At 30.8% G+C, this 72,089-nt stretch overlaps 3 protein-coding genes, 2 non-coding genes and 1 pseudogene across 7 annotated transcripts; 5 read left to right on the top strand and 1 right to left on the bottom strand.

Annotated features, from left to right (window-relative positions):
- The first annotated feature begins 20,705 nt into the window (after positions 1-20,705).
- On the top strand, positions 20,706-20,821 carry LOC130807071 (U5 spliceosomal RNA). The gene has a single exon (XR_009040445.1). It is a non-coding gene; the product is annotated as a U5 spliceosomal RNA (small nuclear RNA).
- A 2,202-nt stretch (positions 20,822-23,023) lies between these two features.
- On the top strand, positions 23,024-28,120 carry LOC130806590 (protein CHUP1, chloroplastic). Of its 3 annotated transcripts, XM_057671728.1 has the most exons (6): positions 23,024-23,204; positions 23,517-23,819; positions 24,555-24,637; positions 25,421-25,478; positions 25,569-26,182; positions 26,733-28,120. In XM_057671728.1, exons 2-6 carry the CDS (start codon positions 23,669-23,671, stop codon positions 27,615-27,617), a joined length of 1,791 nt encoding a protein of 596 aa, XP_057527711.1. In that variant the 5' UTR covers positions 23,024-23,204; positions 23,517-23,668; the 3' UTR covers positions 27,618-28,120. The 3 variants fall into 3 exon arrangements, with proteins under 3 accessions (XP_057527711.1, XP_057527709.1, XP_057527710.1); XM_057671726.1 differs by having other exon boundaries at positions 25,421-26,182; positions 26,733-28,112; XM_057671727.1 differs by having other exon boundaries at positions 23,024-23,819; positions 25,421-26,182; positions 26,733-28,112.
- A 1,406-nt stretch (positions 28,121-29,526) lies between these two features.
- On the top strand, positions 29,527-33,118 carry LOC130805349 (polyadenylate-binding protein 2-like). Its single transcript, XM_057670114.1, has 7 exons — positions 29,527-29,966; positions 30,556-30,868; positions 31,641-31,891; positions 31,975-32,247; positions 32,327-32,472; positions 32,561-32,641; positions 32,726-33,118. Exons 1-7 carry the CDS (start codon positions 29,750-29,752, stop codon positions 32,951-32,953), a joined length of 1,509 nt encoding a protein of 502 aa, XP_057526097.1. The 5' UTR covers positions 29,527-29,749; the 3' UTR covers positions 32,954-33,118.
- A 153-nt stretch (positions 33,119-33,271) lies between these two features.
- On the bottom strand, positions 33,272-39,656 carry LOC130805351 (GDSL esterase/lipase APG-like). Its single transcript, XM_057670115.1, has 5 exons — positions 39,237-39,656; positions 36,041-36,171; positions 34,358-34,591; positions 33,768-34,023; positions 33,272-33,684 (listed from the first exon to the last, which is right to left on the bottom strand). Exons 1-5 carry the CDS (start codon positions 39,568-39,570, stop codon positions 33,488-33,490), a joined length of 1,152 nt encoding a protein of 383 aa, XP_057526098.1. The 5' UTR covers positions 39,571-39,656; the 3' UTR covers positions 33,272-33,487.
- A 3,531-nt stretch (positions 39,657-43,187) lies between these two features.
- TRNAE-UUC (transfer RNA glutamic acid (anticodon UUC)) lies at positions 43,188-43,259 on the top strand. Its single transcript has one exon. It is a non-coding gene; the product is annotated as a tRNA-Glu (tRNA).
- Positions 43,260-49,707: 6,448 nt separating this feature from the next.
- On the top strand, positions 49,708-57,304 carry LOC130805762 (tryptophan decarboxylase TDC2-like; annotated as a pseudogene).
- Positions 57,305-72,089: the final 14,785 nt, after the last annotated feature.

Genomic DNA, 72,089 nt, shown 5'->3' with positions numbered 1-72,089 from the left:
TGGAGATGTTTGGTAAATTTAGATATTGGTTGTTGTATGTTTATTAGAGAAAAAGTGGGTCCACAAGCTAAAAGCCAACATAAAAAGCTAACTGGAGTAGCTTTTTTATTTTGGCTTAAAAGTTAGTTTTTCAGCTGGTTTAAAAGCCATTTACTAAAAATTTTGTTGGCTATTTGACCAACCCACAAGCTAAAAGCCAAAAAATAACTAAAAAGCTAATGTAAAAGGCAACTACCAAATACCCAAAAAAAATAGTAGGAAATTCATTAATCAATATATGAACTTTTTAGCTAGTAACGCTTGTTAATGACAAAAATAATTAACATACATATTGTTTTTGATGTATAAACCTTATAATTACTCATTAAAAGAAGGCACTCATAAAATATAGTACCCAATCTTACCCTTGCTAAATTCAATTTTCAGGTTCGATGGAATGTAACACCTGATATTCTTAAGAACATGCCGAACATGCAGATGAACATGAGTCCATGGGAAGTGGAAGTACTACAGCCTAGAGATGAAGAGCTTGCATTGCCAAACACAACTATAATGAAAAGCAACACTAGTTTAGTTGATGAACAAGAAGTAGAAGAAGAAATATGGAAAGCATTAACAGAAAGTTTGGTTGATGAACAAGAAGAAATATGTGATCAAGGAAGTTTGGTTGATATACCAAAACAGTACACTCCTTCAAGATTGCATTCAATCTCTTTGAAAGACAAATCATGCACAAAACATCCTCCTTCAATGGCGGCGGTGTTGTCGTCGTCGAATCATGAACGAGAAGTAGATCAAGAAATATGGCAAGCTTGTGCAGGAATTTTGGTTGATATACCAAAAGTGAATTCTTTGGTTTATTACTTTCCCCAAGGCCATATCGAACATGCTTCTTCACCTGAACACGAATGTGCATCACGCTATGGTTCTTTGCTTTGTCGTGTGGTTAATGTCTCATTTCATGCTGATCCTCAAATTGATCATGTGTTTGTTAAGTTTCTTCTCAACCCAAACTCAATCTCAATCCCAAGCACGATCTCAAACCCCAACCCAAACCCACCAATTCAAAAGGGGAATAACGATAATGTTGTTTCGTTTGTTAAGGTTTTGACGAAATCAGATGTTACATCTCGTTTATGTGTTACGAGGGCGTTAAGAGAATGCATTTTTACACGGATACCTAAAAATGCATGTCAATACATCAGGTTGACTGATATTCATGGTAAAATCTGGGAAATTATGTTTCATATAATAAGAGAGATGCCCTGGAGATGTGAACTCAGTTATGGTTGGCTTAAATTTGCTGAAACAAAGAACTTAAAAATAGGAGATTCAATTGTTTTCATGCTAAAAAAGTCAAGCAATGAGTATTATGTTGGAATTCGTAGGGCTGTTGTGAATAGAGTAATTAGCGATGAAGATATAAAAGGTGCAACTTTGAAAGCATTGGAAACCAAGACTAATTTTGAGGTTGTATATTATCCAATTTCGGGCCTGCCGGAGTTTGTTGTGCCCAAGGAAAAAGTGGAGGCTGCTCGGCATATTCATTGGAGACGCGGAATGAAGGTAATGATTACGTTTCAGTCGTCAGAAGGTCAGCCGAAATTGGATACGCATTATGGAATAATTTCGGGTTTCATTAATTATCTGGGAAATGAAAAGATTAATTGGCCGGGTCAGTGGTGGCGGATGCTTCAGGTATAATTTAATCATGATGCATGTTTTATGTTTTAATTCATGTCAAGAGTTGAAATAAACCTGATTAATTATATACAAGTTTTAGGGCGGTTCCTCACTATAGGTAAGATATGCATTTGCTTAGGACCAAAATTAGAAAGAGTCCCAAAATTTAAAAATTTTGGTTGATGACGTTAATATTAAAAATTTTCAATTTATGATTAATTTTTTTATCAATGAAAAATTATATATATGACATGTCTATATTTATAATGATAATTATAATATATAGTATTTGTCTCTATTATTATTGCAAACACCCGTTAAAGTTCAAAGTCGACCCTTATATTATAAAAAGAGCCCATTTTTTTCAATTTCCCTAGGGCTATGAAATGTCAAGAACGGCACTGACAAGTTTGTGTCATTGTGATGAAATTAAAAAGGCATAATATATGAAATAAAAAAAATTTGTTCTTTAAGATATTAATTTTTTTTGATTAATTTCAATCTAAAGTAAACATTAAATAAATCAATTAAAATAAAAATTTCAATGTTGCTCAAAAAGTGATCAATCTATAACATTAAAGTGATTAATTTGTAGGTTGAATGGAGGAAAGTAATACCTTGTATTCCTTACAACATATGGATCGTGAACAAGAAGATAAGTCCATGGGCAGTGGAAGTGTTGCTTGGTGATCAAGAGCCTGCAGTGCCAACTGCCAATGACAACTATAATGAAAAACAAAAATAGTCGTCGTTTTTCGTTCGAAATATGATTATGTGATACTGACAGCAAATTAAGACAATATGGATTGAAGCTACTATGTTACTATCATACATACTCTAGGCAGTAAGTACTAGTAAAATACAGTCGTGTAGCTTGGCTTAGCTATAGTTCTTGTTAATGCTACTTTATTTCCCTTCCCTTATCATGCTATATTATAAAACATTGGCTTAATTCACTTAGCTCGATCTTAACGATGGCTTGATTCTTTCTTTATGTCCTGTAAACATGATTAGCCATAAAATCCACAAAATAACTTGATTTTGTCATGATTAATTCACTTTCCTACAAATTGCCCATGGAACACCAATTGGAACAAATAAGTTAAAAACGACCCTAAAGCACCACTAAACATCCAAAAGAAGCATATAAATAATCACAATAAGTGCAAATAATTGCACTTATTAGTCAACAATTTTTGTAGCAAAAAATCTTATCTAGCATGATCATGCAAAAGCATATAGCTATTGATTATCACTTCACAAGCGCAAAGATAATGAAAGGACTATTTCAATTATCTTATATATTTACCCACAAAGAATCAGCTTACTGACATACTTGCAAAAATCTTTCCATCAACTCCATTCAAATAGCTTATATCCAAAACTTGGTTTATCTTACAGAATTCCTTTTTCGGGGGATGTACATTGGTGCATGGGTTCCATATGCAACCCCATCTTAACAAAAAAAAAAAAAAAAAAAAAAAAATCATACAAGTAAAACCTTTGTTAGATGTATATCATTCACCACCACTAGGATGTGCTTATTCTCATTGATAATAATTACAACATTATTATAATTTATAAGAAAAATTATTCAGAATAATTTAGTCTTTTATTAATTTTTTTTATAATTATTTTAAATTTTAATTAATTATGAATAATCTCAATTTTAAACGGTATTTGCCAAGAGTGCTCCTATAGTCCTATGTAACATTTAACCTGTTTAACAAGTTATTTTGTGAAATTAAAATTGGAAAAACAATCTGAAAAAATTTTTAAAAATTGGAAGTTCTACAAAACTGCATAATACAGTTAATTCTTGGTTTGCTTCATCGCGAATCTCCCTGTTTCTCATGCTTACATTACTTGGTAGTTTTGGATGGAATATTTCTTAGGTTAAATACGTAGTTTTTTTGCACTTCAAATCTTCATCAATAATGTGACAACCCGTCTTTTTAAAACAAATAAAAAGTTCGTAGAAATAACTTTTAAGACGATTGTCACGTACTCTTAAATAAATAAGAGCAATAATATAAACCTCCTACACCTTAAAGTAAATAAAAACAAAGATACAACAACTTATTACATTATTTGTAGAAAAAAAACTCCTTTAAAAGAAAAGAAATAAAAGTCTTAAGGTCCAAATGTAGGAGATATGATGAGAGGAAAGTCCTAGAGCACACTCTCACACCTCCTGTCCATACAGTAGTAATCATGCTATTATTCACCATCTGTTTTAAAATATAAATCCACAATCGGTGGGGAATAACTAGCTGTCCCTCCTAATCATAAAACACATATAATATTATCTCTAATTACAAAAAATTTAAATAATTATCCATTAATATATAATTAAACTTAAAAACTAGTCAATATTTGAAAAGAAAATTCAAAACATTTAAAGCTTTCATTCAATATAAATTTCATAAATTAATTTAAATAACTTAATAAATCGAATAAATATAGTTTCAAAAATTTCAAAACATAAACAAAAAGTAGAGAAAGAACGAATGCTAGTGTTAGATGCCCACAAGATGGCCTTACACTAACACCTCCTAAGGTTTGTCGGGCGAACCCCAGTCTATTAAAAATAGACCTATCTAAGAATGGCGAATTCTCTCCTAACAATGAATGCCTCCTTTACCTTACACCACTAGGTACCGGGACGACAACAATTAACCCAGATGTATAAATATCATCAGAAGCCTGTTCTAACCATTTAGAGCTGCCAAAACAGGCCTTACACTCCTATGGCTTCTTACTCACACAAAGTATATAAAACTCAAAACTTGCAGATATAAAATCATTATTGCAAACGTTCATGAGATGCCAAAATAGGCCTTACACTCAGAACCATCATCAAAATACTTAACACAAATTTACTTTATCATATAAATATATTTTTTTAAAACATAAAATTCCAACTAATAAATTCCAATTTTTATATAAATACCAAAACTAATGTTATAAGTAATGTCTGAGTTTGGGAATAAAGTTGTTGTGCGACAGCGGAAGCAAGAATCGATGTACAATAATGAAACAATAAAGAAATTCAAACAAAACAATAAGAAAAAGACACAAGAGATTTAACGTGGTTCACTATCAATGTGATAGTTGCATCCACCGCCATCGAGATCAAATAATTTCACTATGAATGCAAAGAATTTACAAGATGAATAACAATCACACTCACAAATTATAATTGCTCTTTTGTGATCTCTCTCAATTTGAGAATCATGAAGCCCTAGCACTAATAAGAGGGGGTATATATAATAAAACCAACTTAAAGAAAAACTTGAGTTCCAAGTATCCATAAATAACCAGTCCAAAAAGAAAAGAAACTGCTCCGCGTGAGAAATAACCGTCATTTCGAGAGCCGTGTACAACTACACGAGCCGCGACATGAAAACAGAACGCACTCCACGCACCAGGACAGCAGGGCTCCGCGCCCCGCACACCTTCCTTTTTGACCCATCTTCTTGATTAATTTATCTTCTTCAATGGTGCTTGCTAGTTTGAGTTACCATTAACAACAAAAGTGAACTCTAAATTTGACTTAGTCAACAAAAGTCAAACTTATTACTAACTCTTGCAAAAAAAGGTACTAATGAAAGTGTTATTCTATTCAAAAGTACAACCATATCAACAACACTCTTAACATCTCAAAAAGTAACAATACAAATAAAAATTTATCATACTTCAAAATAAAATAATATAACACTCAATTTTGATCAAAAAATTATAATTTACCGAAAGACCATAATCCACTCACGTAGCCTCTAATTAACCAAAAAAAAAATAATTACCTGAAAAAGTAATTATTAAGTTTATCAACACTACATCATAGGCAAAGTATTAAATCTGAACTTCTTCTACAATCAAGTGATCAACTAGGCTGTTGTTACATACTTACACTTGTATAAAAGTTAACTGATTTTTATTAAATACTTGAATTTGCACAATTGAGTTTAGCTCAATTTAGGCTATTGTACCAAATTTTTAATTAATTGTTTTTACCACAAAGTGTAAATTACCACTCACATTTCACCAAACAAAATAATAATAATAATAACAATAATAATAATAATAATAATAATAATAATAATAATAATAATAATAATAATAATAGTAATAAAATTTTCTCCAAAATAATAATAATAATAATAATAATAATAATAATAATAAATCAGTTTTGCCTTGGTTCCATACTGATGCAAATTCGATTTGGGTGTGGCTTCAGTTTGATTTTGTATTAATTTGATTTTTCTGGTGAATAATAAAATTTTGTTTGCCAAAAAATAATAATAATAAATAACAATAATAAATAAAATAAAATGTTTAGCCACGTTAACTGTCAAAGCAAACTCCAACTCAAATGACATTCTAGTACATTTCGAGGTATGCCTAAAATATTCCTTATTTCAATTTCTAAAAAGAAATATTAACACACCAATAAACCAATCTAATTCTTAATTTGGATAATTATCAAATTTAATAAATCATACCTAAACTACTATGTTCAACCAGTAGAAGGTTAATAGATCAAGTGTTCAAATTATTTAGCTTGTAAGTTAATTTACCACCTAAACAGTATTATTAAACTAATTAAATGATTTATCTCGAAACTAAAATAAGATTAACTTAAATATTTTTATACATGTCTAAATTTTCCATATAATTAAATATAACACTCTATATGAATTAAAAATTGTAGATAATAGCCTTAGAGAAAAACAAATAATCCTCCAATATAATATCCTTGTATATATAATTTCTTTAAGTGAAATTCCACATGGTAGCATTAAGGTTTTATGAAACATTACTGATAGCACTTATTTCTAAGAATTTTCCACATGGAAGCATCTAATTTTTACATTTAAGTTTTTCATAACCTTAAACATACAATTATTTATTAGTGCTTGAAATGCATCGTTTGAAATTTATAATGCCAAAAATTTGAATGAAAACAAAATTATTATAACATTTAAGTGCGTTAAAGAATAAAACGGTGAATTAAACATTAAAATGATGAATTAAACATTTGAGAGCTTCACTTTTGTAGTATTACTTATCTATAATCATAAATTGAGGTTTAGGTGAACTAATAATGATAAGAGTTACAACCTCCTCAATCTTTACATTTATCACTCCACAATGATTACTTATACCTCCGACCTTTAAGTCATTTTAATTAACATTTTTTTTATTTATCTATATTGATTTAAAAGTTAAGTATGTATAAGTCAATTCTAAACAACAATAAATCATTAGTATTATCATTAGCAAAACTTACTAATTTATTATAATTTATAAGTGGAACTAAGCATACCTAAGACATCCAATGGATAATTTTTCCATAGGAGTTATAGAAAAAATAAAAAAAAATAAAAAGCTTATTATTTATTACGATCTAATATACAAATTTTAATTTATCCCTTTCAACAAAAAAATAAAAATAAAAATATTTACTTGTAAGTAACTAATCTTTATTAAGAGTTATTATTTTAGGATAAACAAAATTATAAAGTTTTGCCTAAAATTTTTGGGTTTTACAAATAAGCATTAGGGTTTTTGAATGAGGCTGAGGTTAGGAATCTGAGTCGAGGAACTTAAGCTATACACTGTTGTACCATGTAAGCTGCAATTTGTACATTATGTGGATTTACTTGTCAGTTGTCAGTTGACATAAGTGGATGTAGCCTTATTTAATGTTGTCAACTGACATCATTATTTAATAAGTTATATCTCTAAATATACTAATAAGTATACTAGTTAGATTAAAATATTGGTGTGTGAGAGCATTATTCCAGATCAACATTTTTTTAAAATAATACTTAAACATGGACGATTTTATTTTAGATCTGCCTTATCAGTTGAAAATCTATGGACGAAAGATGGATTATAGCATCTTTAATGGTGACCCAAAAAAAAGTCATCACACTATTTCATAATTTTTCTTTCTCCTAAAAGTTCATCTTTCAACCTAATTTTATCAACAACTCTCTCTTACTTTTTATCTTTTTTTTTTTTTGAAAACCTCTTACTTTTTATCTACTCTACTATACTTTCTTTTTCTTAATTTATTTTAAATTTATCTTTATTTTTTCCTATATTATTTTCTCTTACAAATTTAATTAATATAATTTTTTATTTAATTAAAATATATATAAATTTGTATACATCAATAATAATTACCGAAATTCATTAAATTCAAATAAAAATTATAATGCGCACATAGAAAATAAATACACAAATTAAAAAAATTAATGGTGACCCAAAAAAAGGTCATTACACTATTTCATAATTTTTCTCTCTCCTAAAAGTTCATCTTTCAACCTAATTTTATTAACAATGCTCTCTTACTTTTCATCTTTTTTTTTTAAACCTCTTACTTTTTATCTACTTGACTATACTTTCTTTCTTTTAATTTATCTAATATTTATCTTTATTTTTTCCTATATTATTTTCATGCACAAACTTAATTAATATAATTTTTTATTTAATTAAAATATATATAAATTTATATACATCAATAATAATTACCGAAATTCATCAAAATTCAAATAAAAATTATAATGCTCACATAGAAAATAAATACACAAATTAAAAAAAGAATAAAATTTTTGTGTACAAACTTAATATAATTTGAAATTATGTCAAAAAATATCAAAATTGGTCTCATATTATAGATCTCGAAACAATATAAACATTGATATACTTTATTTTTTAAAAAAATCTAATTAATTAAGAAAATAGCCCTTTAAATTAATATAGGGCTAATTTTTTTTATCCAATGATAAGGCGCCACTTGGAAAGGCAGGGCAGCTGTGTGTCAGGCAGCAGAATTGCTTCATTTCTTAGCCAATCATCGCTAGACACATGGCATAGTTACTGAAAAAAATGGAGTGACCGTTTGAGTGAACGAGTCACATGATGACCATTTTTTGCCAATCTTTTCCACAACCAATCTCATATTAGATCACCACTAAGAGCATTTTACCTCTAGTCTGGACATATGATCTAAAATTTGATCATCAATAAGGATGCTCTTAGAAAAAGATTTGTCTACCATGTGAAAAAGCCGAAAATTTCTCTACTAAATACAAATATAATGTAGTAAATTAATTGATCAATAACAAACTAAACTTACTTTACATTCAAGATTGCATTCAATCTCTAAAAAAAACAAATCATACACAAAACATACTCCTTCAATGGCGTCGGCATCGTCGTCTCTTAAAAAAAACAAATCATACACAAAACATACTCCTTCAATGGCGTCAGCATCGTCGTCGTAGTCAAATCATGAACAAGAAGTAGAAGAAGAAATATGGAAAGCATTAACAAAAATTTTGGTTGATGAACAAGAAGAAATATGTGATCAAGGAACGAAAATGCTTCTTCTTTACCTAACGAGTTTGTTGTGTCCAAGGTAAAAGTGGATAATGCTCGGCGTATTAGTTGGAGACGTCAAATGCCGGTAAAGTTGGCGTATGAGTTGGGGGCTGATGGTGTGCCGATAAAGTGGTGGCATAATGGAAGACTTTTGAATATTGTCCATCGTCAAAATGATGAGTCTTGGCCGGATACTTGGTGGCGGGTGCTTAATTCAGGTATAATTGCTTTATTGTCCATCGTCAAAAAGCAAGTTTATAGTAATTATTATCACTTTGTGAGGTTTCTAACTACTTAACGTATCACGTATAATATTTCCTAACAACCTTTACTTCTTATTAATAATGAAATTAATTAACAAAGAGGTACTCCTTCCGTTCCTATTTGTTCTTCCTATTTGGGTATTTCACAAAGATTAAGAAAAAGAGAATCTTTGGTGATAGTGGGCATTATTTTAATTATATAATAGTGGAAAGTAATGATTGTATTGGAAGTATGAGGTTGTAGTGGGTATTATTTTAATTAAATAGTAGTGTGAAGTAATGATTGTATTGGAAGTATGAGAGAGAAAATAATTATAATAAAAGAAAATGGGTACATTAAAAGAAAAGGGGGATTTTAAGGGGTAAAAGTGAGATAAAAACTTTCTAAAAATAGAAAGTATTCTAAAGTGGAAGAACTTTTGAAACTACCCGTTATAGTAATGTGGAAGATCAAAAAGGAACGGAGGGAGTAACTTGGTAGAACTATATATATTAGTCCAAATAGTATAATATAGTATCTGTCATATAAGTATATATTAATTGTCGTTTTTTATTTTTGGTTGTATGTATATGGTGTTCGTTAGTAGCATAAAAATTATCAAACTTATTAAAATGAAATTAAAAAAATTAAATTCATAATTGATTAAAGATTATTTAATATTAATGTCAAAAAAATAACTTTTAATTGAAAATTATAGAAAAAAACTAAAGTCGGAAATATTTTTTCACTGCCAAAATATAGCCCGTAAATCAGACGGAAATTTTTTCTACCAAAATATGGTGGGATAAAGCTGTTAGGAATTTTCGAACAAGTTTCGGTTGGAATATAGTTTGAAACAAGGTCAGGTAATTTCCATCTCTTTTCCATTTTAAATTTTTCAAAATTTTCGGCTATCATTGTATTAGTTGAAAATTTAGTCGAAAAAAATCCGACTATTTAACTGCACAGAAGCAAAAATAATCATAATTTTTAACTAATATAGTTTGTAGTCGAAATTTCGACTATCACAAAGTAGTAGGAAATTCAGTCAAAAATTTTCAACTATTTAGTGATGGGAAAAGTTAATCGGCATACCAACTGTTTTTAGTCCTTGTTAATGAATAATTATAAAACTAATAAATGCAAATGTTGTTTCCGATGTATTGACCTTCTTTACTCATTAAAAGAAGGCACTAATTGGATATATACAATCTTACCCTTGTTGAATTCAATTTGAAGATTGTATGGCATGTAAGTCCTGAGATTCTTGAGAAGATGCCGAACTTGCAGAAGGACATGAGTCCATGGGAACTGGAATTGTAGCCTAGTGATCAAGAGTCTGCAGTGATAATGACAAGTATAATGGAAAACAACACTAGTTACTTTGCAGCTAGCTAAGATTGTATATAACTGTGTCAGTGAGTTGCGTTAGAAAACTTCTATGGCGTTATTACCTTCTTAGGCTTTGGGGTGGTGTCCTTAACGCTATAGCTGTGAGGTCATAGTTCAAGTAATTTTATTGTCATTAACTTTCGAACTCAAATATAAAATTATTTGATAATATTTATAAAATGCATTTATAGATATTGAATTTTGAACAAACACTATACAAGATGCAAATGGAAATATTAATAGAGGGGTAAAATATCACTATCTCCCATGCTTGGATTATCTTGTGGAAGAATTTGCTATCTTAATGTACAAATTCTTATATGAGAAAGTAATCAAGTATCATCGTGAGATACGTCTTATATAAAGGTTAAATTGCTTAATATTACAAATTATTAGTATATGGGTTAAATAATACAATTACTCCACTATATGCGTAGTAAAGCAAAACTCATTGATTTATCTTTTACTCTATATTATAAACTAAGTTCAATACTTATTATTTTCGGTTTAAATAATTTTTAGGGCCTGCTCTTTATAAGAGTAGTATGAGCGACGGATCAAAGCCCTATTATTTTGGTGCTTAACTTTTTAATTTGATATACTTAATTTTAATTTATATACTAAAAAAGATGTTAGAGCAAGTGCCCAATCTACCAAATGAGATGGTGTTGTGAGCAACACAAGAGAGCCTTAGATGTGTCATGGTGATGATTCAACGAAGGATATGGATATTGTGCATAAGGGAGGCCTTGGTGAAGGTAAGGGAGTGTACAATATGAGGTATGACTTGTGCCTTGAACGAGGCAAAGCACAAGTAAATGTGTGCTCGATCGAGGCAGCAGCTGGCGAGAAGAATAGAAGGCTCTGAACATTCGCTCGACCAGGTCGAGCGGATTACAGCACCTCAAAAACGCGAGGTTTTGTTTTTCTCGGTTTATAGTGGGTCTTTAAGAATTTGTCCTATGGCTTTCTAATATGTTATGGGACTATATAAGGGGGTCTTAGAGCATCATTAGGGTATAGGAGTGAGGCTAATACACATGAGAGAGGCTAGGGCTTGAGAACCATTAGACTTTCTTCTTCTTTGTATTAGATTGTGGGTGATCTCCATCGTTGAATGGAATCACTATCTTGAAAGCTTGTTCTCAAGTGTGTTTGGTTTGTCATTAGTGTATTGTTGAATATATTAATGAAAGGAATCATTTTTGAGAGGAAGTATCCATAGATACCTCATAAACACATTCTGTTGATTGTTTATTATCCTCTTGTTTATTCTCTGTTTTCATTCATCTTTTACATCTTATTCTACCATTGTTGGGTCCAAGCCATTCTCTTTCAAAAGAATTATAATATTTTTACATAGATGAAAAAGTGATATATAATAAATGTTGAAAAAGTGGGCTTAAAGTACCAGTCAAAATATTAATTTTTTTTGCCAACAAACCCACTTGTTTTTTGATTCGGGTGGATCGAGTCTGACAAGTAGCGCAGCCATAAACAGCTCTAGAAAAAGCTATTGTCCGAAACTATAAACAGAAATTGTTAGCTTATTTAAACAGTTTGTTGGTGGATAAACCAACTACTTATAAAGTAGTTGTTCAAATCAATTTTAAGTTTTGCTCGACTATAAAAAAATAAAAGTGAACTAAAAATCTATTTTATATCCAACACACCCACAATTTAAATATTTATTTTTTTTAAAATTTAAATATCACTAAATATATTCCACTAAAAATATATTATGTTGCAGTGAATATTTAGTTTTACTTAAAACTCTAAAAATTTTCAAGACGACCCTACCAACATTAATTTGAAGTGACTCCAATTAGTTAGTCTTAAAATTCCATCAACCAAGTTTCATTTTAGGTTTCGTTGACTTAACCAAGTCAACCCTTTTCCAACTTAATCAAATTAAAGAAAATCCCAACTTGAGTAGTTGGATACATTGCATCTATATTGCACCCCCCACGTTGAGGTACCCTCCTTAATAAATAGGTAAGAAAATATATGATAAACACCAAAAAAAACCCCTACTTTAAATCAAAATCAAAATCTTGTTTAATTTTCACAATCAAATTTGATCAATGGGCTTTTTTCGCCGTCTCATTGAAGAAGGCACAAAACAAATTAATGAAGCCAACAAAATAATTAAGGAAGCCATTGAAAAGGCGGAAGCCGAACAAGCACAAAATCAAAGGTTTCATCAAAGTCAATCAAGTAGTCAACCTCAAAATAATATCCATAATACTCATTTTAACCCACCTCCTAACTACACCGATAACAGCTATCCGTACAACTATCCAAATCAAATATCTCGAGAACAATATTTAAGCAATCTTCGTGTTGAACAAGCTCATAATCAAATTCGACGAGCCGCAGAGAATTTAGAAATGATTGGCACAATAGGGACCGATAATGTAAATGTTATTAGGGTTCAAAGAGCAAGACCAAGTTATAATAAGTATAGTTCTACTCCGCCTCCTGGTATTTCTCAAAAACAACATTTAAGTAACCTTCGTGTTCAACTTGCTCATGATCAAATTCGACGATACGAAGAGAGCTCGATGATGATGAATACTATTGGCACCAATACCCGTATTGAGTGGATTGATGGACCCATTTGATCATCTTTTCTTACTCACCAAACCAAAAGGTTTTTTTTTTTTTTTTTCATTAATTTCACTTGTTCCCTTATTTGCTATTTTGGGTTATTGTTATATTATCTAAAGGAACCAATTCAACCAAAAGTTTGAGTTGATGGTTGATGCCCTAGGATATGTTATATACTCTAACACGTTCCCTCATAAGAGAGCCCATTGGGCTAGAGGTATGGATGCGCATAGGCGCTGAATATTCCACTTAAAATGAGGGGTGGTTGAGATTTAAACTCGTAACTTTTTGTCACATTGACTTCTAATATCATTTTAAGGAACGAATTCAACTAAAAACTTAGGCTAATGGTAGATGTCTCATGATATGTTATAATACTCTAACAAAATTTTGCCCCCTACATATTTTTCATTAACTTTATTTTAACATTTTATATTGTGGGTCCCAATATAATTTCCATTAACTTATTAAAACATTATTTTAATAGTTATAGTCCCTATATTTTTTCCGTCAACTTTATTTTATATGTTATTAATGCTTATGATTTCTACTTTTCCTCCGTTAAATTTATTATTTAGTAAAAATAATATATCCAATATCTAAAAGATTCTATATTTCTTAATTGCCGTGAAGAATAATTTTAGGAATGGAAGTAGTACCTTATAATTCAATAGTGTCAAAGCCAATCATAAGAGTCATATATATATAGAGTCTGGTTAACAAATGACTATTGCCAAAAGTTATTTTCCCCAACTATTAACCGAAACACTTGGTTGTTTTAAGCAGTTTGAAGATGGATAAACCAACTACTTGAACTAGTTGTTTAAACTAGTTTGAATGTTTAACCAACTAAAAAACTAAGAGTGAACCAAAACTATTTATCAAACGCATCCTCAATTTAAATGTTGATTTTTTAATAAATAGTATGAGCGTTGGTGTTTCTAATAATTGCTAAATGATTAAAAATGCATATAAACTAATAAAAATACAAAAATGGCTTCAAAAAATAATTTTATGACCCAACTAACTTAATAATTATTTATAACAATCATAATATTCTTAAAATTTTAATAAACATTTATTTTATTTAATTTATTATAGGTTTGTCATTTAAAAGGCAACAACTATAAAACTATTCAAGTTGTTATTATTGTTTTAATTTATAGTTTTCGTCTTAGTGACTTTTTCATGATTTCAGATTCTGATTATTGACCTACTACAAAATTGCTGAATTGGGTGAAGTAGTCTTTCAAGAACTTTTTACCTTGCATTATTATTAATGTATGTATTATGTTGAGATTATATATATATATATATATATATATATATATATATATATATATATATATATATATATATATATATATATATATATATATATTTTGTCATCAAGATTTATATATATATATATGTTTTGATGTCTCTAATAAGAGGCTTATTGTTGTTGCACTATGTTCTGATGCCGAAGTTGGTTCAAGCATTTGTACGCTGAAGTTATACCAATTGTATTTTGGGTTTTTTGTTTAAGAGATTTAATCAAAAAGCTCTAATTAATATGTAATTTTTATTGAAAAAAACACCAATATATACCGAAATGAATTTCTCTTGTTGGTAATTATCAACAAATTTCCTACAAGTATTATATATGTTTGCTTTTATTAACAAGTTCCCTACAAGGATGAAGTATGTTGACAATTGAAAAGGTTTACCAACTAAAATTTGCCTACAAGCTTGTGGGTATATTTTTTAAAAAAACTTTAAATATTAATCACCAAACTACTTATTGTTTGTTGAAAAGTAGACCGTTTTTGCTGAAAAATAGACCCATATGATTAAAATTAATCTTGTTAAAGCATGTACGAACTCTTAATAGTATAGATGACTTTGAACGCATAATCGAGCATGCTTTATCTTGTACGTTGTAGAAAGAAAATAAAGTTGTGTCGGGTTATGGTGAATTAAGGTTTGAGTCGACACATGAGGTGATCAATGTGGAGCATCTGAGACTTCACTAAGGATGGAAGACCATGCCTTGAACGAGGCAAGACAAGGTGGTTAGGTTGCTCGGTCAAGCAAATGATGGCTCGTTCGAACATGGTAATCAGAAAGCAAACGACCACTTTTTTTTCCCTCTTTCAATTGGTATCAAAGTTTGGTGTATTTTCTGTGGACGTTGAGTGAGGGAAAGCTTGGAGATTGGTAGAAAAGAGATGGTAGAAATTAAGGTGCATTTAGATGGTTTGTTGAAGCTATTGGGGTTTGTTGAAACCTTTGTGAGAGAAAAACAGTAAGTGTACGAGAGGTGAGGAAGCTTTGGTATGGGTGCATACACTCCGGTTTAGACTGGCCTGACACTAAAATCAGGCAAAACCAAAAATGTTGGTCTAGGAATTTTTCAGGCCGAACTGGACTGTTTGAATCACCAGACTGAATTTGACCAAATTGTTCTATAATGGTCTGGTTTGGTCTATATTTCTTAATTTTTATATTTTTTTTTCTATATTAATATATGTGTTTCTTCAAATATTTCACAACTATAATCGCCAAATATAATAATTTAATTAGTTGATTGCATCAACATCATTCAAATATATTACCATATAAAAATACCTACATCTCGAAATATCTAGGTAGCGAGCTACTTTTTTAAAAAAATTATGTTTTCAGTAATAGTACGATTTCGATCTAGTCTGAAAAATAAAAAATAGAGATCAGACCTAAAAATGTGTTTTTTTTTAAGAAAACATACTAGACCTCTTAGATCGTAAATCAGACTAAATACTAAGATTACGGTTTGATCCAATTTGGTTTGCGATTCAGACAAAACTTTGTTCAGCCCTAAGCTTAGGGCGTGAGATATATACCTAAGATGATGAAGAGTTGAATCTTATTGAGGATGTTAAAAAGATTGGGAAAGAGATGGAGTCTTGAAGGTGGCAAAGGGATGCTTAGTGCACTTAAAGGGAATGATGGACGATATTGGCCATGTGTTGCTAAGAAGTGTACGTAGACTTACATCATGTGAAGAGTGATGCAAGATTCAAGTCACACCAAGAAGAGTGACATTTGTTGATGGCGACTACCATGATCGGTGGTGCACAAAGAAAGTTGTTAATGAGTTTAGTCTTGAGGGGGAGCTAATACTCAAATCTAATGTTGATGTTGTGATTAGGACACCAAGAAAGTTGACATTTGAAGATGATGGGAGTATTGGACTTGAGGGGGAGATTGTTGAAGCAAGTACCAAAACTATTAATAATATTGATGACTTTGAACACATAATCAAACATGCTTTATCTTGTACTTCGGAGAAAGAAGATCATGTCTAGATATGGTGAATTGAAGTTTGGGTCGACACAAGAGGTTATCGCTTTGGAGCATATGGCTGCACTTAGGATGGAAGACCATGCCTTGAATGAAGCAAGGCATGGTAGGAAGGTTGCTCGGTCGATGAAATTAGGTGAATGAAATTAAAAGATAATTATATTGTAAGATGAGATTAAAATAAAAATGAGGGTTATAGTCCAAAAATAATAAAAATATATATAAAATGAATGAGATTAATTAAAGGAAAACTTCCCTAGAATAATCTAACGTTTTGATGATTATTCCTACAATAATCTCACCTATTGATTGACCATGAATAATTCCAACTTCATGGAGTATTTTCCTAGAGTAAATCCGATAATCGGATGACTTGCTATAGCCAATTTTTTAAGAAAAAATTGATTTTTTTATTATTTTGAATTTTTTAAATAAATTTTCAATAACTAAATCTAATTTTACATTAATTTTCAGTTTACGTTTTTTTGATAAATTACCTATTATAGCAGGTCATTCGATTACCCGAGTTTATTCTAGGCAAATACTTTTTAAAGTTCGAATTATCTATGATTAATCAATAGGTAGGTATAGGAAAATTAAAAAATAATTAAATTATTTTAGGTAATTTTTCCTAAATTAAAATTGCATATAATACTAAGTATGTAGGACGGAGAAAGTGGTTATCAAATCGTGAGAAAAGATCTATACACAACGTCATTATCACATGCTATTGTTCATCTATACTTAAATAATCAAACAATTAAACTTAATAGTTTTCATTTTTAATTTTAGTATTTATTTTCAAATAATTCCATTTAGGACTCATTGTTGGCAATAGGGGTGAAAATGATTTAGATAAAAACCGTAAAGTAAATCAATCCAAATAGAACAAGAAATATAATTTAGAATTTTTATAGATTGGTTTAGATTTAGATCAAAATTTTTAAAATCGAAATATTTTGGACTGAATTAGATTTGAGCATACTAAAAATCAAAAAACTAAAAATCTGAATCAAGTTAAAATAAAAGTTTACGTTTTACATTGACCTAGCTACTAGTAAAATGAATCTAATACAACCTAATGTGCTAAAAGAAAATTTTAGTTGACAATACCAATTAAAAATTAAGAGTACTTAGTCACGAGGTCTTTTGTGGTGCTCAAAAATTCTCCGAGTACTAAGACCCGAGGTCTTTTTGTGGTACTCAAAGATTCACTATGAGTTTATCAACCTAGCTAGGGCCGCTAGGAACACTTCTAAGAACAAGCATTTTAAAATGTATTGTTTTTATGGATGTGAGATCTTTTTAGTAATAATCAGAGATTATCTATGCTAGAACACAAATTATTGTGAGAGATTGTGCAACAAGTTGAATGGGGTCTCGGTAATAAAAACAAACTAATCTTCTTGGTAAGCTTGTTTAACATATGGGTGTGGTTCATTATGCAAGTAAGGGCAAGAGCGTTCTTCCTTACATGTGATGATTATGGGAAACTTGATTTAGCAACAGCAAGGCATGGCTCTGTGCAACAAGCAACATTCAGAACAGCAGCATATGTGTAAACCAAGTCATCATAGTTCAGCCTACTCAAGTATATACAGCAAGTAAAATCAGAGCATCAGCAGCAGCCCTGTTTTTAATCGAACTGATACAAACCCGAACCGATTGTAAATCGAACTGTTATAAATCCGAATCAAATTTTCACCTAATTTTAGCAAATTAAGTCCAATTTCAGTTTTCTAATAATATGAAAAAAGGAAGAACACAAATTCTATACAGAAGAGATTGCATACAGAATATATATATATATATATATATGTATATATATATATATATATGTATATATATATATATATATGTATATATATATATATATATGTATATATATATATATATATATATATATATGTATATATATATATATATGTATATATATATATATATGTATATATATATATATATATATATATAATATATATATATATATATATATATATATACATATATATATATATATATATATATATATATATATATATATATATATATATATATATATATATATATATACATATATATATATATATATACATATATATATATATATATATACATATATACATATATATATATACATATATATATATATATATATATACATATATATATATATATATACATACATATATATATATATATATATATATATATATATATATATATATATATATATATATATATATATATATATATATATATATATATATATATATATATAAACTAATTGAAATAAATTGATCTGCCTATTAGGGTTGGCAAAAGCTGACCCGACCTGCTAACCTGATTTGAAACCGACTCGAAATGAGCGGGTTTGGGTTTAGATTTTTGACCCAATTAATTAAATGGGTCAACCCGACCTGATCTGTTTATTAAATGGGTTAGCTTCAGGTTGAATATTTAAACCCGAAAAAAAATCTGTTCAACCCATTTATTAAATTTAAGACGAATCAACATTTGCCAAATACTTCGTAAAACTAAGATAATACCACACTAGTGGAAAAAACATCATTTGCTGCGGTTTTTTTGCCTTTATTTGCTGCGGTTTTGGCCCCCAGCAATTGTGATAGCAGCAAATGTCGTACTTTAATTGCTGCGGTTCAAAACCGCAGTAAATATGGGCCTTATTTGCTGCGGTCATGGGCATAATTTTTAAATTTTATTAATTTTAATTTTTAATAATTTTTAAAACATACACAACTAAAAATATTTAAAATCGAAATAATTAAATCAGATAAATTGTGAAAAACAAATATGACAACAACAAGAACAGAAGCAAATTTAAGCATTTAGACAACAACAAGAACAAGAACAGAAGCAAGGATTTACAACAATAAGAACAACAAGATTATATTCGATTTTTTACAACAAGAATAAGCAACAAGAACAACAACGTAACAAGATTTTTTACAAGAACAGCAACAACAAGAAGATGAACAGAAACATAATTATATTCGATGAACAGCAACAAGAACAGCAACAAAATTCGAAGTTGGTTCAAAATAAAAATAAGGTAATTAATTTAGGTTTTTTTTAGATATTTATCACACGTACAGTAAATGAACAGAAGCAACAAGAACAGCAACAAAACAGAAGCAACAAGTAGGTTTATGAAAATTCGAAGTTTGATGATGAACAAGAACAGAAGCAAGGATTTACCTTCAAAACACAAGTTTGATGATGTACAGTAGATGAACAGAAGCAACAAGAACAGCAACAAGTTTGTGAAGATGAATAGCAACAAGTTTGTGAAGATGAACAGCGACAAGTTTGTGAAGATGAATGGCAACGAACACAAATGAAGATGAATAACAGCAAATTAATAAAACAGCGTTTGTGAATGAAGATGAACACAAGATGAAGCAAATTAATCTTATATGTTTGTGAAGATGTAGAACAGGAACGAAAAGCAAATGAAGATGAAGCGTTTTTTCAATGAACAACTGTACTGTATAACGTATTTGAGAAGATATGCGAAATAAAAAGAAATTGGCGGGTTTTTGTCCAACGGTCATTTGCTGCGGTTCACAACAAAACCGGAGCAAATAATCTAATTTTGAAGGGTTATTTGCTGCGGTTGTGGAAGAACCGGAGCAATTAAGCTAATTTTGAAGGGTTATTTGCTGCAGTTGTGGCATAACCGCAGCAATTAATGCATGATGCTAGGGTATTTGCTGCGGTCATAGGGTTAACCGCAGCAATTAGAGTATTTTTTTTTTTAGTATGTTTTCCTATTTTTTGCTGCTAATACACAAATACCGCAGCAAATAATGAGCAGCAAATACATTTTTTTCCACTAGTGCCAATTACCATGTATTGAGGGATTTGTCAGCTGAAGATGACTTTTAATAAGAAAGGAAGTTGTCCCACATCGGCTAAGGGATTTGTCAGCTGAAGATGACTTTCAATAACAAAGGAAGTTGTCCCACATTGGCTATGAAAGATACTAATAAAAGAAAAATCCTTTAAATCACTTCCACAGATCTCATACCAACTTACGCAGCCACGCCGTGAGCACAAAGCGAACTATTCTTTCGCCTTTTACTAAAGAATACCGTGTGCTCGCTGCATTAAGTGGCATACGTTTATTTTTGGAGGAAGCCTTTAATTAAGGTTAAATGGGTTAAATGACTTGAAATATATGAATTTAATGACCTAAAAAAAGAAGTAGGTTAAATGGGTCATTAGCAGGTTGATCCGATCTGCTACAAATCAGGTCAGGGTTTTAATTTTTGACCCATTAATTAAATGGGTAAGGTTCAGGTTAAGGGTTTATTGACCCATTTATTTATGATTCGAACCTGAAAATGACCCAACCCGACCTGTTTGACACCCCTATCTGCTATATCTGATAAAACAATCGTAATTATTTTTTGTAAGTAAATGAGCATACATCAATTAAAAACCTAACTATTAACTTATTTCGATATTGACCCGATCAATAGTTATCCGTAACCGATAACTACTCGAAAAATAAAGCTCGAACCCGATCTGTACCCGAAAAAACCGAACCAATTAGTAATCGATGACAACCCGAGACCGATTGACACTCGACACGAACTTCAACCGACACCGAACTGATGCTAACCCGATAGCTTGAATAACCGATCTCTAACCGAACTGTGAGTAACCGACTCGACCCGTTGTAACACACAGCCGAAAAATAACCGATCCAAAATGCAACTGAACCGAATAACACCCGTCCGAAACCGACCCGATCAACCGAATGAACACCTCTAATCAAATATATCAATATACCAGTGTTCATAAAATTTATGCTTAACAATTAGACATCCATTTTGATATATTTTAATATGTTTTAAATATTTTTTTTTCTAATTCTATATAAATTGAATGATTTGCCTAAGTGGAGGTAAAAAAAAAGAATTTCTACTTTGGTGTTTACTTAAAAATATTTCCCAAGCCGAGTTCATGTATGTAAGACATGTCACTAAGCTATTTTACTTTTGGTTTGGATCCTCCAAACTTTATTGTGAACCAAAATAATAGTAGGTCTAAGTAGAATGAGAAAAAAAATTTATTTTTTAAAATAGTTTTTAATAAGGAAAGAAATTTAACCAAATTTATCTTAATTTGATTTAGAGGGCTTCAAACCTAAAAATAAGACCGACAAAATAATTGGTATGCACATCGTATCACATCTGCTAGATAAAATCAATTATGATATAATAATAACGATGTGAAATCGTAACAAAGAATCAAAAGTCAGTTTTATTCTTTAAAAAAATTAGGATGGGTAATATATTTAGGACAACATTAAGCAGTTCACTTATTTATCTACTTTATTAAAAAAATTAATGTCCCAATATAAATGAGGAAAATTTGTTAAAAATATCAACTATAACTTATCTACTTTAAATAATTCATAATGATGATTAACTCTCAATTTATTTTTCTAATATATCAAAATGTTCATTTTAACTTTTTTAATTTAATTTTCACCATTAGTTTACTGTAGATTAGCTCTACGTAATTAGTAGGCCACGTGCAAAAACTAATTCCTTGTTTATTGAAATGGTTCATTTTCTGGTATGTTATTCCCACTACTTTTTCATATTCGTAGTTTCTGACCTTGCTTCCTTCTGTTTGGAATCAGCATATATTTTTCTTGTCTCACCCTCAAACCGTCCCTTTATTGTTCTCCCTTTTTTTATTACCTCTATTATTTTTAAAAAGTTTTATATGTTGATAGTGAGGATTTGGTTTTTGTTGTGATGGTCAAATATTTTTATCGGTATATATAATGATCATCAATTATTAGGTAAATACAATGTTAAGATTTTTGTTAAATTTATATTATTATTATTACATGTCATAATGACGATTTGGATAAAAAAAATGTCGCAATTGCTATTATGAGATGCATTTTCGAAAATAAGTTTGCAATAAGTATTTAATATAATAAAGAAAGTAATATTTTGTCTATTATATAAAAAAGTTTAAATGAATATTTAGCAAACAATTGGTAGTTGGTAGCTCATAACTAATTACAGTGGCTAATGTAATCAAATGATTTTATTAACTGGTTTGACCAGCTGACTTGTTCAAAAACAATTTATTTATATCAATAAGTTGTTTCAACCAGTTAGTATATCAAATATTAGCTTTAACTGGTTTAAAACCTCAACCTTCTATTTGCATTAAAAAAAGTTAAAATTACTCAATAAACTATTTTGCTAAACACCTCCAAAAGCTCAGACTCACTATATCAATTTAAAAAAAAAAGTTTGTCTACAACCTACTATATCAAAAAAAAAAAAGTCAAAAATTTAAAATTACAACCTAAAATTTTCTTTTTTTTTTTAATCATCGCTGTTCCTATAAAACAATTATTTGTAACAAAGCACATTTAATATTATCAGATCGGATGCAAATAGGCCATTTAAAAATACGAAGCAAAGAGAAATAGAATGATTATTATATTATTTTACCAAGCCAAATGATCAAGACACAAAGTAATCGAATCATGATTAACACGAGTATGCTCTTTCCATACTCAAATTCATTTGAAATTCTTTTCCCCTACTTTTTCTGCTTTATTTCTTTCATGTAATGATAATCATCAAAATTGCTTCTTTTTTTTGAATTTTATTTCCAATTGGGTCTTTTTTGATTAATTTCAAAATACTTGAATCAAATTTTCAAATTTTAAATCTAACCCAGTTTTCGATCCTTAATTATGATTTAAAAGCAATATTTACATCTTTTGAATGAGTTTTTGAATTTGATTTATGGGTTTTATTTAAATTTGCTCTTTGATTTCTTATTTAATTATTTAAATAATTATCCAGGTTGTATATATAACTTACAAGCATACAGATGGAGGATGATGATGAAGACGGTCCATGATCTCTGTTTGGAAATTCATTTTTCTCTGTTTATAATTATATAATTGGATTTTAGAAAACATTTTTTTTTGAAAATTACATAAATTATTATTATAATGATGATGATAAAAGAAAAAAGAAATATGAAACCATTTTTGATGAAATTTGGGGTGGCTTTAGCTTTATCTTTTGCTGGTTTTATTTACTCTCGAATCAGAACTAGACGTTTCAAGCCATCTCTTCCTTCTCCAAAATCTTCAGTTTCAGGTATGTACTCATTATTTTTCTTCATATTCATCGATCCTCTAATTTTATACTCCCTCCTATTCATAGAGAATTGAATATTTGGATTTTGCGCAATAACCAAAGTGAAGCGGAAAACTATTTAAAAATGGGTGGAAATTCTCTTTTTCTATAAAGGTATTAATATATATATATATTATTATGTTGCTGTAGTAAGGGTAAAATTTTTTATATAAAGGTATTAATATCTATGCATTGTTATGCTGTTGTAAGGGTAAAAGGTAAAAAAATGATAAAAATAGAAGTGAGACATTTGTAAATTGACCAAATAAGAAATGTCTTATTCTCTATGAATAGGGGAGAGTATTATGAATGAGATAATTTTGTTAAAAAAAATATTTATGATTGAAATATTGTATTGATAAATGTGTAAGAGCTGACTTTAAGGAATCAATTCAACTAAAAGTTTAAATTGATAATTATATTAAGGTCTTTTGATATTTTATATACTTTGATAACTTTTAAACTGAGGAGCAATTGAAATTTAAAATCATAACTTCTTGTCACGCTCTAGTATCATTTTAAAGATTTAAATCAACTAAAAATTATGTTGATTGTTGAGGTTTTAGAATATATTATATACTCAAACAAAGCCAATTATGTTATATTTGAAAATGATTAAAATTGGATTAGTTATGTTTAATTGGGTTTTAAAATATTCATAAAATATTTTAGCTTAATGTTTCCTTTTTGATACAGACTCTGATAGGAAAGTTTATTGTGATGGGAGATCAGGAGTTAAGGATGATCTTCAACCTGAGATAGATTCAATTGATGCTTCTGTAAGTTAGATTATGCATTTTAATTAAGTATAGATTAGTTTTGTTTTTGAAATTTTCATTTATTGTACTAAAACTTAATCAAAGATCTGAAGTAACGGTCATTAATCAATTAGCATTATAAATGTCATTAATTGATTAATACTGTTTTTTTGGATCAATCATGTTTATTTAATTTTTTTAATTTAACCTGAGTACTTTTTCGATTTCTAAAAATTGCGGTCATATCTTTTTAAAAATTCTCACGATTATAAGAACATACAAATTTGAATTTAGGTTGAGGAGAATCTTGCTAATAGAAAAGAGGAATTAATCGAATCCAACAAATTTAATCTTTTTTTTTTTTTATTTCCCTTAGGTACCATATATCGCCAATGTTTTTCACAAATACACATATGTTTCAAATATTCCATAATCATGAGTAAATAAAAAAAAACTCTTTATCAATATATAATTTTAAACTAACTACTAAAAGATTTTCTGTTTCATTCTTAAAAATAAAGTCAAATAAATTATAGAAGTAATTGACAAATTTAAACTTTAGACTTGAATAAATAAGAGTATACTAAACATTTTATCATGTTGAAGTTTATCAGTAAAATCTAAGGATCCTATAAATCGACTCTATCGATTCAATCCAATCATTTTGAACGATTCCAAGTTGAATTCCCATCTGATAACTTTGCCGCCTACACAAAGTACTAATCCCCCCTCCGCTTACTTATGGGAGTTCTGCGGTCATATCCCCGACTTAATTAATTGCTCGTTTTTGATTTTGTTACTTAGGACAAGCCATGCATTCGAGTTCGGGTTGATAATTCATCTTTGAATGCCTCCCCCAAAGGTAGATATAGTGCAGATAGAGATGTGTACCTTTTACCAGAATTCCCTCAGTTATTGAACGAATTCGATGCTGGAAACTTGTCGAAGACAGATTTCGACAATTTTTCGATCAAACAGGACTCAACTAAGCCACTTAAAAGAGTAGAAAGAAATGATTATGAACAAGAAATTGATAGCCTAAAGAAAAGAATCAAGTTCCTTGTAGAAAGGGAGAGAAGACTTGAAGTACAATTGCTAGAATACTATGGTCTTAAAGAACAGGAAACCGCGATGATGGAACTTCAAAATCGATTGAAGATTAATAGCATGGAGGCCAAGATTTTCTCGATGAAGATCGATACTTTACAGTCTGATAACAAGAGGTTAGAGGCACAGGTTGCTGATTACTCTAAAGTTGTGAATGAATTAGAAGCTGCAAAGGAGAAAATCAAAAAGCTACAATGGAAACTTAGGTACAATGCTGAACAAAACAAAGAAAAGATATTGGATCTTACACAACGCGTTGCTAAACTCCACGAGCAAGAGCGTGGAGCTAGCACAAACCGTGCTGATGACTTGTCGGAGATTCACAAAGTTGTTGAGTTGGAAGCAGAGGTTGAGGGATTACGTAAGTATAACGAATGTTTGGAACAAGAGAACGCGGATTTAGCTCAAAGATTGGACTCTACCCAAATGCTTGCTAATACTTTGTTTGAAGATCCTGAGGTGGGTTTTACCAAATTCATCTTAGATAGTAGTATTTACGGCCTGTTTGGTTAGTTGTACTAAATGGTGGTAAAGAGAATGAAATTTACTATAAAATTTCATCAAAAGTTCCATGTCATTCCCATGGTGATGAAACTTTGATAAAAAAAGTTTTTTTTTTTTACAAATTTTCATTACCACTTAATACCACCTCTCCCAATGGTAGTGCATTGGAATGGATTTTATGAAAAAAATAAAATGATTGAAGTTGGACAAGCATGGCCATCGAGGTAGCCAAGAGATGTGTCAACGAAAATTACACTAGTTTTCATTTCCATTATCACTGTTTATAACCACCTACCAAAGGGGCCATTAGTGTTTTCATTCATTGTGAAATTTTATTTCTGCATGACCTATGAAAATGATCATTGATTCATGTACCCGACCCCAATCTGTTGGAGTTGAGGCTTTGCCTTCTTGTTGTGTGAAATTTCGTTTTTGGGTTCTTTTGGCAATTTTGTCTTACTAGAACTAATCTAGTGCTTAATTAATGGAGTACATGATGTTGCAGAGAGAAGAATTGAGCAAGGCTATGGTTCAGCAACGCAAAGAAAATCAGAACTTGCGAGAGGAAATCGAGAGGCTTCAAACTGATCGGTGTGCTGATGCAGAAGAACTTGTGTATCTCAGGTGGATAAATGCCTGTTTGCGATATGAACTAAGGAACTACCAGCCTCCGCCTGGTAAAACAGTTGCTCGGGACTTAAGCAAATGCTTAAGTCCCACATCCGAGAAGAAAGCAAAGCAACTAATACTTGAATATGCTAATACCGAACATGGAGTAGACGGAGAACCACTTTGCCTAATGGACTTAGAGTTCGATCATTGGCCTTCTTCGCAACCATCTTATCTTACGGACAGCACTGATCACGATGAGTCCCCTGGTCGTCCTAGCTCTACGAACAAATCCCACTCCAAGAAAGTCAAGTTTTTTTCGACTTTAAGAAAGTTGGTTCGAGGGATCTCAAGTCATCACACCCATCATAGTAATTACCATAATCGAAGTGGCCAAACTTCTCCAATGTATAGATCTCTTTCGGTTGATAATATAGTGGGACTTGATGGCTCGAGGAGCAATCCCCAGAGTCCGAAGTTTGCATTATCGTCTCAAAATTCAAACAATTCTTCACTTGATCACCAACCACTCGCTAGCTTGGCTGAAGAAGACGAGAATGGGAGTAGGAGGAGCAATTCAAGATCGACAATGGGTGGAGTCGTTCATGTGCTTGGAAGGGGAAGCCTCGGGTTTGCAAGTTCATCTCCGTTAGATTATACACCGGAAAGAGTATCATCCGATTATGGGCAAAAGTCAGAATTGGCAAAGTATGCTGAAGTTTTACGGGATAATAGATCGTTACAGAAGCACAAGAAATCGGCATCATTTCAGGTTGGATGAGTATATTTCTAGTGTTCCAAGTATTCTGGAGTTTGGCCTTGCTGTGTACAAAGAGAATTATCTTGTTCTTGGTATGATATCCTCTGAAAATTTTTGATATGAGGATTTACTTATTCAATTTTGTGTAAAACAAAAAAGTGCACATATCAAGCGTGGTACATATTTGATCTTCATACATGTACAAACTGGGGGACATGTATATGTGATATATTGATGAAGCTTAAAACTGGTGAATAAAAACAGATTAAAGGAATGTCATTATTATTGGGTGTGTGGCTATTGGCTAGAATATACTCTCTCCGTCCCTAAATATTATACCAATGAGTAGAATCATTTGAATTGTGTGGAGAATATTAGAATAGAGTTGAAATGAGTGGATGAAAATAAAAGAAAGTGGGTGACGACATTTTCATAAAAGAAAATTATAGCAAAGACTTAGAGTTGTTTAAAACAGAACCGGTGATCCGAAATTTACCCGACATTTTAACCAAATCCGATTTGACCCGATTTCAATAATGATTTAGAATTATGTGAAAGACAATATAAATGCAAAACCTGATTTCAAATCTACCCGAAATATCTAACCTAAAATCAAACAAATATAGAGTAAAAGGAGAAGTATAACAATCTTTTTAGGGACACAAGGAATGGTGATGAATCCAAAATTTTAATTATAGAGTCCTTGAAATAAATTATAATAATTTGACAAAAAGCAATATAAAGAAGTGGTTCGTAACATATTTTGATTAAGATACTAAATATATTTTAATAAGTTTGCTTAAGAAAATAAGTAATCTTCCAGACCACTCAGTTTCTATCATTTTGGATTTTAATTTTATGAATTTTTTCAACTAGATGATGTATAATAAATGGGGTAAGTGAGTATAATATGTTAGCAATATATAATTTATGATGAGACCTGTGTATTTTCAGACTCTTTAATCAAAACACCATTGTTTAGGGAATGGTACGAGAAACTTTTTTCAAAGATATATAAAAAATAATATTTTTATTCAACCTTATAGATAATATTTTATAATTTACTTTAAGAAGTTTTCATATCTTAAAACCGACAAATAATAAGATTATTAAAAATACTACAAAAAATATATCATTTTCAATAAAAGTTATCAAGCAATTCTTTTCAATTGTTCTCTCATTTTCTATAGTGATTTTATTTTCATTCTCATCATTAACATTAGCATTGTTAGGTCTATCAAATCTATGTATTTACTTTTACCTTTTTTACCGTTTTGCTCAAACGTATTAATTACAAAGTTGGCATATTTTTTTGTAATAAATTTATAACATTGGAAAAAGTATACATAGATTATTATCAAAGTATCCTAAATATAAGTAATTTTAATTTGTATTTTATTAGTCCAACATAGATTTGAGTCTGCCCATGAATATGAATATCTTTAAACACAAAAACCTACTTGATTTTAAGATGTAACCTAGATCGATGAGATACCATTTTATAGCATTTTATAATTATAGATTATAGATTTTTACTGTAAAAATGATCCATAAATTATAAAAAAATATACTAAAATAAAATTTTACTTTTTATGCATAAACAAAATACATAAGACAAGATTATTTAATTAATCATGAATAATAAATAAAAAAACAATAAAAATGCTCTTAAGTTATACTCTCTTTCACTCTTTGAAAATTAGGTCTTATCTCACTATTTAGTTCACCTGATTAATTATTATTTATTTGATTTTGATTAAAATTAATTTTTACTAAGTAAAATTAATTTTTACTAATTTACCGATTATAACTGATTTTTATAAATTAAACTTAATTTTTACATCAAAACTGATTTTTACTTATTATTTGATTATTTTAGGCGACATAAGGAGGGAAACAGTAGGAACAAATACCTAATAAAAAAAATTTTACTCTAAAAAAAGGAAAAAGAAATTCCAAATCTGTTTTTGCGGTTAAACCCATTTTCCCTCTCTGTTTTCGCCTTATAAAACCCACCATTACACTCTCTCGTTACTTCTTCAATCCGAAAATTCCCACAAACACAGACAGAATAATCTTCCTTCAGTATATTTTCTTTGACATCTTCCTTCTCTTTTGTCTTTCTTCTTTAATCCTTGAAACAACCTTTCAAAATGACTGTAATGGTAGAAAATGTAAGCAAAACGTCTGATATACACCAGCACAAAAAACTTTCACTGTACGTAGGTGATCTTGACCCAACTGTAAATGCAATTGATCTTTGTGAAATCTTCTGTAGAGTGGGTTACGTCACTGGTGTCCGTGTCTGTTATGATAAATTGGGTTTTTCTCTCTGTTATGGCTATGTCAACTTCAGTTCTCCTCTTGAGGGTCCGTACTTTCTTCGTTTCCCTTCTCTTCTTTCCTTGTTCTTTCTTGGTTGATTTTTTTATCTGGGTTTTTTTTTGATAAATTCTTGCGTATTCTTTATTGTTTACTATGATATGTTTGAGGATTTTCTTGCATTTATTTGAGATTCTTTGTTTAAAGACATTATATGTAATTTCATGGTTTGAAACTAATTTGAATTTTTCTTGGATTTATACTTTAATCTTGGTTCTAGGGTTAACTGTTCTTAATTTTATCTGGGTTTTTTGTAAATTATTGTATTATGTGGTTTTGTTTACTATATGTTTGCATGTATTTGAGGGTTTATTTGTTTGGTGATATAAAATGTGTTTGTTTCTTTGTCTGAATGAATAGTAACAAGCTTTGTTGTAACTTCTTGATTTGTAGCATTATATGAATTTGAGAAAATTATGACATCTGAATTTGGAAAATTATGCTTGAATAATGACATTTTAGCAATTCTTTGAAGCTTATTTCAGTAATTCAAGAATTAGGGTTCTTGATTGTTTAATATGTTAAAGATTTGGTCCTTAATTGATGAATTTTATGGGTTGAATTTGATTCCGGGCAGCTTCTAAAGCAATATCTCTGCTGAACCACACTGACTTGAAAGGGAAGCCTATGAGGATAATGCGGTGTGATAGGAATCCATTTCAAAGGAAGACTGGGAATGCCAATCTTTATGTCAAGAACTTAGCCCCTTCTATCACTAGCGCTTGTTTAGATCACTTTTTTAGCAAGTTTGGCACTGTTCTGTCCTGCAAGGTTGCAGAAGATAACAATGGAAAGAGCAAAGGTTTCGGTTTTGTTCAGTTTGATGATGAGGAATCTGCCATGAAAGCTCTCACTTCTTTAAATGGTACTTCGTTTGAAGGAAAGACAATGTAAGCCCTCTTTCTAAAGCAATGTTATGATCAGATTTATCAAGAAGATTTTGGTTTAGTGATAGATAGCTTTTTGTAGTTCTTGTGCTTATTTACTTCTTGAATTTAGTCCAAATATTGTAATAGAAAACTTGCAGTTTCTTGGTTGTTTGTGTTGGTCATTCAACCAGTTTTATGTGAATTGTGTAATAGACAATTTGATCATATTACCTACTATATTAGGAAGAAGTAAATCCTTTATAATGGATGTAAAAAACTATCTCCCTTATTTCCATACGGCCAAAGATTTATAGTTCTTTAATTTTTAATAGACCATATTTAAATATATCACTAAATCATGTGCACAAATTCTTATTTATACGAAGTTAAAATCGATGTTTTTTATTCTTTGTTATCAGTATCCCCATGTACATCCCTTATTTCCATAGGGCCTAAGATTTATATAGTTCTTTAATTTTGGAAATGACTCATTAAATCATGTGCACTTCTTATTTATATGAAGTTAAAGTTGATGATTTCTATTCTTTGTTGAAGTTAAGGGTAATGTTGCGTATGTTTGATCCCAAAACCCATGTACGTGGAAGCCATTTTATGGCGATGTGAAATGGATTGGAATGGATTTGAGTGTAAAAACTAGCAATTAAAGTGACTTTTGTTTGGATGTATAATAGTTAGGTATTAATTAGTCTTTTTAAGGTTTTAGCCTTTTATTATTAGTTCTGCTCCCCTTCATGGCGAATCGAATTGTTTTGATGGAATGAATCGATTTCAGATATGTCGGTATTTTCATGAAGAGCAGCCAGAGGAATCAAACTTTCACAAATTTGTATGTAAAGAACTTGAAAGCACATGTTACTGAGGATGATCTTAAGGAGAAGTTCTCCAACTTTGGGAAGGTAACAAGTTCTGCTATCATGAGAGAGGATCATGGGAACTCCAAGAAATTTGGCTTTGTCAATTTCGAGTCTCCTGAAGATGCGGATAAGGCACTGAAAGCTCTAAATGGAAGCACTTGGGAACAAGGTAATAAGTTTATAAACTCGATTTAATCACTCATATCGTTGAATTCTGATACTATTACTTTTTGCTAATATTTCATGTGTAAGCCTGTGGAGTTCTGTATGTGGCAAGAGCTGTTAAGAAGACGGAAAGAGAGAAAATGAAAAAGGAAAAAGAGGCAAAATGGAGGGCTGCCACTGTTTATGTGAATAACCTCGATCCAAACCTCGACGAAAGTATGGTTAAATCATGCTTTAGTCTCTGTGGAACGGTAGTTCAAGCTAAAGTATTGTGCTACTCAAATGGTATCAGTAAAGGGTTTGGCTGGGTTACTTTCTCCAGTCCTTCAGAAGCAATCACCGCTGTTGCTCGATTTCATGGTAAACCTCATAGCCTTAGTCATGATTCGGGTTTTTGTAAAGAATGTTTTGATATATCTTTGTTATTCATCTCTTAAAGGACGGAGCTTATCGGACAAACATCTCAATGTAGACAATGCTGAGCACATGAACGGCCAGATGATATACCCTATTTCTGTGACACATTATTTTCCGCCTTTGTCTTTGGACCGTATATCACAGGGCCAGATCTTCAATGGAAATAAGGTTCTCTAGCATAGTTTCAGAATCTTATGTTGACCCGTGGCACATAACTTTTTCGCTATTTAATTCTCAATTACTCGTAAATTTTCAGGGTCTAAACTCGTACTCTTACTTGTGCTCTGCTAATGGACATGAAGCTGGAACTACAACTGCTCAGATTCAGAAGTCCAAGGTATTGTCTGCTAAAAAAACAAACCTTCATTTGTTTTTTGCAGTTCGGGTACTTCAGAATATTGATCCACACCTGTTTTTGTAGCTCCCCAAAACTAGAGGAAAAGCATCCGATTCGAAGCTGAACAGGAAAGAAGCTGACCTAATACAGATCAAGCAATCTGGCTGGTCTGATCCAGTATTGCAGCAAATTAAGGTTACAATTATGGAAGTATTGGATCGAAAGAATCAGACCCATCCTGAATTCTCACCCGTTAAGCCACTCCAGCCAGAAGCTAAGAATGATGGATCATGTTCACCTGTGAATTTCTAACATGTATATTGTAGTAAAATTTTTTGTTGGTTCACAAGAATAAACACATTGTAGTTCTGTAAAACTTGAATAATGTGGCATCCATAAGTACTGTAAAGGCTCTGCCTATTAGTTTCTATTTGATGATGTACAAAAATAACAGCAGTGGAAATAAAGTTGTTTGGTTCGGTAGTTGGAAATATTCAATCTCTTTTAATCGGATGCCATATGATCCGCTTTCAACTTGGTTTATAGTATTCATTGTGCGGATTATGTTTTTGGTAGTTCCGTTCAATATTCCATAATGGAAAATTGACATTGATCTACCTTGTCGACAAGTTTGTGGAGGAGAAGAAAACGACATATTTTAATACTTCATATATCGACTGCAACGATATAATAAGTTTTATAGGAGTATATTGTATTACACTCTGATCTTGTCCATAGAACAAGACAAGTCTAACACAGTTCAAGAATAACCTTTCCTATGGGACAAAACAAGATAAAATACTTATAAGCATTGTGGTAACAACGAAGACGGGTAAAACAACACATTTAACCGATGAGGGCGATGCCTTGGGTAATGAGGGTATCCGCGAGAACCTGATTAGCCGCTTCAGAAGGATGTACACTATCCCAAAACACGTACTGGCTAGCATTTCTGCACGTTCCAATCGACTTTGGATTACAAAGAAAAGATGTTGTCTCAACTAGTCCTGTTCCACAGCATCCTCTTCTAGCCTCCGCAAATCCTAGAAAAGTTTACGTAAATGTAAGAAAATATTATCATAGAGCTTATAGTTGTTATTCAAGTAAGGTGGTCATAGTGATTTACCAGACTTGGAAGGATTTTGAATTAAATCGTAAAAGGGCTGATAAATGTCGAAAACAACAAGATTAAGATCAGAATGCTGCTTAGATAGTTTAGAAGCTGTTGAGGTGAGCTTCTTATTGAAATTTTGTGCGTCCGAGTTGAAATTTGACACACAACCTTCCTGATGGAACCCAAAGAGGGTTATGGTTGCTGGTACACAACCTATTGGAGGAAGTGAAGTTACACCAATTTTCCTTGCTCCTAATCCATACAATTCCTGTAAATGCCAACATTAAACATAGTTGAACCCATGACTTCTTGTTACACTGGATTTTGATATCATATCAAGTAATTAGCTCAACCAAAAGCTTAAGCTGATGGTTGAGGCTCCACGATATATTATATATTCTAACACGATATATATTCTAATAGTTTAGGAATTTTGCAAATTATAGTCTCAATATTTATTTTTCGAATTACAACCAATAAAGTACCAAAGTCTATAACATTCAGGTCGAATCACATAATTTTAACCCTAAACCTAAACCCTAACCCTAACACTAAACCCATCTACATATCATAGATTGAATTAAGAAAAGTTGGTTTATTACCTGAATGAAACTTGAGAAAATGCCAACAAGGTAGGAAGCATATTCATCAGGGGAGTATAATTTGTTGACCCAAGGGTTGACATAATAATTTTGAATCCAATCACTACTTCCAAAAGAAACTAGATAGAGACCATCTTTTATGATTGACTTTGCTTTGCTACTGCCTGCTACCTTTGCCAGCTTTCCTTGGTACTCTTTGTAAAATTCTAGCTGTTGTGACAATGAAATTGCTTTCTGCATCCAAACCATATTAATAGAAGTCAAACATAGCCTTCAAATTTGTCAGTGACTATATTAAATGTACTTAATGTTGAAAATGAATGAGGATGTCTGGATAATGGTAATTTATGAAGTTAACAAATCAATCTTATGTGGTAGGATTTAATATATTTTATATTAGGAGAGAGATTTAATGTACTTTTTTAGTAGCTCCCTCTAGTTTTTCAACTCTCAACAACAAAGACTTTATCATTAGCTTTTACTCTACCACCATTGTTAATAAGCTCTCCTTCTCTCTTGAGAACTCTATTAACAATCTCTCCATCTCTTGCACACCTATTGTTTTTCTCTCTCCTAAGGTTTCAACAAACCATCCAAACACTTCTCGACTTCCACCATCTCTCTTCTACCTATCTCCAAGCCTTCCCTCACTCAACACCCTAAGGAAACACACCAAGATCTGATACAAATTGAAAGAGAACAACTCGGACCAAGCAATGGTAGAAAACGATGTAGAAGATGAGTGAAAAAACAGAGCAGTAAACAAGATACACAACAAACAACAACAACGTGTTTATGAGGTATCTAATGATACCTCCCCTCAAAATAAAGTATCATATCATTAATATAATCTCAATTACACTAATGACTCAAGTTACAATAGTTAAGAGCTCACCCTTAACCCATAAAGGTTTCACCTTTAATGGTGAAATTCCACAAATGACATTAATAAAAAGAAAACACTATAATGGCCAATGCCCTAGCTTCTCTAATGTATTTGTCTCTCCTCTTACTTCTAGTGATGTTCTACAGCTCTCTTATATAGCCTAGCACATATTAGATGCCCTAGGACCAAACCCTTGAAGCCCAAGGAAAATCCACAACAAAACAGATTACGCGATATTTTGGTGTCTGATAAGTCGCTCGACCGAGCGCCAATCCAGTGCCTACTGATCTTTCTATTCAACTTCAGTTGATCCGCTCGACCGAGCGCCAATCCAGTGCCTACTGATCTTTCTATTCAACTTCAGTTGATTCGCTCGACCGAGCCAACTCCGCTCGACTAGTCGAGCGGCTTTTATCTAGGCTCTCTGACCTTGTGACTGCTGCTCCCTCGCAATACCAACCCTTGTTCTTCGTTGCACCCTTAACACAACACTCCGAAGATCCTTCACTTAAGGGTGATTTGACGCTTGCTCTAACAATATTAATATTTTCCCTCACAATATATATTCCCTTTTTTATATTAATATCCATTTATAGATTTCTAATATATTTCCCTTTTAGAATTTTTATATTATGAGACATATTAATAGATATTGAGATCTGTTTGAAAATTGTACATATAGCAAATATTTCAAAATATTATGCACATTTCAATCTAAAAAGTAAAATCAAATGATTAATTAAAAAACAAGAAAATATAAGAAATATACACTATTATAGTATGGACTAAAAACATACACTGAGAAGTGCTGTTTTGTCATCATAACCTGAACCAGCCGACGCAAAATTAGCACCAATAAGAAGGTTCTTTCCTGATGCTTGTGGACTTAAATATGCTGCTGGGTAAGTTGTGAAGCCCAGAGTATCAGCTACAAAATTAGAACAATTAGTCAAATTATACGTAAGATTAGGGCCGCATCCGGGATGGGGCGAGAGGGATGTGCGCCCATGACCCCAACACAAAAACTTATAGAAATTTGTATTTTATACTCCCATATATATATATATATATGAAAAAAATAAATTTTAATAGATATATGTATATACTATTGTGATGAACTATACGTCTATAATACTAAGAAAAATTATTTTGTATGACTGAATATGATGTTATTTTATAATAATTATATACTAATCAATGAAAAATAATATTTTTATATTTCAATATGTTTTTTATTTCTTATCAAGTACTCTCTATTTAAAATAATTTTCGATATTATAATAATGATATTTTTTGTTATGTTTGCGTGCCCTAAGGCCCCTAAAATCTTAAAAAGGGGTGATGAGTTTTTAAAAGCTACTGTTGTCATGGATTTATCATCTTAAAAAAGGCCTGAGTAAGATTATGTTGCTCTACCATATATAATCATGCTTTAATTTAATACACTTGGAAAACAACATATCTTAATGAGGTAATTAATTAAGTTGATGAAAGTTGACTAGCTTTGACTCTATCTTAAAAGACGTAGACAAATCCAAGAGTAAACGATCTTGACTTTACTTTAGGGTGTATTTTGTTATAATATTTGTTAAAAAAGTATTGAGTAATGATATTTAATTTATTTTAAAAATTTTAAATTAGATTCCCTTAAATAATTAGAATTGTTGATAATAAAAGAATTTCTTAATATTTATGTACAGCCCTAAGGGATGTACATAAATATTAACAAATTCTTTTTATTATCAATAATTTTAATTTTTCAATAGAATCCAATATAGAAACTAAAAACAATTAATATTTTGTAATCCTTCCTGTTCATCACATGTGTCCCATTTGGCTTTTAACCAGATTTTAGATAGTCAAATGAGATCGGACTACATATGTAGGAGAGAGAGTTTATAGTGAGGTTTAACACATGTGTAGGAGAGAAAGTTCTATTTGTAAGTTGCAGATTTATTTCTCTTTGAAGACCTTTCTCGAGCGAGGGATTCTTTGACCGCACTCTTCTCTATGGGTATGAGCTGCCATCATTTTTCCCTCCCCAGACCCTGATCATAGTTTTCTATGAGGGAGATACACTAGATATGATGATGATAATGATGTCTAGGAAAAAAGTCTAATTATGGTAAAAAAAAAAAATGAGACATTTGACTTTTGAGATTACTTGACTCAAAATGAAAATAGGACACGTGTACTGAATAGGAGGAAGTATAATTATTTTAACATTTCAAGAAAAAATAAATAATAAACTAATAAAGTATAATTAAATTTTTATATTTTCAAAGCAAAAATAATATTAAATTACATAAATAAAATACAAGATTTTTTCATATATAACCCTTATATATCATTTTCCAAAAGTAATTATTACTTTTTTTTTTTGATGATTATGAATTTACTTTTACACTGTATAGAAGTCATATGCTTTGACTTGTTAGCAAACTATTATGAAAAAATTACAATAATGTAGAATTTTATTAGATCGTCTTAATTTATAATTTCAATAAATTAAATTTTATGTTAATAATAAAAGTTGAAAATATGAATTGACATGTGTGATTAATTATGTGTATCTATATAAAACATTTTAGTATTATGAAGTGGTTATATAGTATATTCTTATATCCTATTGAACTAGCTATATTTTAAATTATGAAAATTCCACATGGTAGCATCTAGTTTTCATCAAATATCAGTAATAGCACTTTTGTTAGATTTTTCCACATGATAGCATCCAGTTTATGCACTATCTAATTGCAATAGCATTTTTCGTTAAATTCTTGTTAATTTCTGTTTAATTCATTATTTTGTACGATTTTTCCACATGGTAGCATCCATTTTTTGCTCTCAAATGTTTAATTCACCATTTTAACGTTTTATTCACCGATTAATTTATCAACGTCCTTAAATGTTGTAACAATTATATTTTCATTCAAACTATTCGCGTCATAAAGTTCAAAAGATGCATTACAAACACTAATATATAATTCAAAAGGTACATTTTATAAGCTCAAAAGATGTATTTCATAAGTTCAAAATGTGCATTTCAAGCACTAATATATATTTACTTAATCGTTACAACATTTAAGAGCGTTGATAAATTAACCGGTGAATTAAACGTTAAAATGGTGAATTAAATATTTGAGAGCAAAAACTGCATGCTACCATGTGGAAAAATTTTTCAAAATGATGAATTAAACGGAAACTAACAAGAATTTAATGGAAAATGCTACGGTAGTTAGATAGTGCATAAACTGGATGCTATCATGTAGAAAAATCTTACAAAAGTGCTACCACTGACATTTCATGAAAACTGGATGCTACCATGTAGTATTTCCCTTTAAATTATAATTTGAAAATTTTTTCATCTAAATGATACAACATGAGTAGGATAGAAAATATACAACATAGTACCAAAACTAGCTAAGAAACTATCCAAATTCGTTTTCAAATATTGCAAAATATAAAGGTAGTTTACAATCAGATCTCAAGCTATATAGTCATTATATTAGATGATCATACCCAATTTTAAGAAGTTACAAATCATCTAATTATTAAAGATTTTTCCTTTAACTCTTAGGATTAATTCACGATGCCCTACACTCAATCCTCTACTCCTTGTCTATAAGGATTAATTCTCTTGTCTTATTTCAATTTAAAAAAAAAAAACTAAACTAAAAACTCATTTTACCCTATTTTTTATTTTAGTTTATCTTAATAAATTTGCTTTATTTATATTTTTAGACACAACTATCACGTTTACTTTTTATATTTTCTTTTTTAATTAATAATTTATATATCCCATTACATCAGCCAATACTCAACTTTTTAACTTTGGTGTGAAAAGTATGTAAATGAGGCATAGAGTTGTATAGCACAATGTGTACATACTTCTCTAATTTTCCACTATATGTTTGGGCATATGCACAAAACATAAGAATAGCACAAAGAGAGAAAAGAAATGATGAGGGCAGCTAGTAAAGAAGCACATACCAGTAATATCAGTTGCTAATTTGCCATTACAAAACCTGCCAGTAGGCTTATGATTGATAAAATCTCTACCATAAGGAGGATAATCAGCCTTGAAAATTGTGGCAATATAATCATTGTTACCCACATCAACTGAAGAATCACCAAATGTAAAGATAGCAGGAACTAACCCTTGAGCATTGCTCAATACTACAAAAAGGGAAAATAACAAAATAATACCCCAAATTATACCTTCAAATTTCATCCCCATTTTTACTTTTTTTTTTGGAGTAATAATTACTAAAAAATGTGGTGTTTGTAATGTAGTGAATTGAGGGTGTTGTGTTACTGGCTGCATTTATTAAGGTATGGTGTGTGAGGATTAAGGAGTGCATTGAATGAGTGAAATAAGGTGATACTTTAGTGGTTGAGGTTTTGCATTCAAAGCTTTATTAGTTTTCATTATTATTTATGCTCAAATCTTCTTAACTAATTTTGTAGCAATAAAGCACCTCCTTTCCTATAATGTAATAAAAGAAGTGTAAAACTAGTATTTCTAATAGATGGATAGGAAGTAATTAATTGGATTTTTATTATTGAAATTTTGATTAGGTTTGAAGTAATCAATAAATGATGAGTCTAATGATAAAATGTAGTAAAAGATAGTGCTTGAAAGAATTGTTTTATTTGTTATATTCTTGTTTTAGGTGGAGATTTAGTTAAATTTATACAGTTTGGATTAAAATTTTTACCGGTGAAATAGTTGGAGAAGAATTTGCGTGTTAGATGATGTCTGAATTGTCTTGCGTTTGATATAGGGAAGAATTATCGATTAGTGATGATTGACATGCAACATTATTAACAAACACTCCTTGACGGGTGATATGTGGAATACCCATCTGACACTCATGTAAATCAGATAAAAAAGGCGGGTAATAAAATGCAAAAATAAATAAGAGAGTCGAAGAGAGAAGGAAAATGGTATCAGGATATTATTGTATTGAAAAATATAAAGCGACAACGGTAGTATTATTATATTCTGCTGAAAATAAATTTTAAAAAGGATTCTCTATGAAGAGATCCTTATAAAATTATGATGTAAAATTAAATCTTTAGTTTAAAGAAAGTATTATTATATTTTAAAAATATAAAGTCATAAGATCACTCAATAAATAATTTAAATTAAATATTTATACAAAAATAATATAAAAACTTTTATAATATTTTTATAATTAACTAACACAAAATACCTAAAAGATAATTATTATTACCAATATATTAATCAATGAAAATTTTATTACAAAAAAATTTCCAAAATTAACTATTAATTCTTTTTATATAATTTGTTCAATGTAGTCATGTAAGTGATCTATTATCTACAAAAGAGTGTTTCATTACTTTTTTAATTGATTTAATTCTTAACCATGATATATTTTTGTTAATTAACGAATGATAAGTCAATAAAAATATTTATTTACCTCAATTATTAATGTGTTGTCCAATAATTAATAGATAGTGTGTATCTTTAAGGTTGAAAATTAATAAAAATGTAGAAAAAGTTTATAATATTTAATAAATCAATTCTATATAGAAAAATCCTTTATCATAAGTTAACAACTATTCAGAATAATATGTTATCATAGTCTGATAAACATTTTGTGATTAGAAAAGAAAAAGAGCGAAAAATTGTTGTTATAGTATTAACACGTGCTACAAATTGTTTTTCATTTAGCATATAGTATAAACATTGTTTAATTAAAAATTAAAAAAGCAGAAATTTTTTTATTGTAACATTGATATATGTCGCAGTTTCCATACTAGGACTACATAAGTATTAAAGTTTTTAAAAGTCTTGTCTATTAGGCTTTGTTAATTATAGTTTTGGGTATAAATCACACAAAATATTTACACAACACAAGCAAACATTTTCGGTGTTGATGATTGATGACTTGAATCGAGTCTTGATTTTGGTTGTAGCTGAATTGAAGTCGAAAGAGTCAAGATATGGGTCAGAGACTTAGTGACGAGTCGTCACTTCTGGAGTAGAGAAAGCGACGAGTCGTGGCTTCCTCTTAGAAGTCGCATTTTTAGGTCATAAACTTTGTCATGAGTCGTGGATTTTTGGGGACGACTCGTCGCTTTTTGCCACGAGTCGTTGCTCACTGGAGACGACTCGTTGCTTTTAACGGTTATACATTTTGCTTATTTTCTCGTGGATTTTTTTGACGGTTATTTGAATTTCTTGGAACCCAAATATTCTTTAGTTAGGCTTTAGTATATATATCTCCTCCTATTAGTGCTAGGGATTTATTATTCACAAATTGATGAGAGAGAGCCATTGTTATTTGTGAGTTTGATTCATCTTGTAAATTCTTTGATCATAGTGAAATTATTTGATCTTGGTTCTGGTGGACGTAGCTATCACATTGATAGTGAACCACGTTAAATCTCTTGTGTTATTTTCTTATTGTTTTTGGTTGAATTTCTTTATTGTTTTATTATTGTTCATTGATCTTGCTTTCGATGTCTCACAACACATGGGGTAGATGGTATATTCAAAATTTATATATATTTTTTAATTTTGCTTATTCAATAAGAAAAATAATATCAATATATCATAAAAGGAAGATCACAAAAATGTAAAAAGAGGGAGATATATGATAATATATGCCGTATAGCCGAGTATTATGTTCACCTACTAGCAATTATTGGGGTGACTAAACTTTAATATTGGCATAGTCTCCATTTAGGAGGAGTTGGAAATTTGGTATACTTGATTGCGACTTAATTAGAGAAGGAAGATCGACTGGACAGCATGCAATAAGTTAGTAGTAACATGCATGTGCTATAAACTTAATGTGTATCCCAGGGGTAGTAATAAAATATCTCACAACTAGTGTACACCATTATAATTATAAGTTTATAACTATATAAAAATGGTTGAAAATAATTTAATATTTCACTCATTCGGTATAAATAATTTCACATATTAATTATTTTCTAATTAATTAAATTTTTAATAGGGACGGAACAAAAACTAATAAATTTTTTGAAGACACTGTGTGATTTTAAAAATTATAATTTTTTCTAACAAGCTGAGAACCTTCCATGATCTTTAATATATATTTGCTCCAACATATCAGGTATGGAAGGGACGGTTGGAGATTTGGTGGTTCAAGGGTGTGCTATGGTGATTCATATCACTCAGTTTGATGGAGATAAATACATAGCAAAAGTTGAATTATTAAGTAATAATAATCAAAAAATAAAATTATTTGAATATATGAAATATTAGATTGTTTTTAACACTAGATAGTAGTATATAATAATTTTTGCTTAAAGCTAATGTCTACAATTTTTAGATGTATGTTATCGAGTTTTTCATTTTAACTTTTGGAAACTAAAGATTTTTGCTATGATATTTTCTTTTTATTTTGACTGTTATATTTTAATAGGAGAAAATAAAGAAAAAAGGGACTATCATTTGAGTATCAACAAGGGATGGATGGTAAATGGAGGAAAGAAAACTAAAGGAAAAAGTTATTTGATTTATATTTTGTATTGAATAAATATTTTTAACATTGAAAAAATATAGAAAGAACTTAATAATGTTCTCTTTTATTTTATTTTCTTAAAATATTATCTAAACACAATTCTAATACTGAAATCGATAAATAGACATCAATTCAAATTATAAATTTTCGAATCAAAAGAAATTAAGAATTCTCACGATTTAATTAAGCTTACTAGAGTCTAAATGAAATATTCACATGCTTACAAAATTTTTTTGGCGTATAGAACTCAAAATAAACACTTAAAAATAGTTATTAATGGAGTACTTTGTTACCAACCGCTATGTTATTACCAAAATTTGTTTAGGTCTTGGAAAACAAAAATCCTTAAATTCGTCTAAATTATAAGAGGGAGAAGGCAAGAACAGATTGAATTTTAATAGAAAAATAAGTCGTCAACAAATCCGTTGTCGTCCAGCGGTTAGGATGTCTGGCTTTCACCCAGGAGACCCGGGTTCGATTCCCGGCAACGGAATTTTTTCCTATATTGCAATACGCGAGTAAATTCTTTATCCCAAAAACTTCGGAGAGACTGCGTTTTGAGATGGTATAATATTGTCGGCCTAAAAGTCAAAAATTAAAAAATAATATCTTCAAATTAATTTTTTTAAAAAATTTTAGAGGTATGACATTAAAGTGATGATCACTTAGTATAAAAACTTTTAATTTTTGACATAAAATTGATTAATTTTGACGTTAAATTGATTAACTATCACAATTGTGTATTTGAATAAACTATAATTAGACCAATCGGACTATTGGTCTCAATATAAGACGATTGCTCCATGACCTTCTGTAAAATTATTAATGTCTACTAGTGTAAGCCTATTTCAATTCAGCTAAAAATATGAAATTCAACATTTAATGATACATGAATCATAATTATATACCCCGTTCAACACTCTTGAGTTGAAGACGTTTAGTATTGTATATTGCTCACTTCATTTCAATAAAACTATACAATGAAGGAATTTGTAAGAAAACATTGCTACTCACTGAATTTTGTGTATTTCTTTCATATCCGAATTGGACATCCTATATATATATATATATATATATATATATGACTCACGGAAAAAGCTATTACATTCTACAAGATGTTAGTACCAATAACAACTAGGACAGCTGTCTTATTACTAGAGGAGCAGCATAATATTGTTGTAACCAATTCTACAGCGAAGATTCTTGCTGATTTGCATGGGCTGGAACAGTATGCAGTAGTGTGCTCAATATTAATAGACTTAGATCGAAAATTAGTAGATACTAATTTAGAGATTTTATTGTTTGAAAAAATTCGACTAGGAAAAACAATAGTAAAAGTCAAACTTGACGGCTTTTATTCGTTTTTTCAATTTTGTTAATTTATGATTTTATGTTATTATTTTTTGTTGGAATCCATCATAGTTATTTCTTGATGTAGAAGTATTGTTCAACCATCTAACTTCTAAGTGTTGTATAGTTAGTATTTCGTTTATTCTATTAGCTTGAGTGTCATTAATATTAGCTTGTATACTAATTGGATTTAGCCTCTACGTGCAGGTACATTTACAATTGGGCTTAAATCCAATAGCCTAAGGTGAATCTACACCAAGTTAATAATGTCAACTAAAAACGTTTAAATTATGGAAAAATTAAATGAAATAAATTTTTTTCCTACAAAAATTCCCAAAACAAATTAAAAGAAATTTTAATTTCCAAAATAATATTCAATGACAATATACAACAAATATACATCATAATAATCAAATCAAATTGGTTTATTTATAAGATGTGAATAGTAATTAAATAAAAATATCTCATGCATTTACACGAAAATTCAGACTATTGACATATATTTAGGTTCAATTAAATAAAAGTACATCTAATTTCAAAGTAATACAACAAATGCAAGTACGTTCAATGAATATACCAATATATCTAAAATTTGAAATACATAAGATTCTTTATCAAAAAAAAGCATATAATAAGACACGGATGAACTTATTTTCATTTATAAGTGCCTCCACCCCCAGAACTCAGGTTCGATTCAGTTCATAGTTAGTAACTGCGAACAAAGAGAGACTGGTTAAAAAAAGTCAAAAGCTCTGTTCCTACATACTAACTGTGGACAGAAGAGATCGAGTCAAACGGGGTCAATCATCTGTTCACAATTAGTAATTACGAACAGAGAGTTGACCCTGTTTGACCAGGTTTCCTCTATTCCCAGTTAGTAAGTGGGAATAGGCTTTTGGTAAAAAAAAAAAAGTCAACAGTCTGTTCGCACTTACTAACTGCGAACAACCCCTTTAATTTTTTTTTTTGGATCACAATACTTGTTCGCAGTTAGTAAGTACGAACAGCCTCTTACCCTCAGGTTTAGGAATTATGAGCTGATAAATGAAAATAAATTCATATATGTCTTATTATGTGTGTTTTTTTTAATAAATAATCTTATGTATTTCAAATTTTCCCATTATATTCTTATTGAAAATGAAATAAATATTGATTGTGGCTTCAATGTCTTAGGGCTTGCATAAACATGTCATAAGGAAATTTTGGGGTTTTATGGGCCGTTTCAATCTATTCAAGCAACCCATTAACATTTTAGCAACTATTCTATAAAACTTTTTTCACTAATAATTATTTATTAAGGCCGTCTCATCATGAGACGATTTTAATTGGGTTAGTTTAAACTATTTTTAAAAATTACTCCCTGTACAAGTGTAAATTCAGAGTTTATTATTTTTTTACTAATGATTTACTTTGTATGGACATGTCCCACAGTACGACGATCTCATACAATACTTGCTCTTTTTTTTTTGACGGTGATGAGGCGTTTATACAATGAGCCCAATTACTACAAAAGTAGCTTTTTTTTAACATTAAATGAGACAACTAAGGTGAGTATTTAAATATTCAAAGTTTGAATTTTAACACTTAAAATAACATGTTAAACATGAACAGTTGATTTTGTATGAGATCGTCTTATCTTGAGATGAATCCATACGACCGGCGCATAAATAAAGAAAACATTAAAAAAATGAAAATTGAACTTCTAAAAACTGGTTTTGTTTTAAAACATATAAATGTAACCTTTTTTAAAAATAATTTAGCAATAGAAACAATTTAAAATTTGAATAACATGGTTATTTGATTTGAATATTCCAATTTGAAAAAATTTAGATATTTGAATCGCTTTTCACTATCAGAAATTTTGAATACCCCACTATTTGGATCGGATGCAATTTGACATTTGATTATACATACACCTAAAACCCTATACTTGAAATTATCCAAACATTCAATTATACACCTCTACGCTCTAGCTATTACTATATACTCCAGTTACTAACTATAACACCTGGGCCCTATACCGGTGACTACCCATGGATATTGTAGATTGACCCCATAAACCAATGCATGTTTTTTCAGCGCAACTCTTCATCAAACATGCTTAAGTATGGAGTTCTTAGCACAAGGATTCTCTTGAAAAAATAAATATGCACCACTAGTCTATGAACACTTTTAAAGCTCGACTCGGGGTATTACACTCAACCCTACTTAAGAATGCAACGTTCTCGTTGCATCTTATTTTTAAGATCTTTCCCTCGCTACGTGCATGGAACAGAAATATCAGTCAAGGTCACAAGGTTGCTCTGTTACCACTTGCAACACCTAGGCCTTATCAGACTATCGGTGACTACTCATGCACACTGGCCCCACAGATCAACAAACGTCTTTTCATTGTAATTATGCCTTACTCGTTCGCACCTTGAAAAACTTTAATCCTCGTGAAGTCATCAATCATCGTAAGTTTGCAATGTTCTTAACAAACAAGTTCCCTTGAAAGAAATTGCACATCATTAACATGAGTAGTCAAACTAGTGAAATGAAAGCAAATAGAGATGCATTTGAAGTAGTTGAGATAGTTTTAAAGAAGGTAAAATGAACATGAAGTAAATCGAGATGCATTTGAAGGAAAAATGAATATGAAATAAAAATAATGAACGAAAAAGAAGATGATTTCCTCCTATTATGAAGGTAATACATTACCCTACCTGCCCTCCTCTAGGATAAATATTTATCCCATAAAATTGAGAGTTCTTTTTATTTTTCATCACTTTGCAACTATTCTTCCACCTGTACAATAATTAAATTTCACTAATTTCTCATTTATCAATTTCATTTTCTTACTTTAATTTTTTTCCCCATTAAATATTTACGACAATCCAAGAATGCCCTATACAGTAATCAATTGGGATAGAATATGTAGTTAGGGCTGCACATGGTCCGGTCTGGTCTGGTTTGACAGAAAAATCAGACCAGACCAGAAATTCCGGTCTGGAAATTTTTCAGACCAGACCAGACCAGTCAAGAGACCAGACCAGACCGTTCTAGAACGGTCTGGTCTGGTCTGGTCTACGGTTTTTTTTTGTATTTTTCAATAAGCTGTGTTCCTGAAAATATTGCGATAACTTTCTCAAAAAAATACAATCCAGAAAAGCAAATATTGTTATTCAAGAGTGCAAGAGAAAATTAGAGGAAAATTACACTGTATTATACATCAATTCCTCAAGACTCAATTTCCAGGCAGCATTTACTTTTTGCTCATTACCAAATAATCTGCAGAATTCTAACTCATCTTTCTTATAAACTAAGATTCATACAACCCTAAAAAAGTGTTAGAAACTTTTACTAGAAAAATAAATCATTAACAAGCCACAATAATACTCTACTATCCACAATACTTTACACACAACCACAAAAAGCTCCGTAATCTAAGGTTACACAATGACAGAATAATTGAAAATCAACACACTGACTATAATCAATGGAAATCAAACAAGAATAATACGATCATCTTGAATTTTACCTATGACTATAGTATAGAACATAATTCTCATGCAATCTCAGAAGAAACAAATATCCAGAATGAAATGAATTCAATTAAAGAAAAGGAAACTTCAAACAAAGCTTTAAATTGGGGCGGCAAACATGGAACTGAGTAAATTGTAATAATCAGTGTTAAGAAAGTAATTAAGCTTAATAAGTATACCTGATAGAGGCGAAAGGAGGCAATCGAACGACGAGGCAAGAGCAACCGAGCAAGAGAACGATTGGTGTTTGTAGTTTGATTAGCTTCTTGCGAAGTTAAATGCTATGCTAGGGTTTGGTGTCGGAAAAATTAAAATTTATAATTAACAAAATCTGTCGACTGTCGATGGGTTGAAGGCTTGAAGCTTGAAGAGTTGAAGCCTCGAAGAAGGCGAGGAATTAGAGAGGAGGCGAGGAATCAGAGAGGTCAGAGACTCAGAGGAGGCGAGGAAGAGAGGAGAATGGGAGAAGGAGGCAGGCAGGTTTACGGCAGGAGTGGAGAGTAGTAGCCCTAACCCTAACCCCTAATATTTGATTTTATTACGGTTTTTTGGTCCGGTTTGGTCTAAAATTTTTAAAACCGGGACCGGACCGTAAACCGTTTTAAAGAAAAAAAAACCGGACCAGACCATTTAGACCGTAGACCAGACCAAATACTTAAATTACGGTTTGGTTCGGTTTGGTTTACGGTTTAGACCAAACTTTGTTCAGTCCTATATGTAGTACATCAATACAACTCCCGCCGCCCATTTGGCCCTTTTTTCTTTACAGCCCAAAGATATCAGCTTACTGTATACGCTAACACTGGTACTATACTATCACTTTTCCAAATGTCGATCTAGATTTTTGTCAATATCAAAATACTAAATGGTATTGATGTTTCTCTATTTATAACAATTATTGAATAAGATGAATAAAGAAAAAGATACTTCTCATTTTTTAAGTTGTTTTAATTTGTTATTTTAAACAATGTTATTTATTTTTTTTAAAGAGTATTTTTATTTATATCACAAATTTTTTAAAAATTTACCTTCGTTTATTCTCATTTTAATATTATTAATATTTATTGTTCCTATATATTTTTTACTAACTTTATTTCAATATTTTTATATTGCTTATAACCCTCTTATGTTTCTCACTAACTTTATTGAAACACTTTTTTAATAATTGTAATCTTTCTATTTTTTCCACTTATTTTTACTTATATTTTTTATGCGTATGATCTTCACTTTTATTTTCGCCATTAAATTTATCATTTAATAAAATATTACATCCACTATTTAAAATATTTTATTTTTCTTAATTCTCGTGAATATTCGTTATAGGAACAATTTTAACAAATAAAAGGAAGTAGATTCGAGCAGAGATTAAAAGAGGATAGTGACATTATTGCTAAAAAAATAATGCAAATCAGACAAATTCAAATTGAAATATAAAATTTTATTATAGAAATTGAGTTGAAAAAAAGTATCATGAGAATATTCCAAACGATGTGCTATTCTTTCTTAGAATTGCATAACAACTTAGGGGGCGTTTGGTTGGGGGTCTTAAGGAAAGGGAAAGGGAATGAAAATACCCCATTCCCTTTGATGTTGTTTGGTTTTCATTTTCAATGATTTCCTTTCCCCCATTTCAGTTTTAGGTTTACCCAAATGAGGTAAACCTTATTCCCCACCTCCCCCTCCACTTTCCCATTCCATTCCCTCCCTCATTCAGCAACCCTACTGAAGCAGTACTCGCGCCTCCTTCCTCACCATTTTTCTCCTTCCTCGCGCCTCCATCCTCACCAAAATCGTTGGCATCTCCTTTCATTCGTCGCGCCTCGTTCATCTTCCTCAAGTTCTCATCTCTTCCTCGCGCGTCGTTCCTCCTGCTGCCTCCATTGTCAAATGTAAATGCAGACATAGGGTTTGTTTGCTTCTTTTCGATGTTTCTCTCTTTTTCGTCAAAACAGGATTCACAAATCACAACCCAAAAAAAATCAATAATTGTCTCACTCTTTCCGAAGTAGTTGTACTTCAATTCTCTATCTCTCTTTCGTTTCATCTACTTGAAAAAACCAGACAAAAATGGCAGCGGAAGCATCTAGATCTAGTTTCAGTGCTGGTTCTGCAGATTCTTATCTTGGTAGTTTGATTAGTTTAACTTCAAAGTCTGAAATCCGTTATGAAGGCATTCTTTTCACCATTAATACCGAAGAGGCTAGCATCGGTGTTGTTATGCTGTTGATTATTATTGTTTGGATCTTTTTTTAGGCTTTTGATGTTTATTCTGAATGTTTGTGTAAAGGATGTGAAATGTTGATTTGTTGAGTTCTGGTTTGGCTTGTGTTTCTAGAGTGTTCTTTTTTCTTTTTTTTTTTTCATTTACTGATGTTTTTGAATGTGTGATACTTTTGTATTGTTTGCTGATTTGAGGTAAATTTGGTTTGAGGTTTTGTTTGATGTCTGATGCATTAGATTACTGGTGAAGCTTGTTTACAAGCATTCATGAAAGACATGAATGTTCATTTTTCAAGTTTATCATATAACAACTACTTATTTTTGGAGAAAATATAAAAGAATTTAAAAACTCAAATTTTGATTCCTTAGTTTGAACCAAACAGTCACAAAGGGAATCATTCAGCAGTTCATTCCGTTTCCTGAACACAACCAAACGACTAGGCTAAATTAGGGGAATCCATTCCTTTCTCCTTCATTCCCTTTCCTCATTCCATTCCGATTCCCTTGTGCGAACCAAACGCCCCCTTAATATTCATATCTTCCATTCCCATTAAAAATGATTAGTATTCCCTCCGTTCTTTTTTGATCTTCCGCATTACTATAACGGGTAGTTTCAAAAGTTCTTTCACTTTAGTATACTTTCTATTTGTAGAAAGTTTTTATCCCACTTTTACCCCTTAAAACCCCCCATTTTCTTTTAATGTACCCCTTTTCTTTTATTTATAATTATTTTCTCTCTCATACTTTCAATACAATCATTACTTCACACTACTATTTAATTAAAATAATACCCACTACAACCTCATACTTCCAATACAATCATTACTTCACACTACTATTTAATTAAAATAATACCCACTACAATCCAAAGATTCTATCTTTCTTAATATGTGTGAAAAATCCAGAGTGAAAGATCAAAAAAGAACGGAGGGAGTAATGTTTTTTATAAATCATAAAAAAAAAAATTGTGATAGTGTATTAATATATCTTATTATTATTATTATTGACAGATCTTATGGCGTAAAATAGAGGAGCCAAAATTATTATTCAAATAAAAAAAATAAGAGATTCAAATTACTAACTTCTTGTTTAAAAAGTCTACCTCTATTACTAAGCCATAAGTTTTTATTATAAAATTAAATTATAATTTGCTTAGGCCAAGTTCTCTCAAGAAAGATATCTCAATAGTCAAATTAAATATTTGGTTGAATTAGTTTCATTTACATAAAATTGTTGTCAATGTGATCAAGTCAAAAATTTAAATCGTTCCACCCTTCATTCTATGTAAAATTAATATCGAGTAGAAGTGTTTATTTAAGTTAACGAGTTAATTTTAGGCCGAATATTTTGGATCAGTTTAAAATTGATTTTTGTTGTCTATATTAATTTTTACATAATTTTAAATTTATTTTAAAGTCGAATCAAATCGAATTCATTACAAAAAGTAAATATTAAATTATTAGATTTATTTTGAATATTAAACTATTAGATTTATTTTGAATACATATATAAGAGTATGATGAAAATATATGTTGTAACATATGAAGACAACGAAATTGTTAGATATTATTAGTACCTTGTGCACTTTTAACTAATACTTGTAAGGATCTAATGGGGTCACTACGACACCCACGAAGTCACACAAGCAAGACAACAAACTAATAATCCAAACAAATCAATCTAAATTATCACACAACCAAATAACCAAAATAAAATCAACAATATATTGGTACCAAAACAGCAACAAAGCAGTACCAAATCACCAAGATAACACGTGCAAACAATCAAAATCAACACACACAAGTTATACGTGGAAAACCCCTTCAATGTTAAAGATAAAAACCACGGGACCTCTTGAGGAGTCCACCCTAACTTCTCTTATTGATAAATTGAGGGAAAAAGAACCTCAAAACAGTACACAAAGGTTCACACACCCACCAACAACAACCAAGAACAATATGAGATGAATTAGAGAGCAAAAGGAGTAGAAATCACCAAGTATTCTGTCAAAATTTGGAGACGATCCAACGGTGCAATTTCCGGCAAACGGTAGTTTTCTGATGGCTACCCTCAAAGCTACGAGAACCCTCTTCTCTCTTTTTCCTCTCCTTTTGTGTGTTCTAATTTTTTTTTTTGTGTATGTGAATGCTTCAATAATGCTGCCCTAACTCAGCAAATACCCTCATAAAAAAAAAACTTCCCTTGAAAGCCACAAATATTAATGCCAAAATATGAACCCAAAAAAGACTTAACAAGTCCAACACAAGAGCCCATAAAAAACATGATCCTAAAAGCAATATTTGGGTATTACACATTGGGCTGGACCCATAACAATACTGGTGGCCCCTCATGAGCTCACGACGTGTTTCATACTGTTCTCAAAGATTTAAATCGATGAGAAAATGAGTAAAGTGTCTCACCTGAAATGTTAAATATCTTACCAGCCAAGATAAACACAATTTAATATACTTTCTCCGTTCCATGTAATACCTGGTAAAATGATACTATTCATTCATCATTTTTAATTTATGATTAGTTTTTAATTTATAGATTAATACATAGTCAAGTGAGATCTTTTTTGATTCGTCTCATTACAAAGATTATTAATATCAAATTTCTATAATTTTTTATAATACATAATTAGAGATATTAAGAATTGAAATATAGTGCATTAAATTGCGTAAAAAGGTTAATGTTGCAATAAAATTGAAACAGAGGAATTATTAATTTTTTTTTAAAATTGATATTTCATGAAAACATCTAAATAGGATTTCAAAGCATGTAATACTATGAATTATTAAAAGTAAAATATTATACACTTATGCGCGCGTATTTCCACGTTTTAAACCAATTATGAACTACATTAAACGGAGATATAATTACTTCAATAGCGCTGGGTACAAACTGCAGCAAAAATGGAGATGTTCAGGTTAAAAATCGGAAACAACCAAATAAATAAGTAACTTCGGGTGGATATGGTGGTAAAACGGTAGTTGATCGAAAAACTATTGAATACCTGAAAATAAATACCAACAACCCCGGGTGGTCTCCGGAGGCGGTGCCTCCGACACCCAAGTTAATACCCACGTATAAGCTATATGATGTAGATCAGAGTAGTATTTTTAGAGAGATACTCCCTCCAATTCACTACTAATATCTCATTTGCTTTATGCACTATATCTAATATATTTATTCAAATCCTTAATATCTCTAATTGTGCAGAATTAAAAAATATGAAAAGGTGATATAAATAATCCTTGCGACGAATAAAACAAGATCTCATTTTACTATGTTTTAAGTTATAAATTAAAAATAAAATACAAATTAAAAGTAAAAAAATAAATAGTATCCAAAAAGTAAATAGAACATTAATGATGAATTGAAGGGAGTAATATTTAGTTTTTTTTAATGAAAAATATATCATCCCCTTAACTTACATCCTAAGAGCTATATAAATGTATTGGCAAATCAGTGAGCTTATTTAATGGAATATATAAACTTTAGCCCATTATAAAAGTAAGCTTATATTTTATTCATAAACAGGAGATTTCAAAACGTCAATTATTGTCTCTCTACTATTGATCTACAAATGTTGATCGAATTATCATGTACACTCGTACGAAATAAGTGGAATTCTTTTCTTATTACTTTTAATAGTGTGATATAAAATGTAGAGATTATTTTAGTCTTATGAGTTCATTGGGGTGATCTTATTTATTTTTGGGTCTCAGTACAAATGATAAAAAATGTCTTTAAAATATTATTTTTGTTTTGTATTGTTGATATTTTAATTATTATATAAAATAAGCTCTAGTAACTCATATTACATAGCAAAAAATGCAAATTGTACCTAAATTATAATTAAGTTAATTTCAACTTTGTGTATGAAAATATATTTTTTGGGCCTTAAAAAATTTGAGACACTAAGTCATAGTCCGCTTTACCCTTGTTTATCAACGGCCATGGTGTCAAGGAACCAACCCAACCAAAAGTTTAAATTGATGATTGAGGCCTCAAGATATGTTATATACTCTAACACGCCCCCTCACACTAGAGCCCTTTGGGTTAGAAGTGTGAATGCAACACAAACACTTCACATATCTGGTGCTACATATTCTACTTTAAATGAGGGGTAGTTGAGACTCGAATCCATGACTCTTTGTCATGTTGGGTTCTAATACCATGTCAAGGAACCAACTCAACCAAAAGTTTGAACTAATGATATTATAGAGATATGTTACATACTTACACAAAATATTATAGAGATATGTTACATACTTACACAAAATATTATAGAGATGTATATATAAGTTTTAATTCTACAATTATAACATGCAATCAATTCCAATAAAAGCACCACATTAGATATTTTTTAATTACTGTGATTTGTAAATCACTATAAATAACAAAATAAATATTAATAAAATAAACAAAATTAAAAATCTTAAAAATCCGATGCTATTAAAATTATTCCAATAAAAACGATTTGCCAATATTACAAATAAGTACTTTGACTACCTCGTGATATTATATTAGTGTATTGAGTGTATGTTTGAATTGGAATAATTAGGAAAAGGAGGAGGGGGTAATACATGGAACAACAAGTGAGGCCATAACATGCACACTTGTTGCGGCAAGAGAGCGAGCAACACAAGCTGTGAACGATGATTTTAGTCCATCCAAGCTAGTGGTTTTCGGCTCCGATCAAACACATTCGGCATTTACTAAGGCCTGCAAGTTAGTCGGCATTCCAGCTTCCAATGTCCGATTAATTCCTACTTCTCTTCATTCTAATTTTGCTATGTCACCTTCTCTTCTACGTAAATTTGTTCTACATGATGTGGCACTTGGTCTGGTCCCACTTTACTTATGTCTCACTGTTGGAACTACTTCTACTGCTGCTGTGGACCCCTTGCAAGATCTCGTTCATATTGCAGGTTTGCTTTTTTGATCATTTCTTTTAAACTTATTTCACGTTTATTTCACGGTTATTTCGGTTATTAACAATAATTACTGTTTAAACTTATTTATATGTTGCGGTTAATGTATAAGAAAATACATAATTAAGTAGGATTTTATTTGAATTTTATAATCGCATACTTTCATAATTATAACTTTTTATATTTTTTAGTTATACATAGTTCAGTATATAAATAATTAAAATCATACATTGAATTACAAAAAATGTTGAATATGGCAAGAATAATTGAATAGAGCAATATCTAATAAGAGCACATTTAAATATGTGATAATTAAGCCATGTTTAGTTCACCTTAAGAAAAATATAAGTAGTGTTTGGATCCCTATTAAAATTAAGTTTACATTCAATAAAAATAAGTTTCAATAAGTAAAAATCAATTATTATCTGTAATAAATAATATGAATCAGTAGACCTCAGTTAGAGTTTATAACTAAAAATCAGTTACAACCAATAAAAATCAAATTTCTCTAAAAAGGCTATAGCTTGACTTTTATATCTTTATCTTCATTAGGGAACCATTGATTCTCTATATATGCAAAATCTAGTTAGATCTATCTTAATAGATAATTTTAGTAAATTTATTTTTTATAATTTTTTTTATGTATAATTAGAAACACCACAACAAAATTAATTTTTTAAGACATAGGATTTAATGACATCACAAAAAATGTTATTCATTTATATTTTTAGTGTAATAATATTTGATTTTTATTTTAAACTCCATTATTAAGTAATTTAGAGACATTTTTTTGGCCTGACATATGTTATTGTTACAATAATATATAGTGTCATTTATAAAAAATGTCACTAGATCCAATGTCACAAAAAACTATAGTATAATTTTTTATTATGCTGCTAAAGGGTTTAATAAATGTCATTAACTTCACTATATATAGTTAGAAATTTAAAATAATAACATTTAAATTAAATGTCGATAAATATATCCAACTAAAAATATGTTATGTTGTAGTGAAATGTTAAAAGTTTAAAACGTACATTGTTATACATGTTTCAATAGTATATTTTTATAAAAAAATATTCGGAGAATTATACAATAGTATAAAGGAACATTTTTTACAAGTTAAAATGTAATTGTATGTCATTTTAAAAGATTTTATTGCATTTGTTATGATTTTAAGTATGAATCATTTATGAGTTATAGAATGTTAGATCATTTATTAATTATAATCATAAATATTCAAAATTTACAAGTCATGCACTCTATAAAGCGAAAAGCGCAACAATTATAAAATCTATCATGTAGTGTTTGGGAACAAACATTTCATTTCAAATTATGAATTTTAATTATGAAATCATAAATGAAGAATTTGAGAATGACAAGGTTTGGGTAGTCATTTTCAAATCCTCAATTTTAACTACTTTGAAAACAATGATGGAATTTGATTTAAATCCAAACTTAAAAATTTTTAATTTGTCAAATAATAAATTTGAGTCAATTCCAAATTTTCAAATAAAATTATTATTGCCAAACATAGCATCAACGAATTTCAATTACCGGTATTTGAAATGACATGCTAAGCCAATTTTTTTACCTTCAACTCTCTTTTATTTACCTTTAACCAACAAACTTAATAGAAGTACAATTTAAATCTTATCTTATTCCCATCAACTTAATTCTCATCTCTATTCTTTCTTCAACCTTAGCTTGAGCTCAACAATGGCAACTTCACCCTCTATTAAAATCCAACAATGGCACTTATGTTATAACTTAGTGTTTGATTAAACTAATTTTACTTCCAAAAATACATATTTTCAGGTGATTATGGCATTTGGGTTCATGTAGATGCAGCTTACGCTGGAAATGCTTGTATATGTCCAGAAATAAGACACTACTTAAATGGCATTGAACGAGTGGACTCACTGAGTCTTGCACCACACAAATGGTTCCTAACTTACTTGGATTGTTGTTGCTTATGGGTTAACAACCGCAGTTTCCTAATCAAAGCACTAAACACAAACCCTGAATTTTTAAAGAACAAACTTAGTAACACAAATTCCGTGGTCGATTACAAAGACTGGCAAATCGGCACGGGTCGACGATTCAAGTCGCTCCGCTTATGGTTTGTTCTTCGTAGCTACGGAATAACGAACCTTCAAAATCATATTAGGTCCGACATTTTCAAGGCTCGTATTTTTCGTGATTTGGTGGGGTCAGATGCCCGATTTGAGATTATGGCGCCGGTCAATTTTGGTTTGGTTTGTTTTCGATTTAACCCTAATAGACGGTTTGAATCGGCGAAAATTGAGGGTTTGAATAGGGTGTTACTGGAGAGAATTAACTCAACAGGACGAGTTTACATGAGTCATACAATTGCTGGTGGAGTCTATATGTTGAGATTTGCTGTGGGGACTACACTTACGTAGGACTAGGAGCATCATGTTGTTGCAGCTTGAGAGCTTATAAAGGAACAAGCTAAAGCTATGTCATCGTATATATACTAGATTTAAAATAGGAAAAATTTTAAATATAAACTAATCTTTGCTCGATCAGCTGAATATAAATCTAATTATTATTTATTTTTAAATAAATCTATCAATTTGGTATAGTTGTTGAAAATAAACTAAACTATTGTTTATTCATAATTCTTGATTTTCAAAAAGCTTTGAAGATTGTTATAAACAATATGTCGGTTTATTTTTAGCATATATACTTAATAGATGGATTTATTTATAAATAAATATTTTCGGCGGATTATGCAAAAGTTGGTTTATTATTAACAATTTACCCTTTAAAATATCATAGATAAGAATTATGGGTTAGCTAGTTTGGGACTTTTCTTTCTTCTTGTGATAAATGTTTGATTTTAAATAATGGAATATATGAATATATGTATATTTTAAGGAGTATATAAATATATGTACAATTTTCAATCATCTGAAATTCTGACTGATATTAGTAATATTTGTAAATATATATGTATTTTTTTAGGAACATATAAATGCCAATATACTCCCTCAAATTCACTGAAAAAGGATATTTATTTTTAGGTTATTTCATATGGTAACTCTGAGGTATTAGATTTTTCACTTGGTAACCAAAGTTTTCTTAAAATCCATGCGGCAACCCTAAGGTTTACCCAATTAAACCTCCATGACCTTTTTAACCTATAAAATGTTTGAAAATCGCCTATTAGTAAGGATGCTTTGATCCTGAGATTGAATACATTGAAACACACTCCAAAGATCACATTTCCCCTAGTTTTCACTACAAATAACTATCGAAATAGCGATGGAAAAATAACGATGGGGTTGGTTGGTCGCCAGTGGCGACGGATAGGCGAGGGCAAGCAACGTCGCCAAAAGGAAAAGCAAAATAGCGACGGGCATATTGATCGCCACTCCGTCGCTCAATGCTTTTAATTTTTTATTTTTTTAAAAAAATATTTAGCGAAGAGTTTGCTGGTCGCCAATCCGTCGCTAAAAGCTTTTAATTTTTTATTTTTTTTTAAAAATAATTAGCGACCGACACTCTGGTCGCTGGGCCTTGGAAATGAAAAAAGTTTGCGTGCTGCAATAAGGAAAAAACGGCTTGCAGTATTTTTTTTTAATTATTATTATTATTATTATTATTATTATTATTATTATTATTATTTTATTATTATTAGTATTAGTATTATTATTATTGTTATTATTAGTATTATTACAACGTTATTATTATTATTATTATTATTATTATTATTATTATTATTATTATTATTATTATTATTATTATTATTATTATTATTATTATTATTATTAGTATTAGTATTATTATTATTGTTATTATTAGTATTATTACAACGTTGTTGTTATTATTATTATTATTATTATTATTATTATTATTATTATTATTATTTTATTTTATTTTATTATCTGGCGACAAGCTATGTGGTCGCCCCCTATGATCGCCAATTTTTTTTTTGTTTTTTTTTTTAAATAATTCTTTGCGATATTCAAGTTGTGGTCGCGATTTAGTCGCCAAGTAGACCGTAATTTTTTTTTTTAATAAACATAGGCGATGGTGGCTTGGAAGCCATATGGTCGCTGTCACTTTTTCAATTTGAATTTGAAAACATGGCGATGGGTTTCTCATGGCCGTGTTGTCGCCATATTTTCTATAAATAACACGTAGAATTATTGTGTATCGTATATTTCGATAACTAAAGAATTAGAAGAGGTTTTTATTTAATTAGTACATATTTTATTTCGTTTGTTATTTACTTGAGTTTTTTATATTCTTTTATTGTTTTATATTTTATTTTAATTGTCATTAATTTTCCTTAATAATTGTTATTAGAATAATTATATTATTATCATATATTGTTACTTTCATGAATTGTTTTATATATTTTTATTGTCATTAAATTACTAATATTATATTTAGGTGTTAAAAATGAATTTTAGTGTGTTTCCAGATGGTGCATGATATATGTGCTATTGTGAACGAAGTGTTATCAGAAGAGAATACGATGGTAAACAGCTTCTAAGAAACGAAAAAACAAATAGCTGCCTTTGGATTACCCGTTGGGAAGATAGATTGTTGTCCTAACGGATGTTTGATATATTGGGGGAATAATGCGAATGCAACTTGCTGTTATATTTGTGAAACTTCTAGATGGAGAAGAAACAGTAAGGGTAATAAGGTTTCGCGGTAATCCAAAGCACAACATTCACTTATATCTTCAACCACTAATACAAGAGCTGAATATGTTGTGGAAGGAGGGGATTTGTACATTAGATGTGTCAAGAAAGGAGAATTTTCAACTGCGAGCAGCTTTAATGTGGACATTCAATGACTTTTCGGCTTATTCGATGTTGTCCGGGTGGAGTACGGCGGGCCGATATGCTTGCCCTTATTGCATGGATGATTCACAAGCCTTGTACCTTACTCATAACATGAAGATGTGTTGGTTTGACTGTCATAGAAGGAATTTAGATAGAAGTCGTCCTTATAGGAGAAATAGAAAAAATTTCAAATCAGGCCATATTGAGAAAAGAGATACACCTATTATTCGGACTGGACATGAATTGCTTGATGAATTGCTTGAAGAAGATGCATCGGAACATAATAAAGAGGTTAGTAAGTACTCTGCAGGATGGAAGGAGATGAGCATATTTTGGGATTTGTCATATTGGAAAACAAACACTTTGTTGTGTGTGCCAAGTAAAACAAAGGATCACATCAAGGGTAGAAACGAAAAACGAGTAACCTATCAAACGAGTAACGTTGTTCAAATGTCATTAGTATGACCCAATTAATACTGAAAATAAGTTAACATACATCAAGGTCGCTCGTATTGTTTATATGATCCATTTGTGTTGGCAAGTCAAGCACGTCAATTATATTATCTTCCATATTCGAGTACAAGACAAAATTTAAAACATGTGGATCTTGTACTCTCAGAAAACGAAGAATCCGAAGATGAAGATGTTGAGAACAACGAGTATTTTAGTGATTAAGAGTAGTTTAATTATTTATATGTAATTATTTAATATTTTGTAATATTTAATACAATTTTATTATATTCCTCCGAATTATTAATATTTTGCAGTAATAATAATAATAACAACAACAATAATAATAATAACACATAAAAATAAGTAATAATAATAATAATAATAATAATAATAATAATAATAATAATAATAATAATAATAATAATAACAATAATAATAATAATAATAATGAAAATAACAATAATAATAATGATAACAATAATAATAATAATAATAATAATAATAATAATAATAATAATAATAATAATAATAATAATAATAATAATAATAATAATAACGTTGTAATAATACTAATAATAAAATAATAATAATAATAATAATAATAATAATAATAATAATAATAATAATAATAATAATAATAATAATAATAACAATAATAATAATAATGAAAATAACAATAATAATAATAATAATAATAATAATAATAATAATAATAATAATAATAATAATAATAATTTTAGAAAAAATACTGCAAGCCGATTTTTTCCTTACTGCAGCACGCAAACTTTTTTCATTTCCAAGACCCAGCGACCAGAGTTCCGGTCACTAACTTCTGAGAGTCAAACCTCCTGTCATGTCAATGCTTTAGCGACCAACCAGCGACCACACTGGCAGTCGCTAAATACTGATTATAAATGCCGTTTGATCTGCTCTCATTTCTCATTTCCTACAACTCTATCTTCACTTACCTTATACTTCTTCATTCCTTATACGCGTTTTTATCTTTCCAACTCTATTTTTTCTTTTCATCCATTAATCTCAATCTCTATTTATTTTCTTTTCTTTCTTAATCTCATCCTCATCATCTTGGGGTTACAACTTATTTTCAACTCTAAAATTCTCATCTTATCATTAAAAGGTTAGTATTTATTATATATTTTTTTGTATTTTTTCAATGTTCTTGATGATTATGATAATATTTTGTTTCATGATGCCTTTTTTTTATTTTTTTTTTAATATTTTCGAATAATGGCATTTTTGAAACATGTTTAGTGCTAGTATTTTCCAGTTTTTTCTTACATTCATATTTAGTTTTAAATCGTTTTTTTTTTAATATTTCAAGAACAATCGAAAGGTCTAAGAGCCACAGCCTATGGAGTTCAATAATAAATTATGGGAATCGGTGCAAATGGTAAATGAAGTTCAATAATCAATTAAGGAAAGCGGTGACTGAACAATCAAAAGGTCAAAGATCCACAGCCTATGAGACTCACCAAAGGTCGACTGAACAAATTCAAAGAGAACGAGAACTCTTTTTAAAATTCATTCAATCCTATCTCAATTTGTAACGACCCCCTCTTCCAAATGAATGATTAAATATATGTACTTTTTGTGACTTTGTACATAAACTTTAATTATATATATATATTTCCAGCTCATTATTTTTATTTACTTGTTTTACATGTATATATATATTTATCTTAATATTACAACAAATATTTTATATATATATATATATATATATATATATATATATATATATATATATATATATATATATATACTAATAAATAAAATAGGCGACAGTTGGCGACGAAAAGCGGGTCGCTAAGCAGACTGATAGGCAGGCGACGGCCCAGCTACGACATGGTGGTCGCCCGTTGGCGACTAAATAGCTAGAAGACGGTGGTCGCCAGTTTGGCGACGGGATTCAGGTCGCAAATTGGTCGCTAAGAAAAGGCGAGGAAATGGCGTCCATTTTGAGATTAGCGACGAAAGGAATAGCGACCACCTCGTATCTCGTCGCCAGCCCGTCGCCAGACCTACTTTTTGACTGTTTAGCTATCAAATGGCGATGAAATGGTTTGTCGCCATTTTATTATTTTTTTGTAGTGTTTTTAACCCTAAATTGTGATATTTGGAGTGTGTTTCGTTGAATTTGTGTTTTGAATTTGGGGAATTAGGGTTAGGGAATTAAGGGTTGGAAAATTAGAGAAATTGGAGAATTAGGGTTAGCGAAATAGGAAAAATGTAATCTTTTTGAGTGTGTTTTGATGTATTCAATCTCAAAACCAAGGAATCCTTATTAATAGACGGTTTTCAAACGTTTTATAGGTAAAAAGGTCACGAAAGTATGATTGGGTAACTTTAGGGGTACTGCGTGGATTTTAAAAAAGCTTTAGTTACCACATGGAAAACCCAATACCTCAAGTTTATCGCGTGAAATTTTCCTTTGCTTTTTGATACTATTCACTTGTTACTTTTAATTTGTTTTTTATTCTTAATCTATAAATTAAAATTGTTACTTTTAATTTGTTTTTTATTCTTAATCTATAAATTAAAACATAGCCAAGTGAGATCATGTTTGATTTATTTCAATGCAAAGATCATTTATATCTATTTTTTTATAACATTTCATTATGTATAATAATAAGAGATATTAAGCATTGAATAAGTGCATTGGATAACTTGAAAAAGCAAATGTCACATTTTTATTGAATTGAAGGGAATATAATATATTTTTCGATAACCTAGCTCAAAAGTTGATTTTTAAGCCAAAACGAAAAAAATTCCGTAGCTAACTTTTCCTTCTGCTTGATTTTTTTAGTTCACTTTTTCTCTAATAAGCATCCAACACCTAATTTTTACCAAACATCATTGTAACAGGTGACTTACATAATTGACTTAACAACAAACCAGAAAAGTCAGTGCTATTAGCTTTTCAAATCAGTAAATTAAATCAACAAACAATCAACAATTGACACTTAATTGACTTAACAACCAACAATCAATTAGAAGAATTTGGAGAGAGCAGAGAACAAATATCACTATCCATTATAAATATAATAGAACAGAAAAGGTATAACTTTTATCGCAAAGTCTTCAAATTAGAGAGTATATGTTACACAAGAAATATTACGGCTAAATGTACTTACTTACATCATCTACAATGTCCTCAAACGACTCCGGATTAGACGGTGCCGTTTGAGGAAGGGAAGATAGTAAATAGCCAGGTTTAACTTGACTTAAAACTGGGTAATTTTCAATGTTTTTATAGTAATCTGCTATGTAATCTACCATTTTATGAGCATGTTTACGGAATTCTTCATGATCTAATGGTTTGAATTCGGTGGGAGAAGACGAGTTTGTAAAGTCATGGCCAAGGCTTCCCATGGGACTGGTTTGTCAGTTGTTAGGGATGATATCAAAGGAAAAATGTTTTTAAACTTTCACTTATAAGACAGGGTGATATATTTATATAGGTACATCAAAATGGATAGGTCCCAATATTCACAAGTACCCACTAAATAAAATTTTTGTACCTATTGTCTACCCCCTATTTATAGTGTTGCAATGATTTATTTCACATCGACAAATTAAAGATGGTGTGCACACTTTATAAACTATTGGAGACCTTCTTCCCATGGCCATATGATTTTGGGATAATACACAATGTGCGCACCTCATATTTTCTCATGAATATGCTAACATTCACAATAAATCCAGCCTAATTTAACATATAACACTCTACTCATATTTAAACACATTTCGATGCAACCACTATAACCAATTAAGCATACTCATTATTGTTATACTCATCTTATATCCATCTTATCTCATGTATATGCACTCATTGTTTGTGTTACGTGCCTCCTATACCATCATCATTCCTTAAAATTTATTTTTATTTTATTTTAATCCTAAACATGAAATATAATAATGTAAAATCAAAATTTGTGGTGAATATTTATCAATTATCATACCATTTCTTAAAATAAAATTTTATCTTTGTATTGTAGAAAAAATTTTAGCTATATCTCAAAATATAAAGTAGAATCTTTTTCAAAATAATATGACAAAAAAATTTTCTCATGAAAAATATTGCAATTCAAGTAGGACAATACACATATTCTTTTTAGCTTTTTTTTTTTCAAAATGAACTGTTAAATCACATAAAAGTGTGTAAAACAAATCATCATTTAATTTAAAGATTTATTAACATCTTAGTTTAAATTAAAAATTAAAAAAGAAAATAATGTGCGAAGTGATTTAATGAATTATTTGTTTTTTTAAAAACTAAAAGAATACTTATAAGTTATAACCATCTAATGTTGTTGTTGCTCAATTTGTTGAGACGTCTTACTAGTAAGTTAACGTTATATCACATATTATTATGTGACATAGTACTTTTTTATTTTAAGCAAGTCGCTAAATGACATCGTTATTTATAATGTGGGATAAAAACAAAAAGCTGTCAAACAACATTTGAAATTAGATTTCGAGTCGCTAAAAATAAAACGTTCGGAAACAGCATCTGAATATGTTGATAATGTTAAACATTATCGTAAACAATATGAAAGCATTAGGTCATGATATTAAAGAATGTGATGTAGTTTCTAAAATTCTTCGTTCCATGACTTCTAAGTATGAAACAATAGTATGTATACTAGATGAGCAAAGCATCAAGGAAGATCTTTTCTTAGATGAAATACTTGGTACTTTTATGGTTCATGAGAAAAGACAAAATTCTTATGAACCTGAAGAGCAAGCATTACAAGCAAAAACACCCATATATAAACAAGGCAAATTTAGAGATAGAGGATTTAGAGTTAGAGGTAGAGGTGGAGATAGATCCAACACAAATGAAGGTGATCGATATCATCGTGAATACTGAAAACGATCGCCAAATACTTACGATGTTAAGAACAAACAACAATGAGCAAAATTAAGTTTGACAAAGTAACAAACAAGGACACAAAGATTTAAGGAGGTTCACCCAATGATGGCTACGTCCTCCGTGGTGTGTAGTTTATGTTTATATTATATCAAATGAATACAAACAACACTTCAATATGAAGAATTACAATTGAGATAGAGATAACAACAATAGGCTATGTGTTTGGCTTAAGGGTTGTGTTTGATGTGTTTTGCATACTTGAAGTGTGGGTATGAGAGCCCTATTTATAGTGCTAGGTACTTGAAGATGAATGGCTCACATATATACATAGTTAATTTAGGGTAATGAATACTATGAAATAACTCTAAGAACTTGAAAAGGCATTATCTCAAGAGTCACACACATGAGACTCTTCACCTTAATCTTCATTAACACCAATAATTCCCATGAATACTCTTCACCTTATTACACCCTTTTGGATTCCACAACTCAAGAGTCACACACATGAATTCAACCCTTTAATGTGCACTCAAGTCACACATTAGTATAGTATCATTTATAATCACATTAGTATACTACCATTCATAACAATCTCCACCTTGACTTGAGTTCACCCAAGTCACAACATTCATCAATTCACTTCATATTCAAAAAACATACACACCTCAAAATGCCCAAGAGGGCATTATCTCAAGCAAGGAGCTAAACCTACCAAGTCAACACATAACTCAAACTTGGTAGTAGGTAATGACTTTGTCATCATGTCGGCCGGATTTTCCGTAGTGTCAATTTTCTTCAATAACACCCTTTTGTGCTCAACTTCATCCCGGATAAAGTTATACTTAATATCAATGTGCTTGGACCTTCTATGAAATGTGTTTTGATTCCAAGCCAAATGAATTGCACTTTGACTATCACAATGCACACTTACCTCACACACTTTGTTGCACATTTCACCAACAAGACCTTTAAGCCATTTTGCTTCCTTGAATGACTCGGCCACGGCTATGTACTCCGCTTCGGTTGTAGAAAGAGCAACCACATCTTGCAAAGATGATTGCCAACTAATCGCCGAACCACCCAAAGTAAACACGAACCCACTTGTGGACTTTCTATTATCTAGATCACCACCATAATCCGAGTCACAAAACCCGGTTAGCTCACTTGAATTTTTCCCATACATGAGACAAACATTTGAAGTATCTTTCAAATACCTCAATAGCCATTTTAGTGCCTCCCAATGTCCCTTACCCGGATTAGACATATATCTACTCACCAAACTCACCGCATGAGCAATGTCGGGCCTAGAGCATACCATAGCATACATAACGCTACCAACGGCACTAGTGTATGGAATTCTTACCATTTGCTCTTCTTCCTCTTTTGTTTGTGGACACAAATTCTTGGACAATTTGAAATGAGAAGCAAGAGGAGTAGACACACCTTTAGCATTATCCATGGAGAAACGTTGAACAACTTTCTCAATGTACTTCCTTTGACTAAGGTATAAGACACCCTTAGCCCGATCTCTCAAAATCTCCATCCCAAGAATCTTCTTGGCTTCACCAAGATCTTTCATATCAAATTCACTTGAAAGCAACTCTTTCAAGTCCTCCACCTTAAGCAAAGAGCTACATGCTACTAGCATATCATCAACATATAAGAGCAAATATAGTAAAGAACCATCTTCAAATTTCTTAAGATAAACACAGCTATCATAAGAACTTCTAACAAAATCATGTGAAATCATAAAGGAATCAAACCTTTTGTACCATTGCCTTGGAGATTGCTTCAACCCATACAATGACCTCTTCAATCTACACACATGATTCTCCTTACCGGCTACCTCAAAACCTTCCGGTTGCTTCATAAAGATTTCTTCTTCAAGCTCACCGTGAAGAAAAGCCGTCTTTACATCCAATTGATGTAACTCCAAATCCTCCATCGCCACCAAAGCAAGCAATGCCCTAATAGAAGAGTGTTTCACGACCGGAGAGAAAACTTCGTGAAAATCAATACCCTCAATTTGAGAGTATCACTTTGCAACAACCCTTGCTTTGTAGATGGGAGGAATATCACTAGAAGGACCCTCCTTCCTCTTGAATATCCACTTGCACCCCACAATCTTCTTTTTCTTTGGTGCAACAACGATATCCCAAGTTCCATTCTTCGCAAGAGATTCCATCTCTTGTTTCATTGCAATCAACCACTTGCTTGAGTCATTTGAGGCCATAGCCTCCTTGTACGTACTTGGTTCATTTGACCCTTCAACTTCGCTAGCAATGTTGAGAGCATAAACAACATAATCACACTCTTCAATGTACCTCCTTGGAGCCACGATCTTCCTTCTTTACCTAGTTGTGGACAAAGGAGGAGACCTTTGTTGAACATCATCATTTTTCTCATTATCAATATTGGAGGATTCAACCTCTACTTGTGCTTCATTATCATCATTATTAAAAGGTTTTCAACATTAGATATAAGCATGCTATCTTCATCAAAAACAACATCTCTAGAAACAATAATTTTCTTTGAATCATTACACCATACCCTATACCCCTTTACACCCACTCCATACCCCACAAAGATACCTTTTCTAGCCCTAGGTTCTAACTTACCATCATTTACATGAATATAAGCTGGACAACCAAAGATTCTAAGACTAGAATAGTTTACCGGAGTGTTGTACCATACCTCTTGTGGCGACTTGAACTTCAAGGCGGTATGAGGTGAACGGTTGATCAAATAACATGCCGTAGCCACCGCTTCGGCCCAAAATTGTTTCCCCAAATTTGCTTGATTTAGCATGCATCTTGCCCTTTCCAATAACGTTTTATTCATCCTCTCCGCAACACCATTTTGTTGAGGACGACCTGCACAAGTTCTATGTCTAACAATACCTTCATTAGAACAATAATTGAGAAACTTGCTATCAACAAATTCAAGACCATTGTCGGTTCTCAAGGTCTTGATGCTCCTACCGGCTTTCTTTTCAATCATCTTCTTCCATTCCAAGAAGACATCAAAAACTTCATATTTATGTTTTATAAAATAACACCAAACTTTCCTAGAGTAATCATCAATAAAGGTCAACATGTAGCTACAACCACTAAGGGAGGGCGTTCGAGAAGGCCCCCACAAGTCGGAATGGACATAATCTAATATCCCCTTAGTGTTGTGGATGGCGGGTTTAAAACTAACTCTCTTGTGTTTCCCATAAACACAATGTTCACAAAAACCAAGGTTCCCAAAATTTTTCCCATTAAATAAACCTTGTTTAGAGAGTTCAAACATACCTCTTTCGCTCATGTGACCAAGCCTTAAGTGCCAAAGTTTGGTGTCACGATCGGACATTGTGCTTGTGGATACATTCGCCGAGCCAAGAATGGTTGAACCTTGAAGAGCATACAAACTCCCATTCAAACTCCCCTTCATCACCACTAGTGAACCCTTGGCTACCTTCATAACTCCACCTTCACAAGTGATTCTACACCCGATCTTATCAAGAGTACCCAAAGATAAAAGATTCTTTTTCAAGCCCGGGACATACCTTACATCGGTTAAGGTCCTCACAATCCCATCAAACATTTTAATTTTAATGCTCCCAATCCCAACAACCTTACATGTGGTGTTGTTTCCCATGGTAACATTTCCCCCATCAACACTTTCAAATGTATGGAAAAAAGTTTTGTTGGGAGTCATGTGGAATGTGCACCCCGAATCAAGAATCCATTCATTATTACCTTTGTACTCATGAGTGGCAACAAGAACATCGCCATCATCACTATCATTCACATAACTAGCATTGGCATTGCTAGTTCCTTCCCTTGCCTCTTCTTCTAGCTTTCTCTTAAGCTTCCAACAATCCTTCTTGATGTGGCCCTTAAGCTTGCAATAGTTACAAGACTTATTTTTGTTTGGCCTCACGGACTTGGACCTTCCTTTACCCTTGTTTCCACTCCCACTAGTGGAACCTTTCTCTTGTGAACTCCCTCTTACAAACAAACCGTCACTAGCATTGCTTGGTGACTTTTGTGACAATTGTGTATCAATGAGATCCCTTTGAGTCAAGGCATTCTTCACATCATCACTACTCAAATTATCTCTACCATAAAGTAGAGTTTCTCTAAAATTTTTATAAGAAGGGGGTAAAGAACATAAAAGATAAATTGCCAAGTCTTCATCATCAAGCTTAACATCAATGTTTTGTAAATCCATAACAATGGAACAAAACTCATCCAAGTGAGATTTTAAAGGTTTACCTTCCTCCAAGCGTAAGTCGTAGAGTCTACTCTTCAAAAGTAGCCTATTGGTAACACTCTTGGCCATGTAGAGTGATTCCAATTTCTCCCATATACTCTTGGTTGTTGTTTCTTTAACAACCTCTCTTAGAACTTCATTGGATAAGCATAATTGGATTGCCGATAACGCCTTTGTGTCTATCTCTTCCCATCTCGATGCGGACATTCCTTCCGGCATCTTCTCTACACCATCAATCGCCTTGTGCACACCATTTTGAATCAAAATGGCTCTCATTTTGACTTGCCATAAGCCAAAGTTTACATTCCTATCAAACTTCTCAATATCGAGCTTCATTGTAGTCATGATTTTCAAGTAATAATTTCTTAAAACACCGCAAAATAACCTTGGCTCTGATACCAATTGAAAACGATCGCCAAATACTTACGATGTTAAGAACAAACAACAATGAGCAAAATTAAGTTTGACAAAGTAACAAACAAGGACACAAAGATTTAAGGAGGTTCACCCAATGATGGCTACGTCCTCCGTGGTGTGTAGTTTATGTTTATATTATATCAAATGAATACAAACAACACTTCAATATGAAGAATTACAATTGAGATAGAGATAACAACAATAGGCTATGTGTTTGGCTTAAGGGTTGTGTTTGATGTGTTTTGCATACTTGAAGTGTGGGTATGAGAGCCCTATTTATAGTGCTAGGTACTTGAAGATGAATGGCTCACATAAATACATAGTTAATTTAGGGTAATGAATACTATGAAATAACTCTAAGAACTTGAAAAGGCATTATCTCAAGAGTCACACACATGAGACTCTTCACCTTAATCTTCATTAACACCAATAATTCCCATGAATACTCTTCACCTTATTACACCCTTTTGGATTCCACAACTCAAGAGTCACACACATGAATTCAACCCTTTAATGTGCACTCAAGTCACACATTAGTATAGTATCATTTATAATCACATTAGTATACTACCATTCATAACAAATACAATGTCATCAACGACAAGGAAATGTAAGAAGTCGTGGTCGCGATAGTGGTCAAGTATCTAGAAATAATGGATTTTCATATAAGTCTCGCGTTCAATGTTTCAATTGCAGTAAATATGGGCATTGTATATAGTTTTGAATGTCATTTTAAAAGTCCATTAGAAGATTACATATCAAATGTTTACTATGCTCGAAAGCTTAAAAATAATCTATTAAGTCTTGGACAACTTTTGGAGAAAGGTTATGAGATAAATATGAAAGATGGGTGTTGTAGCATTATAGATGAAAATAATTGTTTTCTTGCTAAAGTTCCAATGACAAAGAATAGAATGTTTCATTTGAAAATCAAGAATGCAACACAATCTTGTTTTAGCACCACAGTTTATGATGACACATGGCTTTGGCATCTTAGATTGGGACATTTGCATTTTAATGGAATGAAATTACTGCAACAGAAGAACATGGTAGTCGGCTTACCATTGCTAGAGCAACCAAAGAAAGTTTGTGGAGATTGTGTTTTGGGAAAGCAACATAGAGATTCTTTTCCCATTAGAAAGTCTAAGAGAGCAAAGTATCCACTAGAGATCATTCATTCAGATATTGTGGTCCTATCACTCCCGTATCTATTGGAACGAAAAGGTATTTTATTACTTTCATTGATGATTATAGTCGAAAATCTTAGGTATATTTTCTTATTGAATAGTTAGAAGCATTAGAAGTTTTTTAAAATTTCAAGGCTTTCGCTGATAAGCAAAGTGGGTATTATATCAAGACGATCAGAACCGATCGAGGGGGTGAATACACCTCAAAAGCTTTTGAACAATTCATCCAGAAGCATGGAATTAGACACCAACTAAAAACAACATACTCCCCTCAACAAAATGGAGTTGTAGAAAGAAAAAATAGAACAATATTGAACATGGTAAGAAGCATGTTAAAAACTAAGTCACTGCCAAAAGAATTATGGGCCGAAGCCGTAAATTGGAGTGTGTATCTTTTGAACATGTGTCCTACCAAGACTGTAAAAGATGTCACACCTGAAGAAGCATGGAGCAAGAAGAAACCAGATGTTAGATATTTGAAGGTTTTTGGTTGTGTTGCTTATGCTCATGTTCCAGACCAAATGCGAAAGAAATTGGATGATAAAGGTGAAGTTAGAATCTTTGTCGGACAAAGTAATGTATCAAAAGCTTATAGGATTTATAATCCAAAGACAGGAAAAATGATTATTAGTCGAGATGTTGTGTTTGTTGAAGATTAATGTTACGAATGGACTAAGATCAAGAGGCCATTGTTCGAAAAACTAGAGAAGGATACGAAGTACATCAAGAACAACATCAACAACAACAAACTCGAGTAATAGAAGAAGCTTATGATGACAATGAGAATGTAGTAGAAAGAACAGAATTACAAAGACTAAGGAGAAACACGACTCAACCTTCATGGATGCAAGATTACATTATCAGTAGAGATGATGACAATGATGACTCCCTCATTCAATATGCTTTCTTCTCTCAAGGTGATCCTGTATTTTTCGAAGAAGCTAATAAAGATAAAAAAAAAATGGCAAAATGCCATGCAAGAAGAAATTAGATCAATTAAAAAGAACAACACTTGGGAGCTTGTAGATCCACCAAAACAATGTAAACCTATTGGAGTAAAGTGGGTTTATAAGACAAAATTAAATGCTGAAGGGAACGTCGAAAAATACAAAGCGAGATTAGTCGCGAAAGGTTATAAGAAAAAGGAAGCAATTGACTACAATGAAGTATTTGCACCAGTAGCAAGATAAGAGACAATTCGATTAGTTCTCTCTTTGTCGGCTCAAAATGGTTGGATTGTTTTTCACCT

The sequence above is a fragment of the Amaranthus tricolor genome, chromosome 2 (genome assembly GCF_026212465.1).
Source record: "Amaranthus tricolor cultivar Red isolate AtriRed21 chromosome 2, ASM2621246v1, whole genome shotgun sequence".
NCBI lineage: Eukaryota > Viridiplantae > Streptophyta > Magnoliopsida > Caryophyllales > Amaranthaceae > Amaranthus > Amaranthus tricolor.
Note: the sequence above shows the minus strand (reverse complement) of the source record. Positions and strands in the feature narration are given on the sequence as shown.

What these genes read in the sequence shown, in the direction of transcription:
- LOC130806590 (XM_057671726.1), top strand. Translation starts at nt 23,669, where the DNA reads ATGATGATGATAAAAGAAAAAAGAAATATGAAACCATTTTTGATGAAA. An exon ending in TAGATTCAATTGATGCTTCT is followed by an intron (nt 24,638 to 25,420) that starts GTAAGTTAGATT and finishes TTTGTTACTTAG; the next exon opens with GACAAGCCATGCATTCGAGT. An exon ending in CTTTGTTTGAAGATCCTGAG is followed by an intron (nt 26,183 to 26,732) that starts GTGGGTTTTACC and finishes ATGATGTTGCAG; the next exon opens with AGAGAAGAATTGAGCAAGGC.
- LOC130805349 (XM_057670114.1), top strand. Translation starts at nt 29,750, where the DNA reads ATGACTGTAATGGTAGAAAATGTAAGCAAAACGTCTGATATACACCAG. An exon ending in TCGTTTGAAGGAAAGACAAT is followed by an intron (nt 30,869 to 31,640) that starts GTAAGCCCTCTT and finishes AATCGATTTCAG; the next exon opens with ATATGTCGGTATTTTCATGA. An exon ending in CTCAGATTCAGAAGTCCAAG is followed by an intron (nt 32,642 to 32,725) that starts GTATTGTCTGCT and finishes CTGTTTTTGTAG; the next exon opens with CTCCCCAAAACTAGAGGAAA.
- LOC130805351 (XM_057670115.1), bottom strand. Translation starts at nt 39,570, where the DNA reads ATGCAGCCAGTAACACAACACCCTCAATTCACTACATTACAAACACCA. An exon ending in ATTAGCAACTGATATTACTG is followed by an intron (nt 36,172 to 39,236) that starts GTATGTGCTTCT and finishes CTAATTTTGTAG; the next exon opens with CTGATACTCTGGGCTTCACA. An exon ending in TCAAAATCCTTCCAAGTCTG is followed by an intron (nt 33,685 to 33,767) that starts GTAAATCACTAT and finishes AAACTTTTCTAG; the next exon opens with GATTTGCGGAGGCTAGAAGA.